This window comes from Anoplolepis gracilipes, chromosome 17 (assembly GCF_047496725.1).
Source record: "Anoplolepis gracilipes chromosome 17, ASM4749672v1, whole genome shotgun sequence".
Taxonomy (NCBI): domain Eukaryota; kingdom Metazoa; phylum Arthropoda; class Insecta; order Hymenoptera; family Formicidae; genus Anoplolepis; species Anoplolepis gracilipes.
Window position 1 is genome coordinate 4,042,796 of NC_132986.1, and position 72,089 is coordinate 4,114,884.

The window sequence follows — 72,089 nt, forward strand, 5'->3', positions numbered from 1 at the left end:
CCATGTACACCAAAAGTTCTATACCTTGCAGTCCGGTCAATATTTGGTCCATTAATCGTTGGAAAGTGGCCGGTGCGTTTCTGAGTCCGAATGGCATCCTGGAGAATTGGTAATGGCCATGTGGTGTAGAGAAAGCTGTTTTGTGCGCATCCTTGGGATCCATTGGGATTTGATGGAACCCACTGGCGAGGTCGAGGACGGAGAAATATTTTGCACTGCCCAACTGGTCGAGGATATCGCTGATATTTGGCAGAGGGTAGGCGTCTCCTAGCGTTTTTTCGTTGAGCCTTCTGTAATCGATGACCATTCGCCATCTCTTGTTTCCAGTTGAGTCCGGTTTCTTCGGAACGATCCAGACGGGGGAACTGTACGGTGAAGTGGATGGTGTCACTATATTTTTCTGAAGGAGCTCGTTGACCTGTTTATTTATTTCTTCTCGATGTATTGGCGGAAATCTATACTGCTTCGTGTGTATAGGTATCTCGTCCGAAGTGATTATTTTATGGGTGATTGTTGAAGTTTGGTCCAGATATTCTCCTGGTACGTAGAATCTGTCATTGTGTCGTTTTATTAGTTCAAAAATATTCTCTTTTTCTAGGTCGTTAAGATGATCGAGGCGCAAGAGTCGTATTATTTGAGTAATTCTGTCCGGTGTAGAGTCTTCCTTATGATTGTGTTCGCGCCGGGTGAGTATCTCGGGTGAGTTCCTTAAGTTTTTCCAATGTATCTTCTCGTTTACCATATTAACTATTTGCATTTTGTGTATGTCGTTGTATTTCGCAAGATTAGATGCACGCTGATCGATGAGAGTGAAATGATGTATATTATTATTTGTTTCAGGTTGCTTATTTGTAGCTACGCACAAAGGGGGTGAGTCATCCGCTTTTGCGGGGCTTAGAGGAAAGTAAGGAAGAGCAATTATAGAAGATTGACCGCCTGGGCCGAGACCAGAGGAAGGGGTTCGCACCGACGCGAGAGCGGCATCGTCGTTCGCCGGCGGAGATAAGGATCCCCTTTCTGTGTAAGTAATGTGAGAATGATTTGTGATAATAGTATTAGAATCAAGGGACGTGTGCGTAGAAACGATTGTAGCTTGAAGTGTTGCATTTTTTGTAGAAAGGGATGGGGGATAATCGGGAGAGGTATTGGGATGTCGACCTAGGTCGACGCCGCACCTTGGTGCGACAAGAGGAAGGCAGTGCTCCTGCCCGTAGAGATGATAGTCGGGATCGACGTTTTGTGTTGGTGTATTAAGAAGAGGAAGAGAGGGGGTAAATGTATTTTGGTTTTGTAGCGTATTTTGTTTGTTAAATGATGAGTTTGATTGTTTGTTGTTTTCAATGTGTATCTTGGTCTTTGTGTTATTGTGTAGTTTGTTTGGTTGTTTATTTTTGCATGTAGTAAAATTATCTTGACTCGTTGCAGGTGCAGTGCGTGCTTCTTGGGTGCGAAGGCTTTTGCTCGCTTGAATTTTGACGGGACTATTGCCCGATGGGCTAGAGGGTTGCCTCAGAGGCTCCCTGGAAGGGGGGTCCTGTGATATTTTTGTTACTTCTGTTAGCGTAACGGTAGGTATTATAATTTCTACTTCTTCGTCTAATGTATTCGTGATGCCGATATATGCCTTGTCGTTGATACACGTGACAAGTGCATCTCCGGCGAAGACCGCGTCGCGGGCGCGTATCGGGGCGAGATAACCCGTTTTAATTTCCGGATTAGCTATGCGGACCGTGATTCCCAGCTTCATACGTGAGGGTATGACAATGGACTCCTTGTCCTTGAATGGAAACGCGCAGTCGCGCCACGTGATTAACTTATTACCGTAATTAATGCACGCGTTATGTTCAGTGAAGAACGACGAACCTAATATGCCCTGTGTGATTATAGGGAATTCGTCGGCTACCACGTGGAAAACTACTGGGGTTTCCGAAACGTATGCTATGGCGGATCCCAGAGTGGTGACAACATTTTCGGTGATACCCGTTAATTGGATAGTCTCCTTGTTGTTGATTTGAATATCGGATTTAATGCAACCTTTCTTTATTATATTAGGCTGTGCTCCTGTATCGAGCATGAAGGCTGTTGGTCCTCGGAAAGACGGTGATGCGAGCTCGACGGCCGGTACGTTTCCGTCGTCTCCTCGGAGGACGTGAAGGGATCTGGTTTCCCTTCCATGCAGAGGGTGGAGCGGATTTGGAAAGGGCCTCGGGACGCTCCGTTGACCGAGACCTCTGTTCGGTTTCCCGAATTTCGCGGAGGTGGATTATTCATATTACTATTAGCGTGCGTATTATGAGAGTTATTGGAATAATTATTATTATTATTGAAATTATTATTATTATTGTTATTGTACTTTTCGCGATACTGTCGTTTACGGCACTCGTGTATGAGGTGTCCGATCTTTTGGCAGTACCCGCAAATTTTTCGTTCGTGTGCATTCCCGGGACCGGGCGGCGTATTCGCTACCGCAGTCTGATCGCGTTGGAGAATTTGCGTCACGGGGGCCGGTGCAGCGTTACTATTGTGATTATTGTTACCGTTCGCGTTTCGAGTGCTCTTGTATCTTATCTCCTCTCTTTCTAGGCGTTTATTAATTGTGACCACTTTAGAGCAGGCGTCGGGGAGGCTACTATATCCTTCAGCGCGAAGTTCTATTCTATATTCGCGTGGAAGTCCTTCGTAAAACGCTTCTAACGCGAAACCTTCTATTCCGGCAATCTCATTTTCGGATAACGGTCTACCGAGTTGGACTTGATCTCCTTCAATTATGGCCGTTTTCAGATCCTTAACACGCCCGATGTAGTCAAGTATGTGCTCGTTCGGCTTTTTGTATGCCATGCTTAATTGTCCGCGATAATAGTTCGAGCTTCTAGCGGGACCGAAAGTTCGCCTGAGGCAGTCGAGAAATTTTTCCACGGTCGGGTGGATTTCATCCTCTACGGCTAAATATGCGTGGTGCGTTAATTTATTTCGTAGCATACGGACAAATAATGCTTCGTCTACCAACGGTACCGATTCTTTTGCCCTTTTGCATGCCCTAGCGAATTGTAGCACGGGGATGTTATGCCCGTCGTATTTCGGCACCAGTTCGAGAGCGTCGCGCAGATATGATTTCGGATATCCCATAGGATAATGAGAACCGTCGATTCCGGCGGCTGAGGTCGTGGGCTTGATATCGTTATACGAGGCGTTCGACATGTTAAACGATGGAGGCGCGTTATTTGTTACGTCCGCTGGGCTCGAGGCCTGCAAACCGGGTAGATTTTTAGCGAACGCGCGCATCATGTTTTCCAACATTTCAGTTCGGATTTTTAATTCTCTTTCTTTTTCGCGTAGATCTCTAAAAGCTTCCTCATGGTTTTCGCGTTCTATGTTTCCCGAGAGATCATCGGATTGAGCCATATTTAAAGGTAAGTATTTATTATCGATGGTATAGCAGGACTCGCGGTTGCGAACGATTGTGCGTATATAATTTCTTTTTGTTGCGGGTATGCGAAAGCGGAATCGCGTACAATCACCAGTTATCACGATTATGAACAGGTAATTATCACCTAAGAGGTTAGTGGTTAAATTAGTTTGGATACATATAACATGGATACATATATTTTACGAAGAATTTTGAAGTAGTATTAAGGTATAAGGATTGATGGACAACGACCGATTTATTTATTTATTGAGGTTTGAAAAGACTTTAATTGTAACTTTACTTTTAATTTCCTTCGAGACTAGTAAAAGAAATAATTCGCGATGATGATTTTAAGAAAGAAAGATTTTCTTGAGAAAATGTACTCGTTTTCGATAACGAAGAATAGTAACTTTTATTTTTGCACTGATTTTTAGCGGTAATATCCCACCGCTGTCACCAGTTGTTACATCCCACCGCTGTCACCAGTTGTTACGTCCCGCCGCTGTCACCAGTTGTTACATCCTCTGCGTTCGCGAGCGAGGTGCGGTTACGATGGTTGGTGTACGCGGATCGCGGTGGCCGAGCGGTAAACCTGTCACGATCAGCGTAGCGGTGCACCGGAAACTAGAGGTCGGGACGTAATAGATAATAGGGAGGATGTGAAGTGAGTAGACAATGAATGCAGATTGTTTACGTATACTGATTTTTATGTATTTATCATTATTTTATAATAAACATATATGTACAGTTATATTATATTTTTCAAGACGATTAGACAATTAAATCACGGACGGTTATCAGGAGGCGAATTGATAGGTGCTTCAGCGGACGACAGGATGCATACTCGCCCGAAGAAAGCCTGGGAGGAAATGATCCTCGGTTGCGTAATCCCGAAGTCTATCAACGGCGGGGGCACGGGCCACGGACGGTATTCGATAGGCGGTAAGGGCCTATGTGAGGAAGCGACGACCCCGCTACTGGATGCCGGTGGAGTGACGGCGTCGTGTAGCTGGTCAGGGGTTGATGACTCCGATGTATGGGTTCCCGGTGGAGGGTAAGTGAAATACCCGACGGATGCTGGGCTCTGACTACCTGGTGGCGACGCAGCTGTTCGGACCGTCAGGTAGGAGCCGCCTTGGTATAGTGACCGGATGAGGCGCTTCAATTGGTGAGCACGCCCTGCTCGACGTGACCGACCCATGACGCAGCTAAGAAGGTAAGCGAAATCATAATCGACGCCATAGTTGAATACGCGGAGGGGTATAGACTGGGGTTAGTAATAGTAACGCGAGTGATGAAAAGGAAAAAAAAAAACATACGCGTTAAAGTAAATTGGTAAACGAGTTGACTTGACCTTATCTGACGGGTTGCGGGGACAGGGTGAGCCTTAATGAGTTTACTTTAATTTAATATTTATTCTATATTTTAGATCAAGAAGAGCGATCGGAGGAATTGTGAGAGACGCCCTGACAGAGGCGCGGTTCGTGGACTGAGAGGAGGCAGATCGCCCTGACAGAGGCGCGCTGCACGCTAGGAGGCGGAATGCCCTGAAAGAGGCGCTCCTCGGAGAAGAGAGTCGTTCGCCCTGAGAGAGGCGTGCGACCTAGAGAGGGGTAGTCCGGCTCTGAAGGAGGCGCACTACGAAGGATGAAGGCAGAGCCGCCCTGAATGAGGCGCACTGCTAGAAGGGACGTAGAATCGCCCTGAGAGAGGCACACTACGTAGGAAGGATGTAGGTCGCCCTGGAGGAGGCGCCCTACGGTGTAGGTAAGAATGGTTATCGCTCTCTGTCTAATGACATTCCCTATGAAGACGTCCGAATAAAATATTAATCTCTTCGATTATAAGTTACAGATATCTGAGGCTCTGGGTATGTCAAGGCGGACGTCGCGGACCTTGCCACTGGTGAGCGGATAAGGGAAAAGAAAAGAAAAAAAAAGAAAGAAAGAAAAGAGAAAAAAAAAAATATATATAGGAAGAAGCTATAGGGAATACAAGAACGCCCTGGAGGAGGCGCGCGTCGCCGCAGGATGAAAGAGAGAGCCCGAAGTAGGCTTGAAGGAAGGATGACCTCGTCAGATAAGTAGCACTAATTTGCCCGATAATTTCAATATTAAAATTAGAATAGAAAGCTTGTCTTTATATTTACAGGTATAGACGCGAGAGGTTAACGGCGAGAAGAATTGACACCGAAAAGATGACCGACGCCCGGAATGGACAGGGGCCGCGAACTGACACAAGTATGTATATTTCGAGTAATTACACGTAAACAATATGATTAATGATTACACGAATATATCTTAATAATTACGACAACGTACTCACTTCACTAAATTGTTATGTGTTACAGGAACCACTGGGAAGCACACTGTAACGCGGGTGTACACAAGAATGTGGATCGTACAACAGATTTTACTGTCGGGCGAAAGCCGAATACTAAATATGATCTGAACTGTCTAATGATCTGAACTGTCTAGGCGAGAACTGAATACTCTGATTTTTGAGCACACGGTGCTCCCGTTTATATACCCGTGGTCGCTGAGGGCTCCCACCTTCTGAATTATAGCGCGCGCAACGTGGTCCGATCCTGGTCATGCTTGTTTGTCACGGGTATCACGCGCCGGGCAATAGTAAGCTATCACGGTGTTTGTCCGAAATTTTCACGTGATCCGGCGGTTCCTGAATGTTCTAGAACCTTCGGGACTAGCATTATAATGTAATATCTATATCGTTATTTCTAGATATATCGCAATTATTACTAGCGTTACGATAACTTATCTGATTAATTACTTATCGCCGCATTGTATTATAGCGTTGTACTTAAATAATTGTAGAGATATGAGAGCATTACGCTAATTAACTTATTAATTAACAATTATCTATGATGTCGCATAATGTTATTCGTGGATTACAAGATCTAAATTAGTCTACAGACGTTAAACTCGCTATTATATAACTATATGTATGTATGTATATCATTATAACTAGTAGTAAAGGTTTATATATTTATATATATGTAATAATGGTATAAATGCACATGTAATATGCCGTGATATATTTACAATGGATGGATGAGGAGTGTGTAAGTGTGTATAAATGCATAAATTTAAGACAAGTTTATATTGTGAGAGGTTGAGTGTGTAATTTAAGTGATACGCTTGGAATATGTATGAATTAGTTATAAGATCCGAAACTATTGCGTTACCATGTATATGATACATTGATTATGTGTATGTTAATATATGAATATGCCTGTAATAAGTTTATAATAGGTTTATTGAGAGTGCTTTATTTGTGCGTACTAATGGGTCACTATGTATATAAATTATTTATAGAGTGTGTGTATTTGCGTGTTACTGGGTGGATAATACGTCTATAATAGTCAGATACTGATTAAACATTGTGTAGATGATAAGTTTATAACGCGCGTATTTTTGTATCACCGGGTATATTAAGTGACTATTGTTATATAATTTTATGGTGTGTTTGTTAAGGAGCGTGTATCTATGTAATTATTTCTGGGTGTTCATTATGCGTTTATACTTGGTTTATGTAGTGTATGATGTGTGTATTATCGTACCACCGTATATATAGGTATGGTCATTTTGTTTATTATGCATATGTATATTGTAATTATCATTCATCCTCAATAAAATGATAACGAAGTTTTGAGAATATTATCACGTTCAAGTTATTTCAAACACCTTGTATAAGTAAGAGTTAATTAAGTAATTGTATATATTGAGTGTGACTATTTAACTTTAGTTATCTTCCAGAGCTTTATTCGTTTTAAACTCTTTATGGGATATTTATATTGTTTTCACTATAATATATATATATATATATATGTATTATGAGTGGTTCATTTTAATTATTATTGGTTTTAATTGATTACTTAAATATTGTCTGAGCCTCGAGGAGTTCTTGTCAGGTCATTATAATTTGCCTTTAAAACATCTGTGGATTATGATATCTGCAGCGAGTCGCATATATATATATATATATATGTATATGTGCATGCACCAAGTTATCTCCATGGTTGATATATGAAATAATTATAAATGATAGCTGACCGGATTTTTATTGGCAAACCAAATTGGATTCATGGTAAGGAATTATTATGCAGAAGATGGGTTTGATCGAATCTTTTATTATTGTTAAAATTTGGATTTAATGAAATCACTGCGCTGCGGTGGAATATGAGTAAAATTGACAAGTTATTATATTTGGGTGACAGAATCGTTAGACATGTACGTTATTGTGGTATTAATTCGGCTTTGGGATATAAAACTGCATTTAATAGTGAAGGCATAATTATATATTGGAGGTGCGGATTAAAATAAATAAATTATTAAAGTTGAAAATATGAGGTGTTCCTGAAGTAAAATGGGTCTATAACAATGTGCGCTTAACTTTTTATGGCGGGGCTGTAGCCCTATAAGTTGCTACCTTTTTTGGTTCCTTATGAGCCAAGGCGCCAGGAAATATTTAATTAAGGTCACTGGGCGGGTTTTTTATGTGATGTTTAAACCGTTAAAAATTGGGTGCTTTTCGATGTTGCGACAACTTTTGATATATTGAGAAAAGTGATTTAGACTGTGCATAGGAAGTTGCAATTGCACATACGAGTTACTTGGCTTGCTCAGTTTTAATAATTAATGAAAGTTCATATACAGGGTGTCCCGAAAGTACCGATCGGAGTTTATTATATGAAGCTTATGGAATTTAACCAAAGGAATCGGTCGGTTGTTAAACACTATTTTATACTAATGTTTGGATAATATGACAATGTTAGTTTATATACCGGGTGTCAATTTATTAAGGTGAACATGTATCGGGAGTTGTATTTCCGCTCATTCGCAGTTACGATCTCTTTTCTTGAGTGATTTTAGCTTGTTATATAGATTTACTTTATATTTTTGTTATACCGGGTGGTGGTTAATTCTCGATGCGTGTGTCTATGGTGATGTGTACGTGTATGTTTGTGTTTAGTAAGAGTGATGACGACGAGGTGGAGTGAACATTGGTTTATATTATCGCTATTACTTAATTTACGTTATTCTATTGACGCATACTTAATATTATGTTTCCTTTTTATTTTTCAGATACTGCAACTAGAGTGACAAAACTAAATGGGTAATTATAATAAAATTAAGATGTTCGACCGACTTGGTGGGTCGTTTCTCTTCTCTTTTTCAGGTGCTGAGGAGGCGGACCAGAAGGTGATATACCGGGTGGCCGGAAAATAGGTGAGAATTTTCATTGGACAATTAATTAATTATTTTCCTTCATTTTTAGGTAGGTGATAGGGGAGAACCAGTGATGGGGATAAAACAGGAAAAAAAAGGAAGAAAAAGAAAAAAAAAAAAAGGAAAAGGATGTTTTAGCCGGAAACATAATAAAAGGTATTTATCGGCTTAATCTATTTTTGATAATAACTATATATATATATATGTATATATATAAAAAGAAAAGGAAAGTAAAAGAATTTTATAGGTGCTTAACGCTTACTATGTCTACTTAACAGGTGACGTATGGAGTCAACGGACGGCGACTGGTGTCAAGCGGAGGCGCTGGACGTGACAATACATACATATAGTTATATAATAGCGAGTTTAACGTCTGTAGACTAATTTAGATCTTGTAATCCACGAATAACATTATGCGACATCATAGATAATTGTTAATTAATAAGTTAATTAGCGTAATGCTCTCATATCTCTACAATTATTTAAGTACAACGCTATAATACAATGCGGCGATAAGTAATTAATCAGATAAGTTATCGTAACGCTAGTAATAATTGCGATATATCTAGAAATAACGATATAGATATTACATTATAATGCTAGTCCCGAAGGTTCTAGAACATTCAGGAACCGCCGGATCACGTGAAAATTTCGGACAAACACCGTGATAGCTTACTATTGCCCGGCGCGTGATACCCGTGACAAACAAGCATGACCAGGATCGGACCACGTTGCGCGCGCTATAATTCAGAAGGTGGGAGCCCTCAGCGACCACGGGTATATAAACGGGAGCACCGTGTGCTCAAAGAGCAGAGTATTCAGTTCTCGCCTAGACAGTTCAGATCATTAGACAGTTCAGATCATATTTAGTATTCGGCTTTCGCCCGACAGTAAAATCTGTTGTACGGTTCGTTCCGACCATTCAGTTTTCGCATAATCAGTATTCGATCAGCAGTCAATACTCGATTCATACAGTACCCAGTAAATTCATTGTACGTACAGACAGTCATTTATACGATTTAATAATCGGTTATCCTTATAACATTCAATCATACATAGGCTCTCGCAAGTTTTCGCGCAGTGTAATTAATATTATATCTTCGAATCAGTGGTTTCTAGTTCATTACGGTATTATTCACACAAAATCATTAATTCAGAGAGACTTCGAGACTAGCATATCGCGAATACTATTAATTAGCCTTCAGTTCTTACGTTTACTGTCGTATAAATCTATTCTTGATTATTTGTATCCACTGTTACTATTATATTTCCTTTCTCTTTATCGATTTCCACGGCGCTCACAATACATATCGAATTCTATCTATCACTTTTAAAGATATTTTATCTAAATTTTCGTTTGCAGTGAATTACTTCTATCAACAATATAAGCGTATTATCTTTTCCTCTCCATGCAATTGTTAATGCCGCCTATCTATAATATCGTTTACGCGTCCGAAACCAGTCTGTGCGTGAAATCATAGTCGAAGGAAAGTTCTATTAACTAATGTTGTAATACTAATATTGTAGATCCACATTCTTGTGTACACCCGCGTTACAGTGTGCTTCCCAGTGGTTCCTGTAACACATAACAATTTAGTGAAGTGAGTACGTTGTCGTAATTATTAAGATATATTCGTGTAATCATTAATCATATTGTTTACGTGTAATTACTCGAAATATACATACTTGTGTCAGTTCGCGGCCCCTGTCCATTCCGGGCGTCGGTCATCTTTTCGGTGTCAATTCTTCTCGCCGTTAACCTCTCGCGTCTATACCTGTAAATATAAAGACAAGCTTTCTATTCTAATTTTAATATTGAAATTATCGGGCAAATTAGTGCTACTTATCTGACGAGGTCATCCTTCCTTCAAGCCTACTTCGGGCTCTCTCTTTCATCCTGCGGCGACGCGCGCCTCCTCCAGGGCGTTCTTGTATTCCCTATAGCTTCTTCCTATATATTTTTTTTTTTTTTCTCTTTTCTTTCTTTCTTTTTTTTTTTTTTCTTTTCTTTTCCCTTATCCGCTCACCAGTGGCAAGGTCCGCGACGTCCGCCTTGACATACCCAGAGCCTCAGATATCTGTAACTTATAATCGAAGAGATTAATATTTTATTCGGACGTCTTCATAGGGAATGTCATTAGACAGAGAGCGATAACCATTCTTACCTACACCGTAGGGCGCCTCCTCCAGGGCGACCTACATCCTTCCTACGTAGTGTGCCTCTTTCAGGGCGATTCTACGTCCCTTCTAGCAGTGCGCCTCATTCAGGGCGGCTCTGCCTTCATCCTTCGTAGTGCGCCTCCTTCAGAGCCGGACTACCCCTCTCTAGGTCGCACGCCTCTCTCAGGGCGAACGACTCTCTTCTCCGAGGAGCGCCTCTTTCAGGGCATTCCGCCTCCTAGCGTGCAGCGCGCCTCTGTCAGGGCGATCTGCCTCCTCTCAGTCCACGAACCGCGCCTCTGTCAGGGCGTCTCTCACAATTCCTCCGATCGCTCTTCTTGATCTAAAATATAGAATAAATATTAAATTAAAGTAAACTCATTAAGGCTCACCCTGTCCCCGCAACCCGTCAGATAAGGTCAAGTCAACTCGTTTACCAATTTACTTTAACGCGTATGTTTCTTTTTTTTTTTTTTTTCCTTTTCATCACTCGCGTTACTATTACTAACCCCAGTCTATACCCCTCCGCGTATTCAACTATGGCGTCGATTATGATTTCGCTTACCTTCTTAGCTGCGTCATGGGTCGGTCACGTCGAGCAGGGCGTGCTCACCAATTGAAGCGCCTCATCCGGTCACTATACCAAGGCGGCTCCTACCTGACGGTCCGAACAGCTGCGTCGCCACCAGGTAGTCAGAGCCCAGCATCCGTCGGGTATTTCACTTACCCTCCACCGGGAACCCATACATCGGAGTCATCAACCCCTGACCAGCTACACGACGCCGTCACTCCACCGGCATCCAGTAGCGGGGTCGTCGCTTCCTCACATAGGCCCTTACCGCCTATCGAATACCGTCCGTGGCCCGTGCCCCCGCCGTTGATAGACTTCGGGATTACGCAACCGAGGATCATTTCCTCCCAGGCTTTCTTCGGGCGAGTATGCATCCTGTCGTCCGCTGAAGCACCTATCAATTCGCCTCCTGATAACCGTCCGTGATTTAATTGTCTAATCGTCTTGAAAAATATAATATAACTGTACATATATGTTTATTATAAAATAATGATAAATACATAAAAATCAGTATACGTAAACAATCTGCATTCATTGTCTACTCACTTCACATCCTCCCTATTATCTATTACGTCCCGACCTCTAGTTTCCGGTGCACCGCTACGCTGATCGTGACAGGTTTACCGCTCGGCCACCGCGATCCGCGTACACCAACCATCGTAACCGCACCTCGCTCGCGAACGCAGAGGACGTAACAACTGGTGACAGCGGCGGGACGTAACAACTGGTGACAGCGGTGGGATGTAACAACTGGTGCCAGGTGTGGGGTATTACCGCTAAAAATCAGTGCAAAAATAAAAGTTACTATTCTTCGTTATTGAAAACGAGTACATTTTCCCAAGAAAATCTTCCTTTCTTAAAATCATCATCGCGAATTATTTCTTTTACTAGTCTCGAAGGAAATTAAAAGTAAAGTTACAATTAAAGTTTTTTCAAACCTCAATAAATAAATAAATCGGTCGTTGTCCATCAATCCTTATACCTTAATACTACTTCAAAATTCTTCGTAAAATATATGTATCCATGTTATATGTATCCAAACTAATTTAACCACTAACCTCTTAGGTGATAATTACCTGTTCATAATCGTGATAACTGGTGATTGTACGCGATTCCGCTTTCGCATACCCGCAACAAAAAGAAATTATATACGCACAATCGTTCGCAACCGCGAGTCCTGCTATACCATCGATAATAAATACTTACCTTTAAATATGGCTCAATCCGATGATCTCTCGGGAAACATAGAACGCGAAAACCATGAGGAAGCTTTTAGAGATCTACGCGAAAAAGAAAGAGAATTAAAAATCCGAACTGAAATGTTGGAAAACATGATGCGCGCGTTCGCTAAAAATCTACCCGGTTTGCAGGCCTCGAGCCCAGCGGACGTAACAAATAACGCGCCTCCATCGTTTAACATGTCGAACGCCTCGTATAACGATATCAAGCCCACGACCTCAGCCGCCGGAATCGACGGTTCTCATTATCCTATGGGATATCCGAAATCATATCTGCGCGACGCTCTCGAACTGGTGCCGAAATACGACGGGCATAACATCCCCGTGCTACAATTCGCTAGGGCATGCAAAAGGGCAAAAGAATCGGTACCGTTGGTAGACGAAGCATTATTTGTCCGTATGCTACGAAATAAATTAACGCACCACGCATATTTAGCCGTAGAGGATGAAATCCACCCGACCGTGGAAAAATTTCTCGACTGCCTCAGGCGAACTTTCGGTCCCGCTAGAAGCTCGAACTATTATCGCGGACAATTAAGCATGGCATACAAAAAGCCGAACGAGCACATACTTGACTACATCGGGCGTGTTAAGGATCTGAAAACGGCCATAATTGAAGGAGATCAAGTCCAACTCGGTAGACCGTTATCCGAAAATGAGATTGCCGGAATAGAAGGTTTCGCGTTAGAAGCGTTTTACGAAGGACTTCCACGCGAATATAGAATAGAACTTCGCGCTGAAGGATATAGTAGCCTCCCCGACGCCTGCTCTAAAGTGGTCACAATTAATAAACGCCTAGAAAGAGAGGAGATAAGATACAAGAGCACTCGAAACGCGAACGGTAACAATAATCACAATAGTAACGCTGCACCGGCCCCCGTGACGCAAATTCTCCAACGCGATCAGACTGCGGTAGCGAATACGCCGCCCGGTCCCGGGAATGCACACGAACGAAAAATTTGCGGGTACTGCCAAAAGATCGGACACCTCATACACGAGTGCCGTAAACGACAGTATCGCGAAAAGTACAATAACAATAATAATAATAATTTCAATAATAATAATAATTATTCCAATAACTCTCATAATACGCACGCTAATAGTAATATGAATAATCCACCTCCGCGAAATTCGGGAAACCGAACAGAGGTCTCGGTCAACGGAGCGTCCCGAGGCCCTTTCCAAATCCGCTCCACCCTCTGCATGGAAGGGAAACCAGATCCCTTCACGTCCTCCGAGGAGACGACGGAAACGTACCGGCCGTCGAGCTCGCATCACCGTCTTTCCGAGGACCAACAGCCTTCATGCTCGATACAGGAGCACAGCCTAATATAATAAAGAAAGGTTGCATTAAATCCGATATTCAAATCAACAACAAGGAGACTATCCAATTAACGGGTATCACCGAAAATGTTGTCACCACTCTGGGATCCGCCATAGCATACGTTTCGGAAACCCCAGTAGTTTTCCACGTGGTAGCCGACGAATTCCCTATAATCACACAGGGCATATTAGGTTCGTCGTTCTTCACTGAACATAACGCGTGCATTAATTACGGTAATAAGTTAATCACGTGGCGCGACTGCGCGTTTCCATTCAAGGACAAGGAGTCCATTGTCATACCCTCACGTATGAAGCTGGGAATCACGGTCCGCATAGCTAATCCGGAAATTAAAACGGGTTATCTCGCCCCGATACGCGCCCGCGACGCGGTCTTCGCCGGAGATGCACTTGTCACGTGTATCAACGACAAGGCATATATCGGCATCACGAATACATTAGACGAAGAAGTAGAAATTATAATACCTACCGTTACGCTAACAGAAGTAACAAAAATATCACAGGACCCCCCTTCCAGGGAGCCTCTGAGGCAACCCTCTAGCCCATCGGGCAATAGTCCCGTCAAAATTCAAGCGAGCAAAAGCCTTCGCACCCAAGAAGCACGCACTGCACCTGCAACGAGTCAAGATAATTTTACTACATGCAAAAATAAACAACCAAACAAACTACACAATAACACAAAGACCAAGATACACATTGAAAACAACAAACAATCAAACTCATCATTTAACAAACAAAATACGCTACAAAACCAAAATACATTTACCCCCTCTCTTCCTCTTCTTAATACACCAACACAAAACGTCGATCCCGACTATCATCTCTACGGGCAGGAGCACTGCCTTCCCCTTGTCGCACCAAGGTGCGGCGTCGACCTAGGTCGACATCCCAATACCTCTCCCGATTATCCCCCATCCCTTTCTACAAAAAATGCAACACTTCAAGCTACAATCGTTTCTACGCACACGTCCCTTGATTCTAATACTATTATCGCAAATCATTCTCACATTACTTACACAGAAAGGGGATCCTTATCTCCGCCGGCGAACGACGATGCCGCTCTCGCGTCGGTGCGAACCCCTTCCTCTGGTCTCGGCCCAGGCGGTCAATCTTCTACAATTGCTCTTCCTTACTTTCCTCTAAACCCCGCAAAAGCGGATGACTCACCCCCTTTGTGCGTAGCTACAAATAAGCAACCTGAAACAAATAATAATATACATCATTTCACTCTCATCGATCAGCGTGCATCTAATCTTGCGAAATACAACGACATACACAAAATGCAAATAGTTAATATGGTAAACGAGAAGATACATTGGAAAAACTTAAGGAACTCACCCGAGATACTCACCCAGCGCGAACACAATCATAAGGAAGACTCTACACCGGACAGAATTACTCAAATAATACGACTCTTGCGCCTCGATCATCTTAACGACCTAGAAAAAGAGAATATTTTTGAACTAATAAAACGACACAATGACAGATTCTACGTACCAGGAGAATATCTGGACCAAACTTCAACAATCACCCATAAAATAATCACTTCGGACGAGATACCTATACACACGAAGCAGTATAGATTTCCGCCAATACATCGAGAAGAAATAAATAAACAGGTCAACGAGCTCCTTCAGAAAAATATAGTGACACCATCCACTTCACCGTACAGTTCCCCCGTCTGGATCGTTCCGAAGAAACCGGACTCAACTGGAAACAAGAGATGGCGAATGGTCATCGATTACAGAAGGCTCAACGAAAAAACGCTAGGAGACGCCTACCCTCTGCCAAATATCAGCGATATCCTCGACCAGTTGGGCAGTGCAAAATATTTCTCCGTCCTCGACCTCGCCAGTGGGTTCCATCAAATCCCAATGGATCCCAAGGATGCGCACAAAACAGCTTTCTCTACACCACATGGCCATTACCAATTCTCCAGGATGCCATTCGGACTCAGAAACGCACCGGCCACTTTCCAACGATTAATGGACCAAATATTGACCGGACTGCAAGGTATAGAACTTTTGGTGTACATGGACGACATAGTGATATACGCAAGCTCGTTGCGGGAACATGACATTAAAATGGATAAATTAATGAAACGTTTAAAAACCGCCAATCTCACTTTACAACCAGATAAATGTGAGTTTTTGCGACATGAAGTCGTCTATCTCGGGCACGTAATTACAGATACTGGCGTACGCCCTGACCCCCAGAAAGTCTCAGCTGTTAAAGACTTTCCAGTTCCAAGGAGTCTGAAAAACGTACGACAATTTCTAGGCTTATCAGGCTACTACCGCCGCTTCATCCCCGATTTTTCAGGAATAGCTAAACCAATGTCGGACCTCCTGAAGAAAAACAGTACCTTCTCATGGAACGAAAATACACAACACGCTTTTGAGACTCTTCGAAGACGACTCTGCGAAGAACCGGTACTGCAATTCCCGGATTTCACGCGAGAATTCCTGCTCACTACGGACGCATCTGACTACGCTATCGCTGGAGTCCTAAGCCAAGGAACAATCGGCCAAGACTTGCCAATCGCGTATACGTCCAGAGTACTCAATTCAGCCGAAAGGAACTACTCGACAACAGAGAAAGAGCTGCTAGCCATAATTTATTGCGTCGGACACTTCAGACCTTACCTCTACGGGCGCAAGTTTACGCTCGTGACGGATCACCAACCGCTCGCCTGGTTAAACCGAGTGAAGGACCCGACCTCTCGCCTTATGCGATGGCGCCTGAAACTCGAAGAATACGAATATACAGTCGCACACAAGACAGGTGTCACGAACAAAAATGCCGATGCCCTGTCCAGAAATCCTATAACCGCTACTGTTTCCATTCTCCCGATCGAAAAAAAACGCATACGTCTCCCTCAGAAAGTACGAGACCTAATTACAAGCACTGACGATGACAGTTCTGATGATGAAAGGCGTCGGAAAGTACCTACCAGAAGGCCTACGGTCGAGAGTGAAATAATCACCTCACGGCCGTATGTTGTAGCTTCCGACTCTTCTGAGGAAATATTCGACAGTAAACCTCTATCATCCGGTCCACCTCCCCCCACATCTTCCCATCCTTCACCTTCCCCACGTTTCACGAATAACCAACAATCACCACCGTTAATTACGAAAGGACTCTTGGACCTCCTTGACGAACAGACGAACAATGAACGCGTCGATAACGTAGCGCAATTTCAGTCACGAGGAAAAACAATATCACACTTACCTTCTATACCCCCAGAACCTCCACCCGACCCCGTGACAGAACCGCCGGACGAAACCACTGTTGACGACAACAGCGATAAGGAATTCGATACCTTGGAAATTCTTCCCGAAGAAGAAACTCTGCAAATGAGACCAGAATTAATAACCACCCATAGCACAAGATGCCGTATAAAAAAACGCAACATACCATTACTGAATTGCAACGATAACACAATCATACTGGTCACCGTTGATAAACACCCCTTCGATAAAGGAGCTATGGAATTACAGCAAGATGGATACCTACCTCCGCTAGACGACTTAATGCTCGGAAGAGCGCGAGTCTATCCATCCATAGACGCGGGACGACACATTATAGTACTACCTGCAAAAGAGAAAAGAACAACATTATTGGACGAAGAAATCTTAAAGGAATGTTTCAGATCAACCCTCGACGTGATGACGGAATTACAACTACATACTGTTAGCATACGAGAGACACCCAGCCTCGACACGATACCATGGGATCGAGTCTTACAGACACTGCAAGCGATACTCTCCGAAAGGCCCGTCACCATCAGCATATGTCATGGACCAACCGTCACCCCTCCGGTAGAGGACCGTACAGCGATAATCCGCGAAAATCACGAATCTGCCGTCGGTGGACACAAGGGCGTCACGAAGACGTACCAGCGAATTAAACAAAGGTTTACATGGAACAAAATGAAAGGCGATATATTAAACTACATCAGGAATTGTCGAACGTGTCAATCTATGAAACTAGTCAGAAGGAAGACTCGACAACCAATGATATTGACCGACACACCTGGACGCGCCTTCGACAAAGTGGCTCTCGACATAGTAGGACCACTCAGAACCACTCCTAGCGGCAACTCATACGTTCTAACGATGCAAGATCTCCTCACAAAATACTCAGTATACGCACCACTACCAGACGCTAGAGGCGAAACCACGGCGAACGCCTTTATCCACTATTTTATCTGTCGTTTTGGATGCCCCCGAAGCATACTCACCGACCAAGGGACGAACTTTACCGGTGTACTCATGAAAAGCGTAACCAAAAAGTTCCGTATCCAACACTTCCGAACGACTGCTCACCATCCACAATCTAATGGGTCACTCGAAAGGTCGCACCTCGTTCTAATGGAATACCTGAAGTGCTTCGTCAATAAGGAAGAAGCATGGGACGACCTCATTGAGCGTGCCAGTTTTTCGTATAATACCTCAGTACACGAAGGTACCGGGTACACACCTCACGAATTGATCTTCGGACGTGTCGCCAGAGTTCCATCGGGACACAACCCCGAAGAAGATCCTGAAACATATCACTCCTACTTAACAAACCTGTTCGAAAAAATCTGTGATATACAGGAAGTCGCTAGAGCTAATCTCATTAGGGCTAAAGAGCGCTCCAAAAATTACTACGACAAACGCGTAAACCCGACGACTTTCAACGCAAACGATAACGTCTTTCTATTAAACGAGAGTAAAACAGATAAATTCGGAAAAGAATATCACGGCCCGTACCGCATTATCGAAATCCTCGACCACGAAAACGTGCGAATTCAAATTAATAAATCAACGCGAATAGTGCACGTCAATAGACTACGGAAAGCCCACTACGGCGAACCAGGATGACTACCTTTCTTCTGTTTCAGATTGGATTACTCAGTTATCTTCTCCATTTTCTGGTTCAGACCGGAACGTACTGTTCTACATTTTTCTCTTAAGCAGAATCAACATAGAGTTCACAATGGCCTCACTGATCGTCTTCCTAGCGTATCTGGCAACCCAGGACTGCAACGCCCTCGTAGGCTACGACTGCAACACGCCGTGCGACAACGGGACCACAATCTCGCTGCTCGATAACAACGCCTGTCGATTACACGGGAAGCTTCCAATCACCCGAGATGTGAGCGTGGAGATCCTCGCGAAGCCCAGACTCACCACAGCGGACGTACTAAGCTGCCGCATAGAGATAGACTACGTGATCAGCCACACGGACCACACCACGAGGGAATCTACAACACCTACCAGCAATAAACGACATTACTTATCTGTATCTGCTCCTGTATGCATGCACATACACGCACAAGGGAAACTGCAATTCGGGAACCAGACCCTTGACGGCCTTTCCGCCAACCGCGTGAATAGCCGCACTATTCCGCCGACCGAAACCGTCAGCGCCCACAACCTGCCATCAGACGACCTGAAAACAAAACGCGTCATAAACGTGTACTTGCACATAACGTTCAAACGGACCATTGTCAAGATCGACACGATGGAAACCAAGATATTCTTACCTAGTGGTGCTAGTTGCACATACATCGACCTTGAATGCACCGACGAAGAGGGCTTTCATAATTTCTGGTCCCCCTTTGTTCACGGAGGATGCACTCAACTACGGCATACCGTCTTGTATAGAGGAATTGCCAAAAGACTACAAATTACGGGACGTCCCACGGCATACGCCTTAACGGTAGAAAACACCAACCTGCTCGCGTTTGCTCGAGCGCGTCACGACGTCTGCAACGCCACTGTGATACAGACCGAAAACCCCCGACTAGTAATACGGGAAATCAACGACTCTTACGTAAAGAATCAACCATCCGTAAATAAGGTGCACCGATCTCACCACTCGTACTTTTCATACAAGAGTAACACAAAGACAGACCTGAGCGTAGAAAATACCTACGAAGACCTTGTCATGAGGAAATGCCTCACGGAAGTAACAAAATTACACGCCTTGACCGCCATGGCTCACCAAGACCCTCCATCATTTGCGTACGCCGTCACAAAAACACCAGGATACTCAGCGCGCGTACGAGGGGAAGCTGTACAAGTATTTCGATGTACTCCTGTACCTGCACGGATCAGGGCCACGGAAAGCTGTTTCCAGGAGCTCCCAGTAATAATAGACGGGAAGCCCATGTACCTAAAGCCAAGAACACGCGTTATATCTGGCGAAGGCACAGAAATTGAATGCGATCCGCTTGCTACGGCAATGTACAAAATGAGAAACAAATGGTACGTATTCACTCCAGAGTTGAAAGTGTCTGCTATCGATCCTCAAGGCCTCCAATCAAGAACGCTACCATGGGGTCAACATATCGACGAGTTAAACGAGATTCACGAGCACTCGGACGTACAGAATCCAAGCACAGACGACTCTCCAGGACGACCAGACCACTCGAGCCCTGTATACATCGTGGAGGTCTCGGTAACAACAACAGTTATTGGTGGAATTATAATACTCACCTTATTTATCATCTTGAAAAGCCTAGCAAGAAAGTTAAGCTATCGAAACTCGAGCCTGAAAAATAAAAACATATTAACAAATGATGATATGTTAATGACTGATGATAGTGCCAACTCTCAAAAACCAACCAAACAGGAAACACCTGCCAAGACACTCAGCAATTCTCCATTATCGCGCCCAATGATAGATCACCGAATCCAGAAGGACATCTCTCATGAATCCACGGATACGATGACGATTCACCACTCTTCCAAGGAGAGGACTCCCGCCATATCTTCAGAGATCGCCAACCTGCGAGAAGCCTACTTGCACTTGGAACGAAAGATCAACCGTCTATCAACCGCACCGTAAGCCGAGTTCAACGAGCTCACCGTCGCATCATTTCACGCTGCTCCACTTTTAAGGAGGGGGGTGTCACGTCCAGCGCCTCCGCTTGACACCAGTCGCCGTCCGTTGACTCCATACGTCACCTGTTAAGTAGACATAGTAAGCGTTAAGCACCTATAAAATTCTTTTACTTTCCTTTTCTTTTTATATATATACATATATATATATATAGTTATTATCAAAAATAGATTAAGCCGATAAATACCTTTTATTATGTTTCCGGCTAAAACATCCTTTTCCTTTTTTTTTTTCTTTTTCTTCCTTTTTTTTTCCTGTTTTATCCCCATCACTGGTTCTCCCCTATCACCTACCTAAAAATGAAGGAAAATAATTAATTAATTGTCCAATGAAAATTCTCACCTATTTTCCGGCCACCCGGTATATCACCTTCTGGTCCGCCTCCTCAGCACCTGAAAAAGAGAAGAGAAACGACCCACCAAGTCGGTCGAACATCTTAATTTTATTATAATTACCCATTTAGTTTTGTCACTCTAGTTGCAGTATCTGAAAAATAAAAAGGAAACATAATATTAAGTATGCGTCAATAGAATAACGTAAATTAAGTAATAGCGATAATATAAACCAATGTTCACTCCACCTCGTCGTCATCACTCTTACTAAACACAAACATACACGTACACATCACCATAGACACACGCATCGAGAATTAACCACCACCCGGTATAACAAAAATATAAAGTAAATCTATATAACAAGCTAAAATCACTCAAGGAAAGAGATCGTAACTGCGAATGAGCGGAAATACAACTCCCGATACATGTTCACCTTAATAAATTGACACCCGGTATATAAACTAACATTGTCATATTATCCAAACATTAGTATAAAATAGTGTTTAACAACCGACCGATTCATTTGGTTAAATTCCATAAGCTTCATATAATAAACTCCGATCGGTACTTTCGGGACACCCTGTATATGAACTTTCATTAATTATTAAAACTGAGCAAGCCAAGTAACTCGTATGTGCAATTGCAACTTCCTATGCACAGTCTAAATCACTTTTCTCAATATATCAAAAGTTGTCGCAACATCGAAAAGCACCCAATTTTTAACGATTTAAACATCACATAAAAAACCCGCCCAGTGACCTTAATTAATTATTTCCTGGCGCCTTGACTCATAAGGAACCAAAAAAGGTAGCAACTTATAGGGCTACAGCCCCGCCATAAAAAGTTAAGCGCACATTGTTATAGACCCATTTTGCTTCAGGAACACCTCATATTTTCAACTTTAATAATTTATTTATTTTAATCCGCACCTCCAATATATAATTATGCCTTCACTATTAAATGCAGTTTTATATCCCAAAGCCGAATTAATACCACAATAACGTACATGTCTAACGATTCTGTCACCCAAATATAATAACTTGTCAATTTTACTCATATTCCACCGCAGCGCAGTGATTTCATTAAATCCAAATTTTAACAATAATAAAAGATTCGATCAAACCCATCTTCTGCATAATAATTCCTTACCATGAATCCAATTTGGTTTGCCAATAAAAATCCGGTCAGCTATCATTTATAATTATTTCATATATCAACCATGGAGATAACTTGGTGCATGCACATATACATATATATATATATATATGCGACTCGCTGCAGATATCATAATCCACAGATGTTTTAAAGGCAAATTATAATGACCTGACAAGAACTCCTCGAGGCTCAGACAATATTTAAGTAATCAATTAAAACCAATAATAATTAAAATGAACCACTCATAATACATATATATATATATATATATTATAGTGAAAACAATATAAATATCCCATAAAGAGTTTAAAACGAATAAAGCTCTGGAAGATAACTAAAGTTAAATAGTCACACTCAATATATACAATTACTTAATTAACTCTTACTTATACAAGGTGTCTGAAATAACTTGAACGTGATAATATTCTCAAAACTTCGTTATCATTTTATTGAGGATGAATGATAATTACAATATACATATGCATAATAAACAAAATGACCATACCTATATATACGGTGGTACGATAATACACACATCATACACTACATAAACCAAGTATAAACGCATAATGAACACCCAGAAATAATTACATAGATACACGCTCCTTAACAAACACACCATAAAATTATATAACAATAGTCACTTAATATACCCGGTGATACAAAAATACGCGCGTTATAAACTTATCATCTACACAATGTTTAATCAGTATCTGACTATTATAGACGTATTATCCACCCAGTAACACGCAAATACACACACTCTATAAATAATTTATATACATAGTGACCCATTAGTACGCACAAATAAAGCACTCTCAATAAACCTATTATAAACTTATTACAGGCATATTCATATATTAACATACACATAATCAATGTATCATATACATGGTAACGCAATAGTTTCGGATCTTATAACTAATTCATACATATTCCAAGCGTATCACTTAAATTACACACTCAACCTCTCACAATATAAACTTGTCTTAAATTTATGCATTTATACACACTTACACACTCCTCATCCATCCATTGTAAATATATCACGGCATATTACATGTGCATTTATACCATTATTACATATATATAAATATATAAACCTTTACTACTAGTTATAATGATATACATACATACATATAGTTATATAATAGCGAGTTTAACGTCTGTAGACTAATTTAGATCTTGTAATCCACGAATAACATTATGCGACATCATAGATAATTGTTAATTAATAAGTTAATTAGCGTAATGCTCTCATATCTCTACAATTATTTAAGTACAACGCTATAATACAATGCGGCGATAAGTAATTAATCAGATAAGTTATCGTAACGCTAGTAATAATTGCGATATATCTAGAAATAACGATATAGATATTACATTATAATGCTAGTCCCGAAGGTTCTAGAACATTCAGGAACCGCCGGATCACGTGAAAATTTCGGACAAACACCGTGATAGCTTACTATTGCCCGGCGCGTGATACCCGTGACAAACAAGCATGACCAGGATCGGACCACGTTGCGCGCGCTATAATTCAGAAGGTGGGAGCCCTCAGCGACCACGGGTATATAAACGGGAGCACCGTGTGCTCAAAGAGCAGAGTATTCAGTTCTCGCCTAGACAGTTCAGATCATTAGACAGTTCAGATCATATTTAGTATTCGGCTTTCGCCCGACAGTAAAATCTGTTGTACGGTTCGTTCCGACCATTCAGTTTTCGCATAATCAGTATTCGATCAGCAGTCAATACTCGATTCATACAGTACCCAGTAAATTCATTGTACGTACAGACAGTCATTTATACGATTTAATAATCGGTTATCCTTATAACATTCAATCATACATACGCTCTCGCAAGTTTTCGCGCAGTGTAATTAATATTATATCTTCGAATCAGTGGTTTCTAGTTCATTACGGTATTATTCACACAAAATCATTAATTCAGAGAGACTTCGAGACTAGCATATCGCGAATACTATTAATTAGCCTTCAGTTCTTACGTTTACTGTCGTATAAATCTATTCTTGATTATTTGTATCCACTGTTACTATTATATTTCCTTTCTCTTTATCGATTTCCACGGCGCTCACAATACATATCGAATTCTATCTATCACTTTTAAAGATATTTTATCTAAATTTTCGTTTGCAGTGAATTACTTCTATCAACAATATAAGCGTATTATCTTTTCCTCTCCATGCAATTGTTAATGCCGCCTATCTATAATATCGTTTACGCGTCCGAAACCAGTCTGTGCGTGAAATCATAGTCGAAGGAAAGTTCTATTAACTAATGTTGTAATACTAATATTGTAGATCCACATTCTTGTGTACACCCGCGTTACAGTGTGCTTCCCAGTGGTTCCTGTAACACATAACAATTTAGTGAAGTGAGTACGTTGTCGTAATTATTAAGATATATTCGTGTAATCATTAATCATATTGTTTACGTGTAATTACTCGAAATATACATACTTGTGTCAGTTCGCGGCCCCTGTCCATTCCGGGCGTCGGTCATCTTTTCGGTGTCAATTCTTCTCGCCGTTAACCTCTCGCGTCTATACCTGTAAATATAAAGACAAGCTTTCTATTCTAATTTTAATATTGAAATTATCGGGCAAATTAGTGCTACTTATCTGACGAGGTCATCCTTCCTTCAAGCCTACTTCGGGCTCTCTCTTTCATCCTGCGGCGACGCGCGCCTCCTCCAGGGCGTTCTTGTATTCCCTATAGCTTCTTCCTATATATTTTTTTTTTTCTCTTTTCTTTCTTTCTTTTTTTTTCTTTTCTTTTCCCTTATCCGCTCACCAGTGGCAAGGTCCGCGACGTCCGCCTTGACATACCCAGAGCCTCAGATATCTGTAACTTATAATCGAAGAGATTAATATTTTATTCGGACGTCTTCATAGGGAATGTCATTAGACAGAGAGCGATAACCATTCTTACCTACACCGTAGGGCGCCTCCTCCAGGGCGACCTACATCCTTCCTACGTAGTGTGCCTCTTTCAGGGCGATTCTACGTCCCTTCTAGCAGTGCGCCTCATTCAGGGCGGCTCTGCCTTCATCCTTCGTAGTGCGCCTCCTTCAGAGCCGGACTACCCCTCTCTAGGTCGCACGCCTCTCTCAGGGCGAACGACTCTCTTCTCCGAGGAGCGCCTCTTTCAGGGCATTCCGCCTCCTAGCGTGCAGCGCGCCTCTGTCAGGGCGATCTGCCTCCTCTCAGTCCACGAACCGCGCCTCTGTCAGGGCGTCTCTCACAATTCCTCCGATCGCTCTTCTTGATCTAAAATATAGAATAAATATTAAATTAAAGTAAACTCATTAAGGCTCACCCTGTCCCCGCAACCCGTCAGATAAGGTCAAGTCAACTCGTTTACCAATTTACTTTAACGCGTATGTTTCTTTTTTTTTTTTTTTTTTTTTTTTCCTTTTCATCACTCGCGTTACTATTACTAACCCCAGTCTATACCCCTCCGCGTATTCAACTATGGCGTCGATTATGATTTCGCTTACCTTCTTAGCTGCGTCATGGGTCGGTCACGTCGAGCAGGGCGTGCTCACCAATTGAAGCGCCTCATCCGGTCACTATACCAAGGCGGCTCCTACCTGACGGTCCGAACAGCTGCGTCGCCACCAGGTAGTCAGAGCCCAGCATCCGTCGGGTATTTCACTTACCCTCCACCGGGAACCCATACATCGGAGTCATCAACCCCTGACCAGCTACACGACGCCGTCACTCCACCGGCATCCAGTAGCGGGGTCGTCGCTTCCTCACATAGGCCCTTACCGCCTATCGAATACCGTCCGTGGCCCGTGCCCCCGCCGTTGATAGACTTCGGGATTACGCAACCGAGGATCATTTCCTCCCAGGCTTTCTTCGGGCGAGTATGCATCCTGTCGTCCGCTGAAGCACCTATCAATTCGCCTCCTGATAACCGTCCGTGATTTAATTGTCTAATCGTCTTGAAAAATATAATATAACTGTACATATATGTTTATTATAAAATAATGATAAATACATAAAAATCAGTATACGTAAACAATCTGCATTCATTGTCTACTCACTTCACATCCTCCCTATTATCTATTACGTCCCGACCTCTAGTTTCCGGTGCACCGCTACGCTGATCGTGACAGGTTTACCGCTCGGCCACCGCGATCCGCGTACACCAACCATCGTAACCGCACCTCGCTCGCGAACGCAGAGGACGTAACAACTGGTGACAGCGGCGGGACGTAACAATATACAAGTATTATCTTTTCAGCAAAAGAATCCATTCCTTGAAGACATTGACGACCTGAGCCTGGTCCAAGTTTAATAATAATAGTAATAACTTTTAAATACATATAAAATAAGTATATATATATATATTTCTACTTAGAAATAGTAATTCATAAAATGTGTAGACCTAAGCCTTATAGATATAAGCCACCTTATATTCTGACGCATTGCCCTGGAATTTTCTCTTATCATTGTTATAACGTCCAGTATATTAAAATAGAAGATAATAGATATTGCGTCACCTGCTTCAGATTAATTCAACAAAATTTTCAAGCATATGGACTTTTACAATTCCATGGCATATATAGTGGTATTTTTCAAGAACAATATTGTCATATTTGCGGAAATGACATGATTACCTATACTTCTGTAAAAGAATGTTTTACTTGCTTTATGCTCTATTTAGCAATATGTTGTGTTCTCAGAGAGAGAGAATTAGATTCAAACAATGTAGAAGAGTTATTATATGATTGCGATAATACAGAAATAAAAATACTATTAATGCATGAACCAACAAATGAAATAGAAATACCATAAAATCAAGAAAAAATATATTATACAAATATACATATACAAATAATAAGTTGTATCTGCTTACTTACAGAAATGATGTATCATTTAATATTATTATTATTCACTGCACAATCCTCCCTCGCCCTTCTCGGCTTTGATTGCGGAGGACGACATTTAAATATTACATCAGTTTCGTTGTTGGATGTGGGAGAATGCAATCTTCCGCATAAAACATCAAACTCTACGGATACTTATATCCAACTCCTTCAATTATCTGAATATAATCATGCGTTTATAATACAGTGTAAGGTCGAAATTTCAAGAACTATATATTACTGCGGCATACACTCGCACGTTTCGATCATGCATAACGGACGTGCTGACTATATACATGAAACCGGACACTCACAGTGCAAACGAATGTTTCGTGATGGTACTCTTTCGCTAGGAGCAAGAGTTTTAATCGACGGCATCCGAGTCAACCAAACCGCCTCCTACAGCATTACCATGGCTGGAAGCGTAAGCAACGATAGAAAATGCAAAGGCACTGTCACGTGCTGTGACCCACTGTTATCGTCTACCTCGGTGTCAATAACAGGGTTGCTCTCTATTTAGTTTTTGGGTAATCTGTCTAAATCGGCTATACCCAGGGCTTCGCCGAGAGCAGGATCAATGTGTACTAGGAACTAATAAATCAGAGGATTTTTTTACTGATCTGGGATGATGATAATAGAGGCTTGATTTAAAAACTCTTATGATATTGTCTAAATTGTAAATAATATTTTCTTTATTTTCTTCTATAAATTGGATTAAAGTTTCTAATATGACTTCAGGGTCAACGAAAGGATTTTGTTGAAATTCAGAATCAGTTGTCTGAGGTCTCATTTATTTTATTTTATTTGACAAGAAAAATTAAGAAAGTTGAAAATAAAAAGGTTAAATTTATGACGTGTGTACTTGAAAATGATTAAAAACGTTAAGCAAACGCGTTGAATCTTGTTATTGTATATTTGATATAGTCTGGTGGTCAGAATACAATTCACTCGGCACTAACGAGAGGCTGAGGAAGTTCTAGGAACTCCATGACACCATGACCATTATCGCGTATGCAATGAACGTGACGCACAATGACACTCGAGTTAATCAAAGAGAAAATAAAATTGTAAAATTATATCAGCAATAGCTTTAAATTTATTCAATTTAAAGTTGGAATGATTGGAAAATTTCAGTTTTGGAATTATAAATGGATTGTGATTAATTTGACAAATTTTCAATTATATTAAAATTGAAATAGGGATTAAGGTGGTTTGTGATAGTAATGGTGGGGAATTAAGTACTTACTGTTGTTGTATAGTAGAATTCACCGTCGGAGCAGTTCCAAATATATACTGATTTTGAAAGTTTTAATTTACGACTTGTATAATGTAAGAGCAAATTTCTCAGTAATTAATGACTGCTTTAATATGAAGAACAAGGTTAAATTGAGAAATTTAAATGATTTGGATTTATATTGAATGTAGGTATCTCTTTCTTTAAGAGAAAGTCAACTGTTGCACTATGATTTTATTTTTCATAAATATCGTTGATGCATCTATTCACGTAATAAGAAAGAATCATTAAAATTTTTATTGCTCTTGTTACGTCCCGCCGCTGTCACCAGTTGTTACATCCTCTGCGTTCGCGAGCGAGGTGCGGTTACGATGGTTGGTGTACGCGGATCGCGGTGGCCGAGCGGTAAACCTGTCACGATCAGCGTAGCGGTGCACCGGAAACTAGAGGTCGGGACGTAATAGATAATAGGGAGGATGTGAAGTGAGTAGACAATGAATGCAGATTGTTTACGTATACTGATTTTTATGTATTTATCATTATTTTATAATAAACATATATGTACAGTTATATTATATTTTTCAAGACGATTAGACAATTAAATCACGGACGGTTATCAGGAGGCGAATTGATAGGTGCTTCAGCGGACGACAGGATGCATACTCGCCCGAAGAAAGCCTGGGAGGAAATGATCCTCGGTTGCGTAATCCCGAAGTCTATCAACGGCGGGGGCACGGGCCACGGACGGTATTCGATAGGCGGTAAGGGCCTATGTGAGGAAGCGACGACCCCGCTACTGGATGCCGGTGGAGTGACGGCGTCGTGTAGCTGGTCAGGGGTTGATGACTCCGATGTATGGGTTCCCGGTGGAGGGTAAGTGAAATACCCGACGGATGCTGGGCTCTGACTACCTGGTGGCGACGCAGCTGTTCGGACCGTCAGGTAGGAGCCGCCTTGGTATAGTGACCGGATGAGGCGCTTCAATTGGTGAGCACGCCCTGCTCGACGTGACCGACCCATGACGCAGCTAAGAAGGTAAGCGAAATCATAATCGACGCCATAGTTGAATACGCGGAGGGGTATAGACTGGGGTTAGTAATAGTAACGCGAGTGATGAAAAGGAAAAAAAAAAACATACGCGTTAAAGTAAATTGGTAAACGAGTTGACTTGACCTTATCTGACGGGTTGCGGGGACAGGGTGAGCCTTAATGAGTTTACTTTAATTTAATATTTATTCTATATTTTAGATCAAGAAGAGCGATCGGAGGAATTGTGAGAGACGCCCTGACAGAGGCGCGGTTCGTGGACTGAGAGGAGGCAGATCGCCCTGACAGAGGCGCGCTGCACGCTAGGAGGCGGAATGCCCTGAAAGAGGCGCTCCTCGGAGAAGAGAGTCGTTCGCCCTGAGAGAGGCGTGCGACCTAGAGAGGGGTAGTCCGGCTCTGAAGGAGGCGCACTACGAAGGATGAAGGCAGAGCCGCCCTGAATGAGGCGCACTGCTAGAAGGGACGTAGAATCGCCCTGAGAGAGGCACACTACGTAGGAAGGATGTAGGTCGCCCTGGAGGAGGCGCCCTACGGTGTAGGTAAGAATGGTTATCGCTCTCTGTCTAATGACATTCCCTATGAAGACGTCCGAATAAAATATTAATCTCTTCGATTATAAGTTACAGATATCTGAGGCTCTGGGTATGTCAAGGCGGACGTCGCGGACCTTGCCACTGGTGAGCGGATAAGGGAAAAGAAAAGAAAAAAAAAGAAAGAAAGAAAAGAGAAAAAAAAAAATATATATAGGAAGAAGCTATAGGGAATACAAGAACGCCCTGGAGGAGGCGCGCGTCGCCGCAGGATGAAAGAGAGAGCCCGAAGTAGGCTTGAAGGAAGGATGACCTCGTCAGATAAGTAGCACTAATTTGCCCGATAATTTCAATATTAAAATTAGAATAGAAAGCTTGTCTTTATATTTACAGGTATAGACGCGAGAGGTTAACGGCGAGAAGAATTGACACCGAAAAGATGACCGACGCCCGGAATGGACAGGGGCCGCGAACTGACACAAGTATGTATATTTCGAGTAATTACACGTAAACAATATGATTAATGATTACACGAATATATCTTAATAATTACGACAACGTACTCACTTCACTAAATTGTTATGTGTTACAGGAACCACTGGGAAGCACACTGTAACGCGGGTGTACACAAGAATGTGGATCTACAATATTAGTATTACAACATTAGTTAATAGAACTTTCCTTCGACTATGATTTCACGCACAGACTGGTTTCGGACGCGTAAACGATATTATAGATAGGCGGCATTAACAATTGCATGGAGAGGAAAAGATAATACGCTTATATTGTTGATAGAAGTAATTCACTGCAAACGAAAATTTAGATAAAATATCTTTAAAAGTGATAGATAGAATTCGATATGTATTGTGAGCGCCGTGGAAATCGATAAAGAGAAAGGAAATATAATAGTAACAGTGGATACAAATAATCAAGAATAGATTTATACGACAGTAAACGTAAGAACTGAAGGCTAATTAATAGTATTCGCGATATGCTAGTCTCGAAGTCTCTCTGAATTAATGATTTTGTGTGAATAATACCGTAATGAACTAGAAACCACTGATTCGAAGATATAATATTAATTACACTGCGCGAAAACTTGCGAGAGCGTATGTATGATTGAATGTTATAAGGATAACCGATTATTAAATCGTATAAATGACTGTCTGTACGTACAATGAATTTACTGGGTACTGTATGAATCGAGTATTGACTGCTGATCGAATACTGATTATGCGAAAACTGAATGGTCGGAACGAACCGTACAACAGATTTTACTGTCGGGCGAAAGCCGAATACTAAATATGATCTGAACTGTCTAATGATCTGAACTGTCTAGGCGAGAACTGAATACTCTGCTCTTTGAGCACACGGTGCTCCCGTTTATATACCCGTGGTCGCTGAGGGCTCCCACCTTCTGAATTATAGCGCGCGCAACGTGGTCCGATCCTGGTCATGCTTGTTTGTCACGGGTATCACGCGCCGGGCAATAGTAAGCTATCACGGTGTTTGTCCGAAATTTTCACGTGATCCGGCGGTTCCTGAATGTTCTAGAACCTTCGGGACTAGCATTATAATGTAATATCTATATCGTTATTTCTAGATATATCGCAATTATTACTAGCGTTACGATAACTTATCTGATTAATTACTTATCGCCGCATTGTATTATAGCGTTGTACTTAAATAATTGTAGAGATATGAGAGCATTACGCTAATTAACTTATTAATTAACAATTATCTATGATGTCGCATAATGTTATTCGTGGATTACAAGATCTAAATTAGTCTACAGACGTTAAACTCGCTATTATATAACTATATGTATGTATGTATATCATTATAACTAGTAGTAAAGGTTTATATATTTATATATATGTAATAATGGTATAAATGCACATGTAATATGCCGTGATATATTTACAATGGATGGATGAGGAGTGTGTAAGTGTGTATAAATGCATAAATTTAAGACAAGTTTATATTGTGAGAGGTTGAGTGTGTAATTTAAGTGATACGCTTGGAATATGTATGAATTAGTTATAAGATCCGAAACTATTGCGTTACCATGTATATGATACATTGATTATGTGTATGTTAATATATGAATATGCCTGTAATAAGTTTATAATAGGTTTATTGAGAGTGCTTTATTTGTGCGTACTAATGGGTCACTATGTATATAAATTATTTATAGAGTGTGTGTATTTGCGTGTTACTGGGTGGATAATACGTCTATAATAGTCAGATACTGATTAAACATTGTGTAGATGATAAGTTTATAACGCGCGTATTTTTGTATCACCGGGTATATTAAGTGACTATTGTTATATAATTTTATGGTGTGTTTGTTAAGGAGCGTGTATCTATGTAATTATTTCTGGGTGTTCATTATGCGTTTATACTTGGTTTATGTAGTGTATGATGTGTGTATTATCGTACCACCGTATATATAGGTATGGTCATTTTGTTTATTATGCATATGTATATTGTAATTATCATTCATCCTCAATAAAATGATAACGAAGTTTTGAGAATATTATCACGTTCAAGTTATTTCAGACACCTTGTATAAGTAAGAGTTAATTAAGTAATTGTATATATTGAGTGTGACTATTTAACTTTAGTTATCTTCCAGAGCTTTATTCGTTTTAAACTCTTTATGGGATATTTATATTGTTTTCACTATAATATATATATATATATATATGTATTATGAGTGGTTCATTTTAATTATTATTGGTTTTAATTGATTACTTAAATATTGTCTGAGCCTCGAGGAGTTCTTGTCAGGTCATTATAATTTGCCTTTAAAACATCTGTGGATTATGATATCTGCAGCGAGTCGCATATATATATATATATATATGTATATGTGCATGCACCAAGTTATCTCCATGGTTGATATATGAAATAATTATAAATGATAGCTGACCGGATTTTTATTGGCAAACCAAATTGGATTCATGGTAAGGAATTATTATGCAGAAGATGGGTTTGATCGAATCTTTTATTATTGTTAAAATTTGGATTTAATGAAATCACTGCGCTGCGGTGGAATATGAGTAAAATTGACAAGTTATTATATTTGGGTGACAGAATCGTTAGACATGTACGTTATTGTGGTATTAATTCGGCTTTGGGATATAAAACTGCATTTAATAGTGAAGGCATAATTATATATTGGAGGTGCGGATTAAAATAAATAAATTATTAAAGTTGAAAATATGAGGTGTTCCTGAAGTAAAATGGGTCTATAACAATGTGCGCTTAACTTTTTATGGCGGGGCTGTAGCCCTATAAGTTGCTACCTTTTTTGGTTCCTTATGAGCCAAGGCGCCAGGAAATATTTAATTAAGGTCACTGGGCGGGTTTTTTATGTGATGTTTAAACCGTTAAAAATTGGGTGCTTTTCGATGTTGCGACAACTTTTGATATATTGAGAAAAGTGATTTAGACTGTGCATAGGAAGTTGCAATTGCACATACGAGTTACTTGGCTTGCTCAGTTTTAATAATTAATGAAAGTTCATATACAGGGTGTCCCGAAAGTACCGATCGGAGTTTATTATATGAAGCTTATGGAATTTAACCAAAGGAATCGGTCGGTTGTTAAACACTATTTTATACTAATGTTTGGATAATATGACAATGTTAGTTTATATACCGGGTGTCAATTTATTAAGGTGAACATGTATCGGGAGTTGTATTTCCGCTCATTCGCAGTTACGATCTCTTTTCTTGAGTGATTTTAGCTTGTTATATAGATTTACTTTATATTTTTGTTATACCGGGTGGTGGTTAATTCTCGATGCGTGTGTCTATGGTGATGTGTACGTGTATGTTTGTGTTTAGTAAGAGTGATGACGACGAGGTGGAGTGAACATTGGTTTATATTATCGCTATTACTTAATTTACGTTATTCTATTGACGCATACTTAATATTATGTTTCCTTTTTATTTTTCAGATACTGCAACTAGAGTGACAAAACTAAATGGGTAATTATAATAAAATTAAGATGTTCGACCGACTTGGTGGGTCGTTTCTCTTCTCTTTTTCAGGTGCTGAGGAGGCGGACCAGAAGGTGATATACCGGGTGGCCGGAAAATAGGTGAGAATTTTCATTGGACAATTAATTAATTATTTTCCTTCATTTTTAGGTAGGTGATAGGGGAGAACCAGTGATGGGGATAAAACAGGAAAAAAAAGGAAGAAAAAGAAAGAAAAAAAAAAGGAAAAGGATGTTTTAGCCGGAAACATAATAAAAGGTATTTATCGGCTTAATCTATTTTTGATAATAACTATATATATATATATGTATATATAAAAAGAAAAGGAAAGTAAAAGAATTTTATAGGTGCTTAACGCTTACTATGTCTACTTAACAGGTGACGTATGGAGTCAACGGACGGCGACTGGTGTCAAGCGGAGGCGCTGGACGTGACACCCCCCTCCTTAAAAGTGGAGCAGCGTGAAATGATGCGACGGTGAGCTCGTTGAACTCGGCTTACGGTGCGGTTGATAGACGGTTGATCTTTCGTTCCAAGTGCAAGTAGGCTTCTCGCAGGTTGGCGATCTCTGAAGATATGGCGGGAGTTCTCTCCTTGGAAGAGTGGTGAATCGTCATCGTATCCGTGGATTCATGAGAGATGTCCTTCTGGATTCGGTGATCTATCATTGGGCGCGATAATGGAGAATTGCTGAGTGTCTTGGCAGGTGTTTCCTGTTTGGTTGGTTTTTGAGAGTTGGCACTATCATCAGTCATTAACATATCATCATTTGTTAATATGTTTTTATTTTTCAGGCTCGAGTTTCGATAGCTTAACTTTCTTGCTAGGCTTTTCAAGATGATAAATAAGGTGAGTATTATAATTCCACCAATAACTGTTGTTGTTACCGAGACCTCCACGATGTATACAGGGCTCGAGTGGTCTGGTCGTCCTGGAGAGTCGTCTGTGCTTGGATTCTGTACGTCCGAGTGCTCGTGAATCTCGTTTAACTCGTCGATATGTTGACCCCATGGTAGCGTTCTTGATTGGAGGCCTTGAGGATCGATAGCAGACACTTTCAACTCTGGAGTGAATACGTACCATTTGTTTCTCATTTTGTACATTGCCGTAGCAAGCGGATCGCATTCAATTTCTGTGCCTTCGCCAGATATAACGCGTGTTCTTGGCTTTAGGTACATGGGCTTCCCGTCTATTATTACTGGGAGCTCCTGGAAACAGCTTTCCGTGGCCCTGATCCGTGCGGGTACAGGAGTACATCGAAATACTTGTACAGCTTCCCCTCGTACGCGCGCTGAGTATCCTGGTGTTTTTGTGACGGCGTACGCAAATGATGGAGGGTCTTGGTGAGCCATGGCGGTCAAGGCGTGTAATTTTGTTACTTCCGTGAGGCATTTCCTCATGACAAGGTCTTCGTAGGTATTTTCTACGCTCAGGTCTGTCTTTGTGTTACTCTTGTACGAAAAGTACGAGTGGTGAGATCGGTGCACCTTATTTACGGATGGTTGATTCTTTACGTAAGAGTCGTTGATTTCCCGTATTACTAGTCGGGGGTTTTCGGTCTGTATCACAGTGGCGTTGCAGACGTCGTGACGCGCTCGAGCAAACGCGAGCAGGTTGGTGTTTTCTACCGTTAAGGCGTATGCCGTGGGACGTCCCGTAATTTGTAGTCTTTTGGCAATTCCTCTATACAAGACGGTATGCCGTAGTTGAGTGCATCCTCCGTGAACAAAGGGGGACCAGAAATTATGAAAGCCCTCTTCGTCGGTGCATTCAAGGTCGATGTATGTGCAACTAGCACCACTAGGTAAGAATATCTTGGTTTCCATCGTGTCGATCTTGACAATGGTCCGTTTGAACGTTATGTGCAAGTACACGTTTATGACGCGTTTTGTTTTCAGGTCGTCTGATGGCAGGTTGTGGGCGCTGACGGTTTCGGTCGGCGGAATAGTGCGGCTATTCACGCGGTTGGCGGAAAGGCCGTCAAGGGTCTGGTTCCCGAATTGCAGTTTCCCTTGTGCGTGTATGTGCATGCATACAGGAGCAGATACAGATAAGTAATGTCGTTTATTGCTGGTAGGTGTTGTAGATTCCCTCGTGGTGTGGTCCGTGTGGCTGATCACGTAGTCTATCTCTATGCGGCAGCTTAGTACGTCCGCTGTGGTGAGTCTGGGCTTCGCGAGGATCTCCACGCTCACATCTCGGGTGATTGGAAGCTTCCCGTGTAATCGACAGGCGTTGTTATCGAGCAGCGAGATTGTGGTCCCGTTGTCGCACGGCGTGTTGCAGTCGTAGCCTACGAGGGCGTTGCAGTCCTGGGTTGCCAGATACGCTAGGAAGACGATCAGTGAGGCCATTGTGAACTCTATGTTGATTCTGCTTAAGAGAAAAATGTAGAACAGTACGTTCCGGTCTGAACCAGAAAATGGAGAAGATAACTGAGTAATCCAATCTGAAACAGAAGAAAGGTAGTCATCCTGGTTCGCCGTAGTGGGCTTTCCGTAGTCTATTGACGTGCACTATTCGCGTTGATTTATTAATTTGAATTCGCACGTTTTCGTGGTCGAGGATTTCGATAATGCGGTACGGACCGTGATATTCTTTTCCGAATTTATCTGTTTTACTCTCGTTTAATAGAAAGACGTTATCGTTTGCGTTGAAAATCGTCGGGTTTACGCGTTTGTCGTAGTAATTTTTGGAGCGCTCTTTAGCCCTAATGAGATTAGCTCTAGCGATTTCCTGTATATCACAGATTTTTTCGAACAGGTTTGTTAAGTAGGAGTGATATGTTTCAGGATCTTCTTCGGGGTTGTGTCCCGATGGAACTCTGGCGACACGTCCGAAGATCAATTCGTGAGGTGTGTACCCGGTACCTTCGTGTACTGAGGTATTATACGAAAAACTGGCACGCTCAATGAGGTCGTCCCATGCTTCTTCCTTATTGACGAAGCACTTCAGGTATTCCATTAGAACGAGGTGCGACCTTTCGAGTGACCCATTAGATTGTGGATGGTGAGCAGTCGTTCGGAAGTGTTGGATACGGAACTTTTTGGTTACGCTTTTCATGAGTACACCGGTAAAGTTCGTCCCTTGGTCGGTGAGTATGCTTCGGGGGCATCCAAAACGACAGATAAAATAGTGGATAAAGGCGTTCGCCGTGGTTTCGCCTCTAGCGTCTGGTAGTGGTGCGTATACTGAGTATTTTGTGAGGAGATCTTGCATCGTTAGAACGTATGAGTTGCCGCTAGGAGTGGTTCTGAGTGGTCCTACTATGTCGAGAGCCACTTTGTCGAAGGCGCGTCCAGGTGTGTCGGTCAATATCATTGGTTGTCGAGTCTTCCTTCTGACTAGTTTCATAGATTGACACGTTCGACAATTCCTGATGTAGTTTAATATATCGCCTTTCATTTTGTTCCATGTAAACCTTTGTTTAATTCGCTGGTACGTCTTCGTGACGCCCTTGTGTCCACCGACGGCAGATTCGTGATTTTCGCGGATTATCGCTGTACGGTCCTCTACCGGAGGGGTGACGGTTGGTCCATGACATGTGCTGATGGTGACGGGCCTTTCGGAGAGTATCGCTTGCAGTGTCTGTAAGACTCGATCCCATGGTATCGTGTCGAGGCTGGGTGTCTCTCGTATGCTAACAGTATGTAGTTGTAATTCCGTCATCACGTCGAGGGTTGATCTGAAACATTCCTTTAAGATTTCTTCGTCCAATAATGTTGTTCTTTTCTCTTTTGCAGGTAGTACTATAATGTGTCGTCCCGCGTCTATGGATGGATAGACTCGCGCTCTTCCGAGCATTAAGTCGTCTAGCGGAGGTAGGTATCCATCTTGCTGTAATTCCATAGCTCCTTTATCGAAGGGGTGTTTATCAACGGTGACCAGTATGATTGTGTTATCGTTGCAATTCAGTAATGGTATGTTGCGTTTTTTTATACGGCATCTTGTGCTATGGGTGGTTATTAATTCTGGTCTCATTTGCAGAGTTTCTTCTTCGGGAAGAATTTCCAAGGTATCGAATTCCTTATCGCTGTTGTCGTCAACAGTGGTTTCGTCCGGCGGTTCTGTCACGGGGTCGGGTGGAGGTTCTGGGGGTATAGAAGGTAAGTGTGATATTGTTTTTCCTCGTGACTGAAATTGCGCTACGTTATCGACGCGTTCATTGTTCGTCTGTTCGTCAAGGAGGTCCAAGAGTCCTTTCGTAATTAACGGTGGTGATTGTTGGTTATTCGTGAAACGTGGGGGAGGTGAAGGATGGGAAGATGTGGGGGGAGGTGGACCGGATGATAGAGGTTTACTGTCGAATATTTCCTCAGAAGAGTCGGAAGCTACAACATACGGCCGTGAGGTGATTATTTCACTCTCGACCGTAGACCTTCTGGTAGGTACTTTCCGACGCCTTTCATCATCAGAACTGTCATCGTCAGTGCTTGTAATTAGGTCTCGTACTTTCTGAGGGAGACGTATGCGTTTTTTTTCGATCGGGAGAATGGAAACAGTAGCGGTTATAGGATTTCTGGACAGGGCATCGGCATTTTTGTTCGTGACACCTGTCTTGTATGCGACTGTATATTCGTATTCTTCGAGTTTCAGGCGCCATCGCATAAGGCGAGAGGTCGGGTCCTTCACTCGGTTTAACCAGGCGAGCGGTTGGTGATCCGTCACGAGCGTAAACTTGCGCCCGTAGAGGTAAGGTCTGAAGTGTCCGACGCAATAAATTATGGCTAGCAGCTCTTTCTCTGTTGTCGAGTAGTTCCTTTCGGCTGAATTGAGTACTCTGGACGTATACGCGATTGGCAAGTCTTGGCCGATTGTTCCTTGGCTTAGGACTCCAGCGATAGCGTAGTCGGATGCGTCCGTAGTGAGCAGGAATTCTCGCGTGAAATCCGGGAATTGCAGTACCGGTTCTTCGCAGAGTCGTCTTCGAAGAGTCTCAAAAGCGTGTTGTGTATTTTCGTTCCATGAGAAGGTACTGTTTTTCTTCAGGAGGTCCGACATTGGTTTAGCTATTCCTGAAAAATCGGGGATGAAGCGGCGGTAGTAGCCTGATAAGCCTAGAAATTGTCGTACGTTTTTCAGACTCCTTGGAACTGGAAAGTCTTTAACAGCTGAGACCTTCTGGGGGTCAGGGCGTACGCCAGTATCTGTAATTACGTGCCCGAGATAGACGACTTCATGTCGCAAAAACTCACATTTATCTGGTTGTAAAGTGAGATTGGCGGTTTTTAAACGTTTCATTAATTTATCCATTTTAATGTCATGTTCCCGTAACGAGCTTGCGTATATCACTATGTCGTCCATGTACACCAAAAGTTCTATACCTTGCAGTCCGGTCAATATTTGGTCCATTAATCGTTGGAAAGTGGCCGGTGCGTTTCTGAGTCCGAATGGCATCCTGGAGAATTGGTAATGGCCATGTGGTGTAGAGAAAGCTGTTTTGTGCGCATCCTTGGGATCCATTGGGATTTGATGGAACCCACTGGCGAGGTCGAGGACGGAGAAATATTTTGCACTGCCCAACTGGTCGAGGATATCGCTGATATTTGGCAGAGGGTAGGCGTCTCCTAGCGTTTTTTCGTTGAGCCTTCTGTAATCAATGACCATTCGCCATCTCTTGTTTCCAGTTGAGTCTGGTTTCTTCGGTACGATCCAGACGGAACTGTACGGTGAAGTGGATGGTGTCACTATATTTTTCTGAAGGAGCTCGTTAACCTGTTTATTTATTTCTTCTCGATGTATTGGCGGAAATCTATACTGCTTCGTATGTATAGGTATCTCGTCCGAAGTGATTATTTTATGGGTGATTGCTGAAGTTTGGTCCAGATATTCTCCTGGTATGTAGAATCTGTCATTGTGTCGTTTTATTAGTTCAAAAATATTCTCTTTTTCTAGGTCGTTAAGATGATCGAGGCGCAAGAGTCGTATTATTTGAGTAATTCTGTCCGGTGTAGAGTCTTCCTTATGATTGTGTTCGCGCTGGGTGAGTATCTCGGGTGAGTTCCTTAAGTTTTTCCAATGTATCTTCTCGTTTACCATATTAACTATTTGCATTTTGTGTATGTCGTTGTATTTCGCAAGATTAGATGCACGCTGATCGATGAGAGTGAAATGATGTATATTATTATTTGTTTCAGGTTGCTTATTTGTAGCTACGCACAAAGGGGGTGAGTCATCCGCTTTTGCGGGGCTTAGAGGAAAGTAAGGAAGAGCAATTATAGAAGATTGACCGCCTGGGCCGAGACCAGAGGAAGGGGTTCGCACCGACGCGAGAGCGGCATCGTCGTTCGCCGGCGGAGATAAGGATCCCCTTTCTGTGTAAGTAATGTGAGAATGATTTGTGATAATAGTATTAGAATCAAGGGACGTGTGCGTAGAAACGATTGTAGCTTGAAGTGTTGCATTTTTTGTAGAAAGGGATGGGGGATAATCGGGAGAGGTATTGGGATGTCGACCTAGGTCGACGCCGCACCTTGATGCGACAAGAGGAAGGCAGTGCTCCTGCCCGTAGAGATGATAGTCGGGATCGACGTTTTGTGTTGGTGTATTAAGAAGAGGAAGAGAGGGGGTAAATGTATTTTGGTTTTGTAGCGTATTTTGTTTGTTAAATGATGAGTTTGATTGTTTGTTGTTTTCAATGTGTATCTTGGTCTTTGTGTTATTGTGTAGTTTGTTTGGTTGTTTATTTTTGCATGTAGTAAAATTATCTTGACTCGTTGCAGGTGCAGTGCGTGCTTCTTGGGTGCGAAGGCTTTTGCTCGCTTGAATTTTGACGGGACTATTGCCCGATGGGCTAGAGGGTTGCCTCAGAGGCTCCCTGGAAGGGGGGTCCTGTGATATTTTTGTTACTTCTGTTAGCGTAACGGTAGGTATTATAATTTCTACTTCTTCGTCTAATGTATTCGTGATGCCGATATATGCCTTGTCGTTGATACACGTGACAAGTGCATCTCCGGCGAAGACCGCGTCGCGGGCGCGTATCGGGGCGAGATAACCCGTTTTAATTTCCGGATTAGCTATGCGGACCGTGATTCCCAGCTTCATACGTGAGGGTATGACAATGGACTCCTTGTCCTTGAATGGAAACGCGCAGTCGCGCCACGTGATTAACTTATTACCGTAATTAATGCACGCGTTATGTTCAGTGAAGAACGACGAACCTAATATGCCCTGTGTGATTATAGGGAATTCGTCGGCTACCACGTGGAAAACTACTGGGGTTTCCGAAACGTATGCTATGGCGGATCCCAGAGTGGTGACAACATTTTCGGTGATACCCGTTAATTGGATAGTCTCCTTGTTGTTGATTTGAATATCGGATTTAATGCAACCTTTCTTTATTATATTAGGCTGTGCTCCTGTATCGAGCATGAAGGCTGTTGGTCCTCGGAAAGACGGTGATGCGAGCTCGACGGCCGGTACGTTTCCGTCGTCTCCTCGGAGGACGTGAAGGGATCTGGTTTCCCTTCCATGCAGAGGGTGGAGCGGATTTGGAAAGGGCCTCGGGACGCTCCGTTGACCGAGACCTCTGTTCGGTTTCCCGAATTTCGCGGAGGTGGATTATTCATATTACTATTAGCGTGCGTATTATGAGAGTTATTGGAATAATTATTATTATTATTGAAATTATTATTATTATTGTTATTGTACTTTTCGCGATACTGTCGTTTACGGCACTCGTGTATGAGGTGTCCGATCTTTTGGCAGTACCCCCAAAATTTTACGTTCGTGTGCATTCCCGGGACCGGGCGGCGTATTCGCTACCGCAGTCTGATCGCGTTGGAGAATTTGCGTCACGGGGGCCGGTGCAGCGTTACTATTGTGATTATTGTTACCGTTCGCGTTTCGAGTGCTCTTGTATCTTATCTCCTCTCTTTCTAGGCGTTTATTAATTGTGACCACTTTAGAGCAGGCGTCGGGGAGGCTACTATATCCTTCAGCGCGAAGTTCTATTCTATATTCGCGTGGAAGTCCTTCGTAAAACGCTTCTAACGCGAAACCTTCTATTCCGGCAATCTCATTTTCGGATAACGGTCTACCGAGTTGGACTTGATCTCCTTCAATTATGGCCGTTTTCAGATCCTTAACACGCCCGATGTAGTCAAGTATGTGCTCGTTCGGCTTTTTGTATGCCATGCTTAATTGTCCGCGATAATAGTTCGAGCTTCTAGCGGGACCGAAAGTTCGCCTGAGGCAGTCGAGAAATTTTTCCACGGTCGGGTGGATTTCATCCTCTACGGCTAAATATGCGTGGTGCGTTAATTTATTTCGTAGCATACGGACAAATAATGCTTCGTCTACCAACGGTACCGATTCTTTTGCCCTTTTGCATGCCCTAGCGAATTGTAGCACGGGGATGTTATGCCCGTCGTATTTCGGCACCAGTTCGAGAGCGTCGCGCAGATATGATTTCGGATATCCCATAGGATAATGAGAACCGTCGATTCCGGCGGCTGAGGTCGTGGGCTGGATATCGTTATACGAGGCGTTCGACATGTTAAACGATGGAGGCGCGTTATTTGTTACGTCCGCTGGGCTCGAGGCCTGCAAACCGGGTAGATTTTTAGCGAACGCGCGCATCATGTTTTCCAACATTTCAGTTCGGATTTTTAATTCTCTTTCTTTTTCGCGTAGATCTCTAAAAGCTTCCTCATGGTTTTCGCGTTCTATGTTCCCCGAGAGATCATCGGATTGAGCCATATTTAAAGGTAAGTATTTATTATCGATGGTATAGCAGGACTCGCGGTTGCGAACGATTGTGCGTATATAATTTCTTTTTGTTGCGGGTATGCGAAAGCGGAATCGCGTACAATCACCAGTTATCACGATTATGAACAGGTAATTATCACCTAAGAGGTTAGTGGTTAAATTAGTTTGGATACATATAACATGGATACATATATTTTACGAAGAATTTTGAAGTAGTATTAAGGTATAAGGATTGATGGACAACGACCGATTTATTTATTTATTGAGGTTTGAAAAAACTTTAATTGTAACTTTACTTTTAATTTCCTTCGAGACTAGTAAAAGAAATAATTCGCGATGATGATTTTAAGAAAGGAAGATTTTCTTGGGAAAATGTACTCGTTTTCAATAACGAAGAATAGTAACTTTTATTTTTGCACTGATTTTTAGCGGTAATACCCCACACCTGGCACCAGTTGTTACATCCCACCGCTGTCACCAGTTGTTACGTCCCGCCGCTGTCACCAGTTGTTACATCCTCTGCGTTCGCGAGCGAGGTGCGGTTACGATGGTTGGTGTACGCGGATCGCGGTGGCCGAGCGGTAAACCTGTCACGATCAGCGTAGCGGTGCACCGGAAACTAGAGGTCGGGACGTAATAGATAATAGGGAGGATGTGAAGTGAGTAGACAATGAATGCAGATTGTTTACGTATACTGATTTTTATGTATTTATCATTATTTTATAATAAACATATATGTACAGTTATATTATATTTTTCAAGACGATTAGACAATTAAATCACGGACGGTTATCAGGAGGCGAATTGATAGGTGCTTCAGCGGACGACAGGATGCATACTCGCCCGAAGAAAGCCTGGGAGGAAATGATCCTCGGTTGCGTAATCCCGAAGTCTATCAACGGCGGGGGCACGGGCCACGGACGGTATTCGATAGGCGGTAAGGGCCTATGTGAGGAAGCGACGACCCCGCTACTGGATGCCGGTGGAGTGACGGCGTCGTGTAGCTGGTCAGGGGTTGATGACTCCGATGTATGGGTTCCCGGTGGAGGGTAAGTGAAATACCCGACGGATGCTGGGCTCTGACTACCTGGTGGCGACGCAGCTGTTCGGACCGTCAGGTAGGAGCCGCCTTGGTATAGTGACCGGATGAGGCGCTTCAATTGGTGAGCACGCCCTGCTCGACGTGACCGACCCATGACGCAGCTAAGAAGGTAAGCGAAATCATAATCGACGCCATAGTTGAATACGCGGAGGGGTATAGACTGGGGTTAGTAATAGTAACGCGAGTGATGAAAAGGAAAAAAAAAACATACGCGTTAAAGTAAATTGGTAAACGAGTTGACTTGACCTTATCTGACGGGTTGCGGGGACAGGGTGAGCCTTAATGAGTTTACTTTAATTTAATATTTATTCTATATTTTAGATCAAGAAGAGCGATCGGAGGAATTGTGAGAGACGCCCTGACAGAGGCGCGGTTCGTGGACTGAGAGGAGGCAGATCGCCCTGACAGAGGCGCGCTGCACGCTAGGAGGCGGAATGCCCTGAAAGAGGCGCTCCTCGGAGAAGAGAGTCGTTCGCCCTGAGAGAGGCGTGCGACCTAGAGAGGGGTAGTCCGGCTCTGAAGGAGGCGCACTACGAAGGATGAAGGCAGAGCCGCCCTGAATGAGGCGCACTGCTAGAAGGGACGTAGAATCGCCCTGAGAGAGGCACACTACGTAGGAAGGATGTAGGTCGCCCTGGAGGAGGCGCCCTACGGTGTAGGTAAGAATGGTTATCGCTCTCTGTCTAATGACATTCCCTATGAAGACGTCCGAATAAAATATTAATCTCTTCGATTATAAGTTACAGATATCTGAGGCTCTGGGTATGTCAAGGCGGACGTCGCGGACCTTGCCACTGGTGAGCGGATAAGGGAAAAGAAAAGAAAAAAAAAGAAAGAAAGAAAAGAGAAAAAAAAAAATATATATAGGAAGAAGCTATAGGGAATACAAGAACGCCCTGGAGGAGGCGCGCGTCGCCGCAGGATGAAAGAGAGAGCCCGAAGTAGGCTTGAAGGAAGGATGACCTCGTCAGATAAGTAGCACTAATTTGCCCGATAATTTCAATATTAAAATTAGAATAGAAAGCTTGTCTTTATATTTACAGGTATAGACGCGAGAGGTTAACGGCGAGAAGAATTGACACCGAAAAGATGACCGACGCCCGGAATGGACAGGGGCCGCGAACTGACACAAGTATGTATATTTCGAGTAATTACACGTAAACAATATGATTAATGATTACACGAATATATCTTAATAATTACGACAACGTACTCACTTCACTAAATTGTTATGTGTTACAGGAACCACTGGGAAGCACACTGTAACGCGGGTGTACACAAGAATGTGGATCTACAATATTAGTATTACAACATTAGTTAATAGAACTTTCCTTCGACTATGATTTCACGCACAGACTGGTTTCGGACGCGTAAACGATATTATAGATAGGCGGCATTAACAATTGCATGGAGAGGAAAAGATAATACGCTTATATTGTTGATAGAAGTAATTCACTGCAAACGAAAATTTAGATAAAATATCTTTAAAAGTGATAGATAGAATTCGATATGTATTGTGAGCGCCGTGGAAATCGATAAAGAGAAAGGAAATATAATAGTAACAGTGGATACAAATAATCAAGAATAGATTTATACGACAGTAAACGTAAGAACTGAAGGCTAATTAATAGTATTCGCGATATGCTAGTCTCGAAGTCTCTCTGAATTAATGATTTTGTGTGAATAATACCGTAATGAACTAGAAACCACTGATTCGAAGATATAATATTAATTACACTGCGCGAAAACTTGCGAGAGCGTATGTATGATTGAATGTTATAAGGATAACCGATTATTAAATCGTATAAATGACTGTCTGTACGTACAATGAATTTACTGGGTACTGTATGAATCGAGTATTGACTGCTGATCGAATACTGATTATGCGAAAACTGAATGGTCGGAACGAACCGTACAACAGATTTTACTGTCGGGCGAAAGCCGAATACTAAATATGATCTGAACTGTCTAATGATCTGAACTGTCTAGGCGAGAACTGAATACTCTGCTCTTTGAGCACACGGTGCTCCCGTTTATATACCCGTGGTCGCTGAGGGCTCCCACCTTCTGAATTATAGCGCGCGCAACGTGGTCCGATCCTGGTCATGCTTGTTTGTCACGGGTATCACGCGCCGGGCAATAGTAAGCTATCACGGTGTTTGTCCGAAATTTTCACGTGATCCGGCGGTTCCTGAATGTTCTAGAACCTTCGGGACTAGCATTATAATGTAATATCTATATCGTTATTTCTAGATATATCGCAATTATTACTAGCGTTACGATAACTTATCTGATTAATTACTTATCGCCGCATTGTATTATAGCGTTGTACTTAAATAATTGTAGAGATATGAGAGCATTACGCTAATTAACTTATTAATTAACAATTATCTATGATGTCGCATAATGTTATTCGTGGATTACAAGATCTAAATTAGTCTACAGACGTTAAACTCGCTATTATATAACTATATGTATGTATGTATATCATTATAACTAGTAGTAAAGGTTTATATATTTATATATATGTAATAATGGTATAAATGCACATGTAATATGCCGTGATATATTTACAATGGATGGATGAGGAGTGTGTAAGTGTGTATAAATGCATAAATTTAAGACAAGTTTATATTGTGAGAGGTTGAGTGTGTAATTTAAGTGATACGCTTGGAATATGTATGAATTAGTTATAAGATCCGAAACTATTGCGTTACCATGTATATGATACATTGATTATGTGTATGTTAATATATGAATATGCCTGTAATAAGTTTATAATAGGTTTATTGAGAGTGCTTTATTTGTGCGTACTAATGGGTCACTATGTATATAAATTATTTATAGAGTGTGTGTATTTGCGTGTTACTGGGTGGATAATACGTCTATAATAGTCAGATACTGATTAAACATTGTGTAGATGATAAGTTTATAACGCGCGTATTTTTGTATCACCGGGTATATTAAGTGACTATTGTTATATAATTTTATGGTGTGTTTGTTAAGGAGCGTGTATCTATGTAATTATTTCTGGGTGTTCATTATGCGTTTATACTTGGTTTATGTAGTGTATGATGTGTGTATTATCGTACCACCGTATATATAGGTATGGTCATTTTGTTTATTATGCATATGTATATTGTAATTATCATTCATCCTCAATAAAATGATAACGAAGTTTTGAGAATATTATCACGTTCAAGTTATTTCAGACACCTTGTATAAGTAAGAGTTAATTAAGTAATTGTATATATTGAGTGTGACTATTTAACTTTAGTTATCTTCCAGAGCTTTATTCGTTTTAAACTCTTTATGGGATATTTATATTGTTTTCACTATAATATATATATATATATATATGTATTATGAGTGGTTCATTTTAATTATTATTGGTTTTAATTGATTACTTAAATATTGTCTGAGCCTCGAGGAGTTCTTGTCAGGTCATTATAATTTGCCTTTAAAACATCTGTGGATTATGATATCTGCAGCGAGTCGCATATATATATATATATATATGTATATGTGCATGCACCAAGTTATCTCCATGGTTGATATATGAAATAATTATAAATGATAGCTGACCGGATTTTTATTGGCAAACCAAATTGGATTCATGGTAAGGAATTATTATGCAGAAGATGGGTTTGATCGAATCTTTTATTATTGTTAAAATTTGGATTTAATGAAATCACTGCGCTGCGGTGGAATATGAGTAAAATTGACAAGTTATTATATTTGGGTGACAGAATCGTTAGACATGTACGTTATTGTGGTATTAATTCGGCTTTGGGATATAAAACTGCATTTAATAGTGAAGGCATAATTATATATTGGAGGTGCGGATTAAAATAAATAAATTATTAAAGTTGAAAATATGAGGTGTTCCTGAAGTAAAATGGGTCTATAACAATGTGCGCTTAACTTTTTATGGCGGGGCTGTAGCCCTATAAGTTGCTACCTTTTTTGGTTCCTTATGAGCCAAGGCGCCAGGAAATATTTAATTAAGGTCACTGGGCGGGTTTTTTATGTGATGTTTAAACCGTTAAAAATTGGGTGCTTTTCGATGTTGCGACAACTTTTGATATATTGAGAAAAGTGATTTAGACTGTGCATAGGAAGTTGCAATTGCACATACGAGTTACTTGGCTTGCTCAGTTTTAATAATTAATGAAAGTTCATATACAGGGTGTCCCGAAAGTACCGATCGGAGTTTATTATATGAAGCTTATGGAATTTAACCAAAGGAATCGGTCGGTTGTTAAACACTATTTTATACTAATGTTTGGATAATATGACAATGTTAGTTTATATACCGGGTGTCAATTTATTAAGGTGAACATGTATCGGGAGTTGTATTTCCGCTCATTCGCAGTTACGATCTCTTTTCTTGAGTGATTTTAGCTTGTTATATAGATTTACTTTATATTTTTGTTATACCGGGTGGTGGTTAATTCTCGATGCGTGTGTCTATGGTGATGTGTACGTGTATGTTTGTGTTTAGTAAGAGTGATGACGACGAGGTGGAGTGAACATTGGTTTATATTATCGCTATTACTTAATTTACGTTATTCTATTGACGCATACTTAATATTATGTTTCCTTTTTATTTTTCAGATACTGCAACTAGAGTGACAAAACTAAATGGGTAATTATAATAAAATTAAGATGTTCGACCGACTTGGTGGGTCGTTTCTCTTCTCTTTTTCAGGTGCTGAGGAGGCGGACCAGAAGGTGATATACCGGGTGGCCGGAAAATAGGTGAGAATTTTCATTGGACAATTAATTAATTATTTTCCTTCATTTTTAGGTAGGTGATAGGGGAGAACCAGTGATGGGGATAAAACAGGAAAAAAAAGGAAGAAAAAGAAAGAAAAAAAAAAGGAAAAGGATGTTTTAGCCGGAAACATAATAAAAGGTATTTATCGGCTTAATCTATTTTTGATAATAACTATATATATATATATGTATATATAAAAAGAAAAGGAAAGTAAAAGAATTTTATAGGTGCTTAACGCTTACTATGTCTACTTAACAGGTGACGTATGGAGTCAACGGACGGCGACTGGTGTCAAGCGGAGGCGCTGGACGTGACACTCTTATGTAGATATTTATATATGTTAATAAAAGTATTGTTCTTTGCAGGTTCAGCACTGTGTGGTGAGGTGTCATATAAAGAAATGTACAACTGGAATATGGTGTGGTGGAGGCCAGCGATATAATTTATTGTTGTCAAGATCACTGTCTCCGATGGAAAATAGGAAGAAGAGATTAAACAAGGGATGCTCCGTTATTTTTATTATTAAATTAAGTGTAACGAGTAGTTAATACACTTACATTGATCGATTATTTTATTTTTTATTCTAAACTTGCAAATTTCTTGGTATAGTATTTTAACTTTATAATTCTTGAGAGTGGTATCAGAATGTGAGTCAATTTGTAATTTTATGAGAGTCAATAGTCTGACTGTAAGTTATTCAAAAGAGTGAGATATATATATATATATATATATATATCTAGTATGTATGTTTACTTAACTGTATTAAAAGATTTTTATTTCGGAGCTTGAAGGTGGAACAGTTTATTGCATTAGTCGTAGAAGCATATGTCTAAATTGTAATTATAATTGTTTTACGAAGTTGAAATTGTTAGAGTAGTAAGATGTCATATAAATGTCAAACACGATGTGTTGAAAATAGTAGTTCAATTCGGAATTCTTTTCCTTTTTTATTATATTTTGTTGGAATGTGAGTGCGTTTTCTTTTTATTAAAAATAGTAATATTCTCTTGTTTGATCATATGCATATGTATTCAAAATAGTAATTTACCTTTATTAGTGTCTCTAGTTTTGCTGATTTTCCTGGGCCTTTTCCTCGTACCCTAGACGTCGTGGATCTCCCTCAGGGATGTCGGTGGTAGAGGTTGAGGCAGGATGCAGCTTGATTTCAACCAAAGGTTCGGACCAGCCAATAAATTCGAAGGTTCTTCGCGAGATGGGAGCTTCAACTGAGTCAGATGCAGGAAGCTGATCGAAAAGTTCTACGACAATTCTTTGATTGTCCGGTACGTTAATTGGATTGTCTTTTTCTACTTGGCTGAGACCGTTATCACTGTTTGAAATTTGTCTCTGTCGGCGTAAAGCGGCACGTAGTTGTCTATGTCGTTTACCGGCGCGACGAGAACCAGGCATTTACTATAAATTATAACCAAAATTTTATTCTAATTTAAAAAGTTATTCAATTCAGGTTGACAATCTGGATCAAGCGACATTCAAGCAGCTCATCGACTAAATCTCAGCTCTGCTCGAACTAACACGAGGGGCACGTCACTCTGCTCTATCCCAGGCACGGGACTCGCTAACGCTCAAGATCCAGACGTACGTTAAATATTTAATCGATATTAAATTAATTATAGTAAACACTGGTTGAAGGTGAAGGAACACTGTATTAAAATAATTAGCTTGTAAGTATTCTGAAATAAGCGACTATGTATTTTAAAAGCTTGAAGATTTTACAAAGGTTGCAAGTAATGATTACAAATGTTGTTCACAATTCAAATGAAAAAGGTACAACCGCACTGTACCAGAAATTGGAGATTAGTTAACAATAAAGTAATAATTCTAAATTATAATGTAGAGTGAGTCGAAGCTCTAAATTATAATATAAGACGAGTCGCGAAGACGAGAAAGTAAAGTATTATTAAAGATCTACCTTGACGACACAAAGTAGCTGACGAAAATTAAGTTAAAATTGATTTTAGGACGCAGTGAGTGTATAAAGACACAGAGACTTTTCACGACTTCGGACTAACGTTTCGGAGAGATGTTGAAGTGACTTATTAAGATGAAGTTAGGAAGGCGACTATTCAGTATGAGAGGTTGTTGGCGACTGTTCACTTTGGATGATAGGGAGCGACTTATTAGGTTGAATGATGGGGATCGACTATTCAGGTTGATGGTGGGAAGATGACTGTTTAGTATGAGGGGTTGTTAGCGACTGACTCCGTCCGCAAGCTCGACTGACGTTCTGCGCTCCGTCCCCACTTTCGGGTCACCTCTCTCTAGGCGTCCGGTGGATCCAAGACTTCCCGGGTTGGCTTAATCGTCCGGTGGAGATGGATTCTTGCTCTTGGTGAGGGAACTCTCCGCCTTCGAAGACGTCAGAAGCGGTGAGCTCTTCTTAATCTTAAGTTGATATTCAGCGGTGAATATCAAAAGGCACGTTGTTATAATATTTAGTTTCGTCGAGTCGCTGCGTCGAGAGATAGGCATAATATTCGATTTCACTGGTCTCTGCGTTGACATAATATTTAGTCAAGCTGAGTCTCTGCGTCGATAGATAAGAATAATATTCGGTTTCACTAAGTCTTTCTCGCCGTCGCCTATTGCGTCATCATGCGCATGAAAGGCTCTTTGTATTATAATAATTTCGCACTCTTATATTATAATTCTTTTTACAGCAAGAGAGACTTATTAATTTAACTATGGCAAGAGTTATTATTCGTTCTCAAAGTTATTATGTCTCATTATTAATATTTCTTTTCTTTTCACTTATTAATTTATGCTTTTATATTTAAATTTCCTTTAATTTTCTCTCTTGTTGTATCACATATTTCATCTTAACTTATCCGCTTTTATAATAGTATCTATATGGAAGATGCATTTTAATACTGTTATTTCAATTTATAATTCCTTTCTATCGTGATTCCTTATGGTTTCACTTTAGCGTAGGAGACTAACTCTCTTTTACATATATATATATGAATATATATATATATAGACATATATGTATAATACGTGTCATGCGTTATTGTTTTTAGAATATTACTTTTTCATCAATTACACTAAAAGAAAGTCTTCCATTTAGATTTACATGTTGATATACAAATGCAGCTTAAAAATATTATTAAATAAATTAATTTATTTGGCGTATATATATGGTTCTCAATGCCAGTATGCATATGCCTTCCAAAATGTACTTTACTGAATAATATTTCTTTTTCTTTATTTTTTCTTTTCATTATACTTATGAAATGTAGGATTTATAAAGCGATTGTTAGTATGATTTAACTCTAATATAATTGGTTTGCAAGTGTTTCTGTTACAATCGCGTCATTGAATTTCAACGATTCTGATGTTACAGTAATATTTTATTTCCATATATTCTAGCAAAGAGAATTTTAACTTTTATTTGGAAAATTAATATAGTAGTTTAATGATTACAAATATTTTTTCTTATTTTTTTCTGATAAGGTCAGTATTATTTTGTTATTACTTCTAAGTAAGCAATGTCCAATTTAATAGCTATATAATACTATGCTTGATTAAATATTTTATTAAGTTCAAGTTGAGATATATATATATATCTCATACTTTATGTTCATATCTCCAGCGGTATGTTTATATTTTGAAAATTTAGTTTGAAATTTTTGGCGGGACGTCACAGCACCCAATATTCCGACCACTATGGAACTGACAACGCAAGACATAACTTTCGCCCTGACAAGAACGCGAGAACAGCCATTGTGCGGATACACGCTTCTTCGTACAGAGCATCCCAAACTCTTTATACTAGAAACTAAGAAGGGAGACGTCTTCGCCGAACGAGGAACAATTCCAATTGATAATCTTGATATTTTCGCATATATGAACTCGAAGTTTGTATATGTAGAAAAACACATACGACATCAAATGACATCTCTTTACCACAATGTCATTCAACAGAAGTGCGAGCTGGAAAAAGACGTCATGACTAACACCTTATCATTTGCCACTTTACAGCCTGATGAATTCGCCTATCGGTTAATGACAGGACCAGGATACATGGCTGTCACTGCAGAAGTCATTCATGTAATAAAATGTATTCCCGTTGACGCTATAATTCGAAGAACAAAAGAATGTTATGCCGAGCTTCCTGTAACAGTAAGGAACGCTTCACTAATTCTAACACCAAAATCAAGGATACTCATCAAATTCGAAACCCAGAAGGAATGTAGCTTTGAACTACCAACGCTCTACCGCATAGATGATACATGGATCCAGCTCACCCCTGACCCACAAGTCATACAATTACCCCCACAACGATTACGCCCGATGACCTCTTTGAGTTGGAAATACCTCACCTCCGGTCCATTAGCCATTAGTGGAATATATACGGAAAAAGATATAGAAAAGTTACGAGATCATATTATGTTTTCTGCAGAGAAACCAGCACTTCTAAATTTCATAGCCCGTGGGATGACAGGACAAGCTGTCGTACCAGGAGAAGTCTCTATATACAGTCTGCTAGACGAGAAATCACTCCAGAAAATAGCTTCGAACACTGTCTCGAGAATTTGGGGCGGATTTGTAACCTTCGGATCGGCAACGGCCGGAATTCTAGGAGTGTTCCTAATTATACGATTCATTAAATTAACTATTGATACAGCAATCCATGGATATGCCCTTCACACCGTGTACGGATGCAGTCTACACCTACTAGGCGCCGTATGGAGTTCGCTCACACATCTCTTACTTCACTTAGCACGAGGACCCGTAAATCAACGAGGAATAAAGCCAAAAGAAGATCAATCTCTCCAGGAGCCAACGAGTCCTCCACCAATAACACCGACAGCACCCAAAAACGAGTCAACTATCGTAAATGCAACAGCGGTAAATACAACCACCCCTATTCCCATTGTTTACACTGACCTTCGAGAACGATTGAATGATATCAAACAAATCCCTTCGATAACATCGGGAATTCGTTCTTAAATAAGGGGGAGGATGTGACGTCCCGCCAAAAATTTCAAACTAAATTTTCCAAAATATAAACGTACCGCTGGAGATATGAACACAAAGTATGAGATATACATATATATCTCAACTTGAACTTAATAAAATATTTAATCAAGCATAGTATTATATAGCTATTAAATTGGACATTGCTTACATAGAAATAATAACAAAATAATACTGACCTTATCAGAAAAATAAGAAAAATATTTGTAATCATTAAACTACTATATATTAATTTTCCAAATAAAAATTAAAATTCTCTTTACTAAAATATATGGAAATAAAATACTACTGTAATATCAGAATCACCGAAATTCAATTACACGATTGTAACAGAAACATTTGCAAATTAATTATATTAGAATTAAATCATATTAACAATCGCTTTATAAATCCTACATTTTCATAAGTATAAAGAAAAGAAAAATAAAGAAAAAGAAATATTATTCAGTAAAGTACATTTTGGAAGGCATATGCATACTGGCACTGAGAACCATATATATACGCCAAATAAGTTAATATATTTAATAATATTAATAAGCTGATTTTATATATCAACATGTAAATCTAAATGGAAGACTTTCTCTTAGTGTAATTGATGAAAAAGTAATATTCAAAAAAAAATAACGCATGACACGTATTATACATATATGTCTATATATATATATATATATTCATATATATATATATATGTAAAGGAGAGTTAGTCTCCTATGCTAAAGTGAAACCATAAGAAATCACGATAGAAAGGAATTATGAATTGAAATAACAGTATTAAACTGCATCTTCCATATAGATACTATTATAAAAGCGGATATGTTAAGATGAAATATGTGATACAACAAGAGAGAAAATTAAAGAAAATTTAAATATAAAAGCATAAATTAATAAGTGAAAAGAAAAGAAATATTAATGATGAGACAACTTTGAGAACGAATAATAACTCTTGCTGTAGTTAAATTAATATGTCTCTCTTGCTGTAAAAAGAATTATAATATAAAAGTGCGAAATTATAAAAACACAAAGAGCCTTTCATTTGCATGATGACGCAATAGGCGACGGCGAGAAAGACTTAGTGAAATCGAATATTATTCTTATCTCTTGACGCAGAGACCCGATGAAACCGAATATTATTCTTATCTATCGACGCAGAGACTCAGCTTGACTAAATATTATGTCAACGCAGAGGCCAGTGAAATCGAATATTATGCCTATCTCTCGACGCAGCGACTCGACGAAACTAAATATTATAACAACGTGCCTTTTGATATTCGCCGCTGAATATCAACTTAAGATTAAGAAGAGCTCACCGCTTCTGACGTCTTCGAAGGCGGAGAGTTCCCTCACCAAGAGCAAGAATCCATCTCCATCGGACGATTAAGGCAACCCGGGAAGTCTTGGATCCACCGGACGCCTAGAGAGAGGTGACCCGAAAGTGGGGACGGAGCGCAGAACATCAGTCGAGCTTGCGGACGGAGTCAGTCGCCAACAACCCCTCATACTAAGCAGTCGTTCACCACCGGTCATCTAAAAAAGTCGATCCCCATCATCCGAAGTGAAAAGTCGCCTTCCTAACTTCATCTTAATAAGTCACTTCAACATCTCTCCGAAACGTTAGTCCGAAGTCGTAAAAAGTCTCTGTGTCTTTATACACTCACTGCGTCCTAAAATCAATTTTAACTTAATTTTCGTCAGCTACTTTGTCGTCAAGGTAGATCTTTAATAATACTTTACTTTCTCGTCTTCGCGACTCGTCTCATATTATAATTTAGAGCTTCGACTCACTCTATATTATAATTTAGAATTATTACTTTATTGTTAACTAATCTCCAATTTCTGGTACAGTGCGGTTGTACCTTTTTCGTTTGAATTGTGAACAACATTTGTAATCATTACTTGCAACCTTTGTAAAATCTTCAAGCTTTTAAAATACATAGTCGCTTATTTCAGAATATTCACAAGTTAATTATTTTAATACAGTGTTCCTTCACCTCCAACCAGTATTTACTATAATTAATTTAATATCGATTAAATACTTAACGTACGTCTGGATCTTGAGCGTTAGCGAGTCCCGTGCCTGGGATAAAGCAGCGTGACGTTCCCCTTGTGTTAGTTCGAGCAGAGCTGAGACTTAGTCGATGAGCTGCTTGAATGTCGCTTGATCCAGATTGTCAACCTGAAATGAATAACTTTTTAAATTAGAATAAAATTTTGGTTATAATTTATAGTAAATGCCTGGTTCTCGTCACGCCGGTAAACGTCATAGACAACTACGTGCCGCTTTACGCGGACAGAGACAAATTTCGAACAGTGATAACGGTCTCAGTCAAGTAGAAAAAGACAATCCAATTAGCGTACCGGACAATCAAAAAATTGTGGTAGAACTTTTCGACTAGCTTCCTGCATCTGACTCAGTTGAAGCTCCCATCTCGCGAAGAACCTTCGAATTTATTGGCTGGCCCGAACCTTTGGTTGAAATCAAGCTGCATCCCGCCTCAACCTCTACCACTGACATCCCTGAGGGAGATCCACGACGTCCAGAGTACGAGGAAAAGACCCAGGAAAATCAGCAAAACTAGAGACATTAATAAAGGTAAATCACTATTTTAAATACATACACGCACATGCGCATATGATCAAGCAAGAAAATACTACTATTTTTAATAAAAAAAGAAAACGCACTCATATTCCAACAAAATGTAATAAAAAGCAAAGAATTCTGAATTGAACTACTATTTTTAACACATCGTGTTTGTCATTTATATGACATCTTACTACTCTAACAATTTCAACTTCGCAAAACAATTATAATTACAATTTAGACATATGCTTCTACGACTAATGCAATAAACTGTTCCACCTTCAAGCTCCAAAATAAAAATCTTTTATACAGTTAATTAGACGTACATATAAGATATATAGATATATATATATCTCACTCTTTTGAACTCACAGTTCAGACTATTGACTCTTAAAATTACAAATTGACTCACATTCTGATACTACTCTCAAAAATTATTAAAGTTAAAATACTATACCAAGAAATTTGCAATTTTAGAATAAAATAAAATAATCGATCTATCAATGTAAGAGAATTAACTACTCGTTACACTTAATTTAATAATAAAAATAACGGAGCATCCCTTGTTTAATCTCTTCTTCCTATTTTCCATCGGAGACAGTGATTTTGACAACAATAAATTATATCACTGGCCTCCACCACCATATTCCAGTTGTACAATTCTTTATATGACACCTCACCACACAGTGCTGAATCTGCAAAGAACCAAATTTTTATTAACATATATAAATATCTATATAAGAGCAATAAAAATTTTAATGATTCTTTCTTATTACGTGAATAGATGCATCAACGATATTTATGAAAAATAAAATCATAGTGCAACAGTTGACTTTCTCTTAAAGAAAGAGATACCTACATTCAATATAAATCCAAATCATTTAAATTTCTCAATTTAACCTTGTTCTTCATATTAAAGCAGTCATTAATTACTGAGAAATTTGCTCTTACATTATACAAGTCGTAAATTAAAACTTTCAAAATCAGTATATATTTGGAACTGCTCCGACGGTGAATTCTACTATACAACAACAGTAAGTACTTAATTCCCCACCATTACTATCACAAACCACCTTAATCCCTATCTCAATTTTAATATAATTGAAAATTTGTCAAATTAATCACAATCTATTTATAATTCCAAAACTGAAATTTTCCAATCATTCCAACTTTAAATTGAATAAATTTCAAACTATTGCAGATATAATTTTAGAATTTTATTTTCTTCTTAATTAACTCGAGTGTCATTGTGCGTCACGTTCATTGCATACGCGATAATGGTCATGGTGTCATGGAGTTCCTAGAACTTCCTCAGCCTCTCGTTAGTGCCGAGTGAATTGTATTCTGACCACCAGACTATATCAAATATACAATAACGAGATTCAACGCGTTTGCTTAACGTTTTTAATCATTTTCAAATTCATATGTCATAAATTTAACCTTTTTTATTTTCAACTTTCTTAATTTTCCTTGTCAAATAAAATAAAATAAATGAGACCTCAGACAACTGATTCTGAATTTCAACAAAATCCTTTCGTTGACCCTGAAGTCATATTAGAAACTCTAATCCAATTTATAGAAGAAAATAAAGAAAACATTATTTACAATTTAGACAATATCATAAAAGAGTTTTTAAATCAAGCCTTTATTATCATCATTCCAGAACAGTAAAAAAATCCCCTGATTTATTAGTTCCTAGTACACATTGATCCTGCTCTCGGCGAAGCCCTGGGTATAGCCGATTTAGACAGATTACCCAAAAACTAAATAGAGAGCAATTCTGTTATTGACACCTAGACGATAAGTGGGTCACATCACGTGACAATATATATATATATATATATAACCATAAGAATTCTTGACTTTTAATTTTTAATTAATACTTGATATAATATAATTGAATAGCTATGATTGTATAATTAATTTTTATATTCATTAAGGACAATATTACTTAATTGTGATTTTGTATAAGCAAGCATTTGGTAATATGCCAAATTATATATATATATATGTATATAGCGTAGATTTTATAATTGAGCAGTATATTTATGTTTTTGAAAATTTTTTTTTTATTTTTGGCGAAACGTCACAAGAAATAAAAATTGTAATCATTATTTACCATACATTAAATTTTCAAGTAAAAGTTAAAATTTTCTCTACTAAAATATATGGAAATAAAACACTACTATAGTATCAGAATCATTGAAATTCAATTGCACGATTGTAACAGAAACACTTACAAATTAGTTATATTAGAATTAAATCATACTAACAATCGCTTTATAAATCTTATATTTTCATAACTATAACAAAAACAAATAATAATAAAGAAAAAGAAATATCATTCAGTGAAGCACATTTCAAAAGGTATACGCACACTAACATTGAGAAATACATATAAGTTAATATATTTAATAATATTAATAAGCTGATTTTATATATCAACATGTAAATCTACATGGAAGACTTTCTCTTAGTGTAATTGATGAAAAAGTAATATTCTAAAAAGATAACGCACGACAAGTATTATACATATATGTCTATATATATATATATATATATATATATTTAAAGGAGAGCTAGTCTCCTATGCTAAAGTGAAACCATAAGGAATCACGATAGAAAGGAATTATAAATTAAAAATAACAGTATTAAAATTGCATTAATTAAATCTTCCATATGGATACTATAATAAAAGCAGATATGTCAACATAAAATATGTGATACAACAAGAGAGAAAATTAAAGGAAATCGAACATTATTCTTATCTCTTGATGTAGAGACTCTATGAAATCGAATATTATTCTTATCTATTGACACAGAGACTCAGCGAGACTAAATACTATCTATCAACGCAGAGATTAATTTGTTGAATATCAAATTGAGATTAAGAAGAGATCACCGCTTCTGACGTCTTCGAAAGCGGAAAGTTCCCTCATCAAGATCAAGAATCCATCTCCACCGGATGACATAGCCAACCCGGGAAGCTTTGGATCCAGCGGACGTCTAGAGGGAGGTGACCCGAAAGTGAAGATGGACCGCAGAACGTCAGTCGAGTTTGCGGACGGAGTCAGTCGCTCCTCATCATTCAAACCTAAAAGTCGCTCCTCATCATTCAAACCTGAAAGTCGCTAACCACTCATCATCTTAATAAGTCGTTCATCATAAGTTAAACAGTAGACCTGAAGAAGTCATCCTAAGTGATAGAATCTCTGAGTCTTTGTTCGCTGCGTCCTAAAATATAATTCAACTTAGTTTTTCTGACTACTACTTTGTGTCGTCAAGGTAGAGCCTTTTTATATTTTAAGATTTTTCTACTCCGTGACTCATTTTAATTTAATTTAGATTTAATACTATATTACTATTGACATTTTTAATCTCGGTACAGTGCGGACGTACCTCTCGTTTTAATTAATAACAGTATCATAGCATATACTTGCAACTTTGTAAAATTATTTTGATATTTGAAATATACTAGCTTATTCTTGCATTACTTCAAGTGAATTGTTAGATCCAGTGTTCCTACATTCCAGAGCCAACATTTACTATAAACAATTAGATATTATACAAATTTATTACTACAATATTAACTAAATATTAAAGTCATTAGAATTTTATCATTTACTCTATCTGGATAAAACGATAGCGAGTCCCGAGCCTGGAAAAGAGCAAAGTGACGTGCCCCGCGTTACAGTTCAGGCAGAGCTGAGACTTAGTCGATGAGCTGTCTGGGCGTCGTTTAATCCAGATTGTTAATAAAAGTTAATTTAGCAAAAATAAAATTAATTCAAAAGGAGAAAATTTAGTGCTTTCATGTATGCTTGTATTGTATAAAAACATTGCTAGGGCAAGATGATCATCCCAATTTGAGTCTTTATTAATTTGTGTTTTCAGATATTCTGTTAGAACGTGGTGAGATCTTTCTATTGATCCGTTAGATTGAGGATGATACGCGGTAGTATTGTTTAATTCTGAACCTTTTCGCTAGATTTCTCATTAAGGCCGTTAAGAAGTTAGATCCTTGATCGGTTAAAATGGCTTGTGGGGCACCGTATATACATATGAAATTCTTAGTAAAAGCATCGGCGATTGTTAATGACATGGCTTCTTTTAATGGTACCGCGACTGAATATTTTGTTAGTAAATCTTGCATAGTGAGAATGTAAACGTTTCCGTTATCAGATACGAGTAATGGACCTACAATGTCCATTGATACTTTGTCGAAAGCTGATCCGGGAGTGTCGGTGATTATCATAGGCTGTTTAGTTTTTATTCTAGTTAATTTTTTTAATTGACAGGTTCGACAATTCCGGATAAAAATTTGAATATCCTTTTTCATTGTATTCCAGTAATAGAAGGTTCGCAATCGATTATAAGTTTTAATTATTCCTTTATGTCCACCTATTGCTGAATCGTGGTATTCGCGGATAAGAGCTGATCTGTCTTCTGTATTTGGTGTTTGAATAAGATCTTTGCATATAGTTACGCGAATATTAATATCATTTACATGTTTAATTGTTTTTCTACATAAGCCCAAGAGATATTATCAAAAAAGTTAGTATTCTTAATTGAGATAGACTCTAATTGTAATTTATTTAAAACGTCTATTAATGATTTAATACAATTTTTAATGTTGTCTGGCTCTATTAACGTGCGATGATTGAGTTTTAGTGGTAAAGATATTAAGGTCTTAGAGCGTAATATACTTATTTTTGCTCTTTCATAGGTCTTTGTATGTAGGTAAGAGATTAGCTTCTTGTAACTCTCTTGCACCGTTATCAAGGAGTTTACCGTTCAGAGTTATAAAAATTACGTAATTATCATTATGTTTTAATAATTTGTCACGGCTTATTAAAACTTTAGCTTTAGAGTCAGTGGGTACTTCTACGTATGACAAAATATCAGTTGGCATTAACTCTGCGTCGCTTTCATCGCTGCTTGTTTCTAAATCTTCATTAATAATAACGCTCTCATTACTATTGTAATCTTCAATAATCATTGAATCAGAAATTGATTCATTTATAGGCACATTGGGATGCGTTATTACAGGTGGGAGAGTATGGGGAATAACTTTCACGGAGGTTTAGCCAGTGTCACGTGCAGTGACCCACTGTTATCGTCTACCTCGGTGTCAATAACAGGGTTGCTCTCTATTTAGTTTTTGGGTAATCTGTCTAAGTCGGCTATACCCAGGGCTTCGCCGAGAGCAGGATCAATGTGTACTAGGAACTAATAATTCGGAGGATTTTTTTACTGATCTGGGATGATGATAATAGAGGCTTGATTTAAAAACTCTTTTATGATATTGTCTAAATTGTAAATAATATTTTCTTTATTTTCTTCTATAAATTGGATTAGAGTTTCTAATATGACTTCAGGGTCAACGAAAGGGTTTTGTTGAAATTCAGAATCAGTTGTCTGAGGTCTCATTTATTTTATTTTATTTGACAAGAAAAATTAAGAAAGTTGAAAATAAAAAGGTTAAATTTATGACATATGTGTTTGAAAATGATTAAAACGGTAAGCAGACGCGTTGAATCTCGTTATTGTATATTTGATATAGTCTGGTGGTCAGAATGCAATTCACTCGGCACTAACGAGAGGCTGAGGAAGTTCTAGGAACTCCATGACACCATGACCATTATCGCGTATGCAATGAACGTGACGCACAATGACACTCGAGTTAATCAAAGAGAAAATAAAATTGTAAAATTATATCTGCAATAGCTTTAAATTTATTCAATTTAAAGTTGGAATGATTGGAAAATTTCAGTTTTGGAATTATAAATGGATTGTGATTAATTTGACAAATTTTCAATTATATTAAAATTGAGATAGGGATTAAGGTGGTTTGTGATAGTAATGGTGAGGGATTAAGTACTTACTGTTGTTGTATAGTAGAATTCACCGTCGGAGCAATTCCAAATATATACTGGTTTTGAAAGGTTAATTTACGACTTTTATAATGTAAGAGCAAATTTCTCAGTAATTAATGACTACTTTAATATAAAGAACAAAGTTAAATTGAGAAATTTAAATGATTTGGATTTATATTAAATGTAGATATCTCTTTCTTTAGGAGAAAGTCAACTGTTGCACTATGATTTTATTTCTCATAAATATCGTTGATGCATCTATTCACGTAATAAGAAAGAATCATTAAAATTTTTATTGCTCTTATGTAGATATATATATATGTTACTAAAAGTATTGTTCTTTGCAGGTTCAGCACTGTGTGGTGAGGTGACATATAAAGAAATGTACAACTGGAGTATGGTGGGTGGAGGCCAGCGATATAATTTATTGTTGTCAAAAATCACTGTCTCCGATGGAAAATGGGAAGAAGAGATTAAGCAAAGGATGCTCCTTTAATTTTATTATCAAGTTAAGTATAACGAGTAGTTAACTCTCTTACATTGATAGATTGATTATTTATCTCATCTAAATTTGCAAATTTCTTGGTATAGTATTTTAACTTTATAATTCTTAAGAGTGGTATCAGAGTGTGAGTCAATTTGTAATTTTAAAAGTCAATAGTCTGAGCTGTAAGTTATTCAAAAGAATGAGATATATATATATATATATATCTTGTATGTATGTCTAGTTAACTGTATAAAAGATTTTTATTTCGGAGCTTAAGGGTGGAACAGTTTATTGCATTAGTCATAAGAGCATATGTCTAGATTGTAATTAAAATTGTTTTGCAAAATTAAAGTGGTTAGAGTGATATGATGTCATATAAGTGTCAAACACGATGTGTTATAAATAGTAGTTCAATTCAGAATTCTTTTCCTTTTTATTATGTTTTGTTAGAATATGAGTGCGTTTTCTTTTTATTAAAATAGTAATATTCTTCTTGATTGATCATATGCGTATGAGTGTATGTATTTAAAATAGTGATTTACCTTTATTAATGTTTCTAGTTTCGCTGATTTTCCTGGGCCTTTTCCTCGTACTCTGGACGTCGTGGATCTCCCTCAGGGATGTCAGTGGTAGAGGTTGAGGCAGGATGCAGCTCGATTTCAACCAAAGGTCCGGGCCAGCCAATAAATTCAAAGGTTCTTCGCGAGATGGGAGCTTCTACAGAGTCAGATGCAGGAAGCTGATCGAAAAGTTCTACGACAATTCTTTGATTGTCCGGTACGTCAATTGTGTCACGTCCAGCGCCTCCGCTTGACACCAGTCGCCGTCCGTTGACTCCATACGTCACCTGTTAAGTAGACATAGTAAGCGTTAAGCACCTATAAAATTCTTTTACTTTCCTTTTCTTTTTATATATATATATATATATATAGTTATTATCAAAAATAGATTAAGCCGATAAATACCTTTTATTATGTTTCCGGCTAAAACATCCTTTTCCTTTTTTTTTTTTTCTTCTTTTTCTTCTTTTTTCCTGTTTTATCCCCATCACTGGTTCTCCCCTATCACCTACCTAAAATGAAGGAAAATAATTAATTAATTGTCCAATGAAAATTCTCACCTATTTTCCGGCCACCCGGTATATCACCTTCTGGTCCGCCTCCTCAGCACCTGAAAAAGAGAAGAGAAACGACCCACCAAGTCGGTCGAACATCTTAATTTTATTATAATTACCCATTTAGTTTTGTCACTCTAGTTGCAGTATCTGAAAAATAAAAAGGAAACATAATATTAAGTATGCGTCAATAGAATAACGTAAATTAAGTAATAGCGATAATATAAACCAATGTTCACTCCACCTCGTCGTCATCACTCTTACTAAACACAAACATACACGTACACATCACCATAGACACACGCATCGAGAATTAACCACCACCCGGTATAACAAAAATATAAAGTAAATCTATATAACAAGCTAAAATCACTCAAGGAAAGAGATCGTAACTGCGAATGAGCGGAAATACAACTCCCGATACATGTTCACCTTAATAAATTGACACCCGGTATATAAACTAACATTGTCATATTATCCAAACATTAGTATAAAATAGTGTTTAACAACCGACCGATTCATTTGGTTAAATTCCATAAGCTTCATATAATAAACTCCGATCGGTACTTTCGGGACACCCTGTATATGAACTTTCATTAATTATTAAAACTGAGCAAGCCAAGTAACTCGTATGTGCAATTGCAACTTCCTATGCACAGTCTAAATCACTTTTCTCAATATATCAAAAGTTGTCGCAACATCGAAAAGCACCCAATTTTTAACGATTTAAACATCACATAAAAAACCCGCCCAGTGACCTTAATTAATTATTTCCTGGCGCCTTGACTCATAAGGAACCAAAAAAGGTAGCAACTTATAGGGCTACAGCCCCGCCATAAAAAGTTAAGCGCACATTGTTATAGACCCATTTTGCTTCAGGAACACCTCATATTTTCAACTTTAATAATTTATTTATTTTAATCCGCACCTCCAATATATAATTATGCCTTCACTATTAAATGCAGTTTTATATCCCAAAGCCGAATTAATACCACAATAACGTACATGTCTAACGATTCTGTCACCCAAATATAATAACTTGTCAATTTTACTCATATTCCACCGCAGCGCAGTGATTTCATTAAATCCAAATTTTAACAATAATAAAAGATTCGATCAAACCCATCTTCTGCATAATAATTCCTTACCATGAATCCAATTTGGTTTGCCAATAAAAATCCGGTCAGCTATCATTTATAATTATTTCATATATCAACCATGGAGATAACTTGGTGCATGCACATATACATATATATATATATATATGCGACTCGCTGCAGATATCATAATCCACAGATGTTTTAAAGGCAAATTATAATGACCTGACAAGAACTCCTCGAGGCTCAGACAATATTTAAGTAATCAATTAAAACCAATAATAATTAAAATGAACCACTCATAATACATATATATATATATATATATTATAGTGAAAACAATATAAATATCCCATAAAGAGTTTAAAACGAATAAAGCTCTGGAAGATAACTAAAGTTAAATAGTCACACTCAATATATACAATTACTTAATTAACTCTTACTTATACAAGGTGTCTGAAATAACTTGAACGTGATAATATTCTCAAAACTTCGTTATCATTTTATTGAGGATGAATGATAATTACAATATACATATGCATAATAAACAAAATGACCATACCTATATATATATTGTGGTACGATAATACACACATCATACACTACATAAACCAAGTATAAACGCATAATGAACACCCAGAAATAATTACATAGATACACGCTCCTTAACAAACACACCATAAAATTATATAACAATAGTCACTTAATATACCCGGTGATACAAAAATACGCGCGTTATAAACTTATCATCTACACAATGTTTAATCAGTATCTGACTATTATAGACATATTATCCACCCAGTAACACGCAAATACACACACTCTATAAATAATTTATATACATAGTGACCCATTAGTACGCACAAATAAAGCACTCTCAATAAACCTATTATAAACTTATTACAGGCATATTCATATATTAACATACACATAATCAATGTATCATATACATGGTAACACAATAGTTTCGGATCTTATAACTAATTCATACATATTCCAAGCGTATCACTTAAATTACACACTCAACCTCTCACAATATAAACTTGTCTTAAATTTATGCATTTATACACACTTACACACTCCTCATCCATCCATTGTAAATATATCACGGCATATTACATGTGCATTTATACCATTATTACATATATATAAATATATAAACCTTTACTACTAGTTATAATGATATACATACATACATATAGTTATATAATAGCGAGTTTAACGTCTGTAGACTAATTTAGATCTTGTAATCCACGAATAACATTATGCGACATCATAGATAATTGTTAATTAATAAGTTAATTAGCGTAATGCTCTCATATCTCTACAATTATTTAAGTACAACGCTATAATACAATGCGGCGATAAGTAATTAATCAGATAAGTTATCGTAACGCTAGTAATAATTGCGATATATCTAGAAATAACGATATAGATATTACATTATAATGCTAGTCCCGAAGGTTCTAGAACATTCAGGAACCGCCGGATCACGTGAAAATTTCGGACAAACACCGTGATAGCTTACTATTGCCCGGCGCGTGATACCCGTGACAAACAAGCATGACCAGGATCGGACCACGTTGCGCGCGCTATAATTCAGAAGGTGGGAGCCCTCAGCGACCACGGGTATATAAACGGGAGCACCGTGTGCTCAAAAATCAGAGTATTCAGTTCTCGCCTAGACAGTTCAGATCATTAGACAGTTCAGATCATATTTAGTATTCGGCTTTCGCCCGACAGTAAAATCTGTTGTTCGGTTCGTTCCGACCATTCAGTTTTCGCATAATCAGTATTCGATCAGCAGTCAATACTCGATTCATACAGTACCCAGTAAATTCATTGTACGTACAGACAGTCATTTATACGATTTAATAATCGGTTATCCTTATAACATTCAATCATACATACGCTCTCGCAAGTTTTCGCGCAGTGTAATTAATATTATATCTTCGAATCAGTGGTTTCTAGTTCATTACGGTATTATTCACACAAAATCATTAATTCAGAGAGACTTCGAGACTAGCATATCGCGAATACTATTAATTAGCCTTCAGTTCTTACGTTTACTGTCGTATAAATCTATTCTTGATTATTTGTATCCACTGTTACTATTATATTTCCTTTCTCTTTATCGATTTCCACGGCGCTCACAATACATATCGAATTCTATCTATCACTTTTAAAGATATTTTATCTAAATTTTCGTTTGCAGTGAATTACTTCTATCAGCAATATAAGCGTATTATCTTTTCCTCTCCATGCAATTGTTAATGCCGCCTATCTATAATATCGTTTACGCGTCCGAAACCAGTCTGTGCGTGAAATCATAGTCGAAGGAAAGTTCTATTAACTAATGTTGTAATACTAATATTGTAGATCCACATTCTTGTGTACACCCGCGTTACAGTGTGCTTCCCAGTGGTTCCTGTAACACATAACAATTTAGTGAAGTGAGTACGTTGTCGTAATTATTAAGATATATTCGTGTAATCATTAATCATATTGTTTACGTGTAATTACTCGAAATATACATACTTGTGTCAGTTCGCGGCCCCTGTCCATTCCGGGCGTCGGTCATCTTTTCGGTGTCAATTCTTCTCGCCGTTAACCTCTCGCGTCTATACCTGTAAATATAAAGACAAGCTTTCTATTCTAATTTTAATATTGAAATTATCGGGCAAATTAGTGCTACTTATCTGACGAGGTCATCCTTCCTTCAAGCCTACTTCGGGCTCTCTCTTTCATCCTGCGGCGACGCGCGCCTCCTCCAGGGCGTTCTTGTATTCCCTATAGCTTCTTCCTATATAATTTTTTTTTTTCTCTTTTCTTTCTTTCTTTTTTTTTCTTTTCTTTTCCCTTATCCGCTCACCAGTGGCAAGGTCCGCGACGTCCGCCTTGACATACCCAGAGCCTCAGATATCTGTAACTTATAATCGAAGAGATTAATATTTTATTCGGACGTCTTCATAGGGAATGTCATTAGACAGAGAGCGATAACCATTCTTACCTACACCGTAGGGCGCCTCCTCCAGGGCGACCTACATCCTTCCTACGTAGTGTGCCTCTTTCAGGGCGATTCTACGTCCCTTCTAGCAGTGCGCCTCATTCAGGGCGGCTCTGCCTTCATCCTTCGTAGTGCGCCTCCTTCAGAGCCGGACTACCCCTCTCTAGGTCGCACGCCTCTCTCAGGGCGAACGACTCTCTTCTCCGAGGAGCGCCTCTTTCAGGGCATTCCGCCTCCTAGCGTGCAGCGCGCCTCTGTCAGGGCGATCTGCCTCCTCTCAGTCCACGAACCGCGCCTCTGTCAGGGCGTCTCTCACAATTCCTCCGATCGCTCTTCTTGATCTAAAATATAGAATAAATATTAAATTAAAGTAAACTCATTAAGGCTCACCCTGTCCCCGCAACCCGTCAGATAAGGTCAAGTCAACTCGTTTACCAATTTACTTTAACGCGTATGTTTTTTTTTTCCTTTTCATCACTCGCGTTACTATTACTAACCCCAGTCTATACCCCTCCGCGTATTCAACTATGGCGTCGATTATGATTTCGCTTACCTTCTTAGCTGCGTCATGGGTCGGTCACGTCGAGCAGGGCGTGCTCACCAATTGAAGCGCCTCATCCGGTCACTATACCAAGGCGGCTCCTACCTGACGGTCCGAACAGCTGCGTCGCCACCAGGTAGTCAGAGCCCAGCATCCGTCGGGTATTTCACTTACCCTCCACCGGGAACCCATACATCGGAGTCATCAACCCCTGACCAGCTACACGACGCCGTCACTCCACCGGCATCCAGTAGCGGGGTCGTCGCTTCCTCACATAGGCCCTTACCGCCTATCGAATACCGTCCGTGGCCCGTGCCCCCGCCGTTGATAGACTTCGGGATTACGCAACCGAGGATCATTTCCTCCCAGGCTTTCTTCGGGCGAGTATGCATCCTGTCGTCCGCTGAAGCACCTATCAATTCGCCTCCTGATAACCGTCCGTGATTTAATTGTCTAATCGTCTTGAAAAATATAATATAACTGTACATATATGTTTATTATAAAATAATGATAAATACATAAAAATCAGTATACGTAAACAATCTGCATTCATTGTCTACTCACTTCACATCCTCCCTATTATCTATTACGTCCCGACCTCTAGTTTCCGGTGCACCGCTACGCTGATCGTGACAGGTTTACCGCTCGGCCACCGCGATCCGCGTACACCAACCATCGTAACCGCACCTCGCTCGCGAACGCAGAGGACGTAACAACTGGTGACAGCGGCGGGACGTAACAATTGGATTGTCTTTTCCTACTTGGCTGAGACCATTATCACTGTTCGAAATTTGTCTCTGTCGGCGTAAAGCGGCACGTAGTTGTCTATGTCGTTTACCGGCGCGACGAGAACCAGGCATTTACTATAAATTATAACCAAAATTTTATTCTAATTTAAAAAGTTATTCAATTCAGGTTGACAATCTGGATCAAGCGACATTCAAGCAGCTCATCGACTAAGTCTCAGCTCTGCTCGAACTAACACGAGGGGCACGTCACTCTGCTCTATCCCAGGCACGGGACTCGCTAACGCTCAAGATCCAGACGTACGTTAAATATTTAATCGATATTAAATTAATTATAGTAAACACTGGTTGAAGGTGAAGGAACACTGTATTAAAATAATGTACTTGAGAATATTTCGAAATAAGCAACTATGTATTTTAAAAGCTTGAAGATTTTACAAAGGTTGCAAGTAATGATTACAAATGTTGTTCACAATTCAAATGAAAAAGGTACAACCGCACTGTACCAGAAATTGGAGATTAGTTAACAATAAAGTAATAATTCTAAATTATAATGTAGAGTGAGTCTAAGCTCTAAATTATAATATAAGACGAGTCGCGAAGACGAGAAAGTAAAGTATTATTAAAGATCTACTTTGACGACACAAAGTAGCTGACGAAAATTAAGTTAAAATTGATTTTAGGACGCAGTGAATGTATAAAGACACAGAGACTTTTCACGACTTCGGACTAACGTTTCGGAGAGATGTTGAAGTGACTTATGAAGTTAGGAAGGCGACTTTTTAGGTTGAATGTTGGCGACTGTTTTAGATGACTGGTGGTGAAAGACTGATTCCGTCCGCAAACTCGACTGACGTTCTGCGCTCCGTCCCCACTTTCGGGTCACCTCCCTCTAGGCGTCCGGTGGATCCAAGACTTCTCGGGTTGGCTTAATCATCCGGTGGAGATGGATTCTTGCTCTTGGTGAGGGAACTCTCCGCCTTCGAAGACGTCAGAAGCGGTGAGCTCTTCTTAATCTTAAGTTGATATTCAGCGGCGAATATCAAAAGGCACGTTGTTATAATATTTAGTTTCGTCGAGTCGCTGCGTCGAGAGATAGGCATAATATTCGATTTCACTGGTCTCTGCGTTGACATAATATTTAGTCAAGCTGAGTCTCTGCGTCAATAGATAAGAATAATATTCGGTTTCATCGGGTCTCTGCGTCAAGAGATAAGAATAATATTCGATTTCACTAAGTCTTTCTCGCCGTCGCCTATTGCGTCATCGTGCGAATGAAAGGCTCTTTGTATTATAATAATTTCGCACTCTTATATTATAAAATTTTTTTTTTTTTTTTTTTTTACAGCAAGAGAGACTTATTAATTTAACTATAGCAAGAGTTAATGTTCATTATCGAAATTATTATGTCTCATACTAATATTTCTTTTCTTTTCACTTATTAATTTATGCTTTTATGTTTAAATTTCTTTTACTTTTCTCTCTTGTTGTATTACATATTTTATGTTGACATATCTGCTTTTATAATAGTATCCATATGGAAGATTTAATTAATGCAATTTTAATACTGTTATTTTTAATTTATAATTCCTTTCTATCGTGATTCCTTATGATTTCACTTTAGCATAGGAGACTAGCTCTCCTTTACATATATATATATGAATATATATATAGACATATATAATACGTGTCATGCGTTATTTTTGTAATATTACTTTTTCATCAATTACACTAAAAGAAAGTCTTCCATTTAGATTTACATGTTGATATACAAATGCAGCTTAATAATATTAATAAATTAATTTATTTGGCGTATATATATGGTTCTCAATGCCAGTATGCATATGCCTTCCAAAATGTACTTTACTGAATAATATTTCTTTTTCTTTATTTTTTTCTTTTCATTATACTTATGAAATGTAGGATTTATAAAGCGATTGTTAGTATGATTTAACTCTAATATAATTGGTTTGCAAGTGTTTCTGTTACAATCGCGTAATTGAATTTCAACGATTCTGATGTTACAGTAATATTTTATTTCCATATATTCTAGCAAAGAGAATTTTAACTTTTATTTGGAAAATTAATATAGTAGTTTAATGATTACAAATATTTTTTCTTATTTTTTTCTGATAAGTCAGTATTATTTTGTTATTACTTCTAAGTAAGCAATGTCCAATTTAATAGCTATATAATACTATGCTTGATTAAATATTTTATTAAGTTCAAGTTGAGATATATATGTATATCTCATACCTTGTGTTCATATCTCCAGCGGTACGTTTATATTTTGAAAATTTAGTTTGAAATTTTTTGGCGGGACGTCACACCAGGGGGTTGTGACATTGAGAATAGAGATTCGTCAGAGTCAGAGTCAGGATCAGGTGGAAGAGAGGGGCTTTTTCTAAAGGGCAGGACTTAGACAGTTGGGTTCCTTGATAATGCATCAGCATTATTATTTAACGTTCCCTTTTTATATCGTGTATCATAATCATATTCGGCTAATTTGATTCGCCATTTTAAAAGTCTTGAAGTTGGGTCTTTGATAGAATGTAACCATACTAGAGGTTTATGATCGGTCACTATGGTGAATTTAGTGCCATATAAATAAGGTCTAAAATGATTCGTACAATATACCATAGCTAAACATTCTTTCTCGATGGTCGAATAATTTTGCTCTGCTTTATTAAGTACTCTTAATGTATACGCGATTGGAAGATCTTTCCGATTGGTCCTTGACTTTATACTCCGCCGATTGCATATCCGGATGTATCGGTTGTTAAGTTAAAAGGTTTACTAAAATCAGGATATTGTAATATCGGTTTGTTGCATAATTGGTCCTTGAGATTATTAAACGCGTATTCTTGATCTTTTTGCCATTTGAAGCAATTATTTTTCTTAAGTAAATCAGTTAGAGGTTTAGCGATTTTTGAAAAGCTTGGAATAAATCGTCGATAATAACCAACTAATCCTAGAAATTGTTTTATGT

General features: G+C 39.3%; 1 protein-coding gene across 1 annotated transcript; it reads left to right on the forward strand.

Annotated features, from left to right (window-relative positions):
* Window positions 1–52,565: 52,565 nt before the first annotated feature.
* On the forward strand, window positions 52,566–53,805 carry LOC140674956 (uncharacterized). The gene has a single exon (XM_072908897.1). It carries the CDS (start codon window positions 52,566–52,568, stop codon window positions 53,625–53,627), a length of 1,062 nt encoding a protein of 353 aa, XP_072764998.1. The 3' UTR covers window positions 53,628–53,805.
* The last annotated feature ends 18,284 nt before the right edge of the window (window positions 53,806–72,089 follow it).

What these genes read in the sequence shown, in the direction of transcription:
- LOC140674956 (XM_072908897.1), top strand. Translation starts at nt 52,566, where the DNA reads ATGACATCTCTTTACCACAATGTCATTCAACAGAAGTGCGAGCTGGAA.